This window comes from Miniopterus natalensis, chromosome X (genome assembly GCF_054644295.1).
Source record: "Miniopterus natalensis isolate mMinNat1 chromosome X, mMinNat1.hap1, whole genome shotgun sequence".
NCBI classification, from domain to species: Eukaryota; Metazoa; Chordata; class Mammalia; order Chiroptera; family Miniopteridae; genus Miniopterus; species Miniopterus natalensis.
In genome coordinates, this window is record NC_142103.1 from 48030668 (window position 1) to 48102756 (window position 72089).

At 37.8% G+C, this 72089-nt stretch overlaps 1 pseudogene; it reads left to right on the forward strand.

Annotated features, from left to right (window-relative positions):
- Positions 1-5194: 5194 nt before the first annotated feature.
- On the forward strand, positions 5195-36524 carry LOC107531125 (small ribosomal subunit protein uS11 pseudogene; annotated as a pseudogene).
- The last annotated feature ends 35565 nt before the right edge of the window (positions 36525-72089 follow it).

Sequence of the window (72089 nt, forward strand, 5' to 3'; positions counted from 1 at the left end):
AAGGAACTACCATTTGACCCAGTGATCCCACTTCTAGGAATATGTCGTAAGAAACCTAAAACACCAATCAGAAAGAATCTATGCACCCCTATGTTCACAGAAGCACAATTTACAATAGCTAAGATCTGGAAACAGCCCAAGTGCCCATCAGTAGATGAGTGGGTAAAAAAAACTGTGGGACATTTACACCATGGAATACTATGCAGCTGTAAAAAGACGGATCTCTTACTGTTTGGGTCAGCATCGATGGAACTGGAGAGTATTATGCTAAGAGAAATAAACCAGTCAGAGAAAAACAAGTATCACATGATCTCACTCATGTTTGGAATCTAATGAACAAAATAAACCAATGAACCAAATAAATGCAGAGACATAGAGGCATGGAAGAGACTGATGAATTTAGGAGAGAAGGCTGAGGTGGGGGAGTGGGAGGAAGAGAGAAATCAAAGAACTTATATGCTTATATACATAACCTGTGGACACAGACAATAGTGTGGAGAAGGCCTGGGGGAGTGGAGGCAGATGCTGGGTTGAGGGGATCAATTGGGGGACATCTATAATACTTTCAACAGTAAAGATAAGTTAAAAAAGTAAACTACTAAATGAGATTTTTCTTTTTTTACTCATTAAAAAAATATATATATTTCTATTGATTTCAGAGAGAGGGAGGGAGAAGGAAAGAGATAGAAACATCAATGATGAGAGTCATTGATCCGCTGCCTCCTACACATCCCTTACTGGAGATTGAGCCTGGAACCTGGACATGTGTCCGGACTGGGAATTGAACCAAGATCTCCTGTATCATAGGTCGATGCTCAACCACTAAGCCATGCTGGCTGGGTGAGATTTTTCTTTAAAAACTAAAAATGCTTTTGTTCAATAGGTTTAAATCACAATTCTAGCATCTTTTTAATATTTTTCTTCTCCCACTCACAACTGAAAAATTCAAAACAAAATAAAATGAATGTGACAACTTAGGAGAATGTTTTTTCCTGCTGATAGTTTACCATTATCACCCTAATCCCATATCTTCCACCAGGTCTGAGTCAACCACCAGTAATAATGTGAAAGAAATATGAGTGGTATCCAAAGATAGGTATGTGGAAAATAATAATGAGTCCTTGGATATTGCAAATAATTTGCTGAAGGATACTTATCCCTGCATGTTCAAATTCAGGCAAAAATGACTTGAGGAGTGGGATATTAGCCCAAGGATATTGTCATTTAATTGTTTGATGCAGGCCTAGCGTCTTGAGTAGGAAGTTATCCTGAGTGGTGACAAAAGCCCTTTCCATCTCTACTTTCTTGGGTCACCATCTTCAACAACACCAAGGCCTTCTTAGATAGGTCTCTCCCGTATCCCACCTTTTGGAAATGCTGGGGACGTGGTTCCCTCATTCATTATGTAATAAGGCAATGTGAGATTGCTAATGCACTTCATAAAACAGGTGAAGTGGCATTTCTTCAAGGCCTTCACATTTCCATAATCCTTCTGGTTATTAGGAATTCTGGCCCCTTTCTAAGGCCACATTTTGACCTATAAACACTCATTGTTCTGTACTTCCTCCTGCAACAGTACAGGAAGAACTCTTAGGTGGAAGGATAGAGAAGTGGCCATGGAAATGACAAGACTCTAGTGACTGTCCAGATTCTCTTTCTCTGGCTCCAAACCTCATTTGTATCAAATTATGAGGATCTGTTGGAACATTGTGAGGCCTTTAGGTATGTATTGCAATTCACAAATGCTTTACAACCTCCCCCTGGCCCAAAGTGTCTCAGGCTTGACCCCTAAAATCATAAAATATATGGTTTTAAAATTCTTAAAAAGTCAAATTCCCTGTTTTCTGCTATTGCGACATACTTCACTTGAAAAATCACAAAAGTGCAATAATACCACTGAATTCCTTTCCTTCCTTTTTATCAGTGCTGTCTGAGGTGATTATTCCAACCATAAAACTGTAGTAAAAAAGGCACTGAGCTGTGATCACTTATTGGACTTTTAATAAGATTTACTTCCAATGGCTTGTCGTCCATTACAGGAATGAGGGAATTGTTACTTAATTCTGTAAAATTCTGACTCAAGATTTAGAATCTTTCATAGTAGATTATACACAGTGAGTTAACTGTATTGATATAAATTAAGCTAAGGATAAAATATAAATTCCTTATCGTGACTTACAAACCTCTACATCATCTGGTATATGAGTACCTCTCCTCTTTTACCTCATGCTTTTATACTTTCTCTTCCTTCTGCCTGGATCATATTGTGTATGGCTGCCTCCTACTTGTCATTCAGGTGTCAGCTCAAATATCGTTTCTTCAGAAAAGCCTTTCCTAGCCACCTTATCTAAAGAATAGCCTTTTCCATCATTATTTGAAATAATTTTTTGTTTATGTGTGTTTTGTTTGTCTCGTGGCACCATGAAAATAAGGACTCTTCTCTCTCATTAATCTAGATGATTAGTTGACATATAGAAGGTTGGCAGGTAATATTTGGTTAATTAAAATCTTGAAGCTGTCAGTATGTTGGTAACATTGTCTTTTAGAAGCCAATACATCTAAGAATACTTCCTTCAAGCAAATTTATTTTGGTCATACTCATTGATATCAACAATAATTAATGAACAATCTTAGTCACCTTGATTTTATGTTATGTATCTGTTGGATCCTTTTCACATTCTGTGATGGAGGTAAAAATAAAATCTTATCTGTAGTACAGAGTCTCTTCAGGTAGAAGAGACATTGTGAAATGATAATATAAGTTGATCATTCAGTTCAATCTATTAATTAATTAAATGAAAAATTTTAGATATTGAAAATCTTGCTTCGGGAAAGCTGAGGACTTAACACAGAGAAGAGGGCAACTCCCAAAAATAGCATGATAATTTAGTCTTATTCTTCCACCTCTTGGAGGCAAATGTACTGAAATGTCAGGATTGCTATTAGATTAAGGCCTTGGCAGAATAAGTTAGGAAACATAGGTAAAAAGGATGAGATTCCAAAGAAATGTTTCTTTGGAATAGAGAAGAGAGGACTTTTAAATCTCAGCATTAACTGTCAGTAAGAACTTCAACTCATAAGTATATGCAGAGTGATACAATCTTCAGTATAAGCAGTTGTAAAACTTCATAAGGTGTTTTTGATTATAGACAGCAATGGTCTATGAAAAAAAACATTTTAACACAGAAGGAAAATCTCTTTTGGTAGTGGCAAATAAATTATTTGGAAATCCTATTGTTTGAATTTATAATTCAGTGCTTTAAAAAGATTTCAATGTGGAAAGCAGTTTGATAGTTCCTCAAAGAGTTAAATGGAAATGCCATATGATTCAGCAATTCCAATCTCAGGTATATACCCAAAAGAATTGAAAGCAGGGATTCACAGATATTTGTACACCAATATTCATAACAGCATTATTGATAATAGTCAAAAGATGGGAACAACCCAATGTCCATTGGTGGATGAATAAACAAAATGTGATATTATTCAGCCTTTTAGAAAGGAAGAACCTTAAACATTATGTTAAGTAAAATATGCCAGTCACAAAATGACAGATATTGTATGATTTCACTTATATGAGGTACCTAGAGCAGTCAAATTTATAGACACAGAGTATAAATATTGGTTTCCAGGGACTGAATAGAGGAGAGAATGGGGAGTTACTATTTAATGAATATTGAGTTTCTGTTTGAGATGAAAAATTTCTGGAAATAGGCAGTGGTGAATACAACATAGACACACATAGTAAATGTATTTAATGACACTGAATTGTACACTTTAGTTGTTACAATGGTAAATTTTATGTTATGAATTTTTTACCACAATTTTTAAAAAGCCCTCTGTTTTCTTATTTGATCTTTCATTTTTTAAAAACTACCTGGATTTAATCTTTCGTTATAAGCAACTTCATAGTCTGAGAAGCCAGGTTGGGCCTTGGAGTCAGGCAAACCTCGCTTTTACAGTTAATTACAGCTGTGTCATCTTCGAGTCATGACTGAACCTCTCTGAGATTCAATTTTCTCATCTATAAAGTGAATTTTCAACTTTTAAGGAGTAGAATCCTTGCTGCGGAAAAAATATCATACAGAAAAAAATATTATCTATAACCCAAATAGGATAAAACATATAAAGCAATTAAATAGGCTATATATAAAACAGGCAATTGCATTTTGTAAGGTTAGGGTGGGGAAAGGAAGTCCCATTACCCCTACCCTTACCTCTAATTCATTTCCCAGGAACCCTAGGACATAAAATAACATGGTTTGAGAACCACTGGCCTAGCTGTGCTCTCATAGCCTTTTCAGCTATGACATTCTATGATTATTTGCCTTAGAGAATTTGTAATCTTTGGATTATTGAAATGCTGCTATTAAGACCAATCTGGGATGACACGACTGTGAAAGAACTTTGTAACCTGCAAAGACAATCACAAATGGGAGCTACAGTTGTGATGATTATATCCTACTTGATCACAAATGTGGTGAAGTGGAAAGAACATTGGACAGGGAAGTCTTAGAATATCCACATCCCTTCCTGCAGTGGCATTTAGGGATACAGAAGGATATCAATTCTAAAAAGCAAATGCAGACAATACAGATAGAACAATAGATGGCAGCAGCAGAAAGATTGAAAAGCAAAAAAAAGAGATGGGGAGGCTGGTTACCCTTTCCCTCCCTCATAGTAAAAATTACGATCTTGCTTTCATAACAAAACTATTTATTATTAGAAAATTCATTAGGTTAGAATTTAGGTGTAAAAATTCATATTTAAGCAACTTTATTCTAATGACCCCTCTCCATTTTGTTATCAGAAGAAACAAATTAAAGTAGAAACTACAAGCTAGGACAGAAATATGTTATATTTGGCTTTATGAATCTCTTACTTGATCTTGGTGATGGCAATTTCACCAAGCTGAGAGCATAAAGCAATATTCCAGTGAACTGAAGAAAGAATGGGAAAATAATTTGAGTAGTATAGTGGACTAGATATATTGAGACTCTTTCTCACAATAAATTAATTAGATCCTTAATAAAACAGATATTTAATGTATTCCTGGACTTTGAAAATAAGAGAAAATTTTGAGGCACACTCGCTGCTACCTAAAATGAGGGTAAGCTGAAACCAGAGCAGATAGCAAAAAGCAAACAAAAAGATGGCTTAAATATGAAGGGAAAATGTCATTATCAACACTGAAATGAATCAGGAGACTAACTTCGAGTTAGCATCAAGCATGGGAGCTGAATTTGAGACTGTGGCCCCTACCCAAAAAGGAGCTAAAGAGGTCCCAGGTTAGTAATGTACTCTGGAACACACATAGAAAAGTATCTGGAGGAAAGCATTTTTTAGTTAAATTAATTAGGGTGGCATTGATTGACAAGATTATACAGGTTTCAAGTGTACAATTCCATAATATATCATCTGTATATTGCATTGTGTACCCACCACCCAAAGTCAAATCTTCCACCATGTATTTGACCCCTTTTATCAATATTATCCCCGCCCTCTTCCCTCTGGTAATTACCTTACTCTTGTTTGTGTCTATGAGTTTTTGTATGTTAGTTTGTTTTGTTTGTTTATTTGTTGCTTTCTGTTTTATACCTCACACATGAGTGAAATCATATAGTTCTTGACTTTTACTGTCTGACTGATTTCACTTACCATGATGTTCTCAATGTCCATCCATGTTGTCACAAAAGGCAGTATTTTATCTTTTCTTATGGCTCAGTAGTATTCCATTGTATATATGTACCACATCTTCTTTATCAGTCATCTATTGAAGAACATTTTGGTTGTCTCCATGTCTTGGCCACAGTGAATTATGCTACAGTGAATATTGGGGCACATATATCTTTGCAAATAAACATTTTCTAATTTTGAGGGTAGATATAAAAAACAGAGGTTGCTGGGCCATATGTTAACTTTATTCTTAACTTTTTGAAGACCCTCCATACTGTTTTCCATAGTGACTGTACACGTTTATATACCTAGCAGCAATGAATGAGAGTTCCTTTTTCTCCACAACATCTCCAACACTTGTTATTGCTTGTCTTGTTAATAATAGCCATTCTAGCAGGTGTGAGGTGGTATCTCATTGTAGTTTTGATTTGCATTTCCCTAACAGCTAGTGAAGTTGAGCATCATTTCATGTATCTGTTAGCCATTTGTATGTCCTCTTGGGAGAGTGTCTGTTCAGGTTCGCTGTCCATGTTTCAATTGGAATTTCAATTTAAACTCCTTAAAGTCCCACAGATGAAGACCAATAAAATATGAGCTAACAATAGAAGGTCACAAACACACAAGGAGAAAAACATTATGAATGAGTATCAAAAGATAAAAGGGAAACAACAGATTTAGACTCCAAAAGATTTTCTTCAGCTGGAATAGTCAGATATGGACTATAAAATACCTGAGTATCAACTATTTCATGAAATACAAGATTAATTTCAAAAATTAGGAAGCAACAACAACAACAACAAATATATGTATATATAATCTCTCTATAAGCAAATTTGAAAAAGAACCTAATTGAACTTATAACATTGAAAAAATTAATTGTTAAAAAGACAAATTTAGGAGAGAGGGAAGATGGCGGCCCTGTGAGAAGCAGCAGAGAGCCCCTGCTGCCAGCCATGGACTCGATTTACTCCTAAAATACTACATAACCAGCTTGGAAAAACCAGAGAAGCATACCTGAGTGGACATATTATGGGTAGGGAGCACTGAAGACACATCATAGAGTCTAGTAAGAGAGGGGAGATGTAGAAAGGGGGAGTCCCTCCTGAAACCTGTGCTGGGCTTTGAGCCCTGAGGCTTGGAGGCTGCAAAGCTCCCTCCCCTCGGGAGTGCGAACCGGCATCTAAAAGTGGGGATCCCACACCCAGAGAGGAGAAGGGAAGGAGTGCCCCACGTGGAGGGTAGAGGGACCCAGGGGAGCGGTGAGTCTGCAAGGAGGGGATGGTGCCTTCCTAGGAAGCAAAGCTTCTAAAGGCAGACAGGCATCTACTGCTCAGGGCACTGACCATAGGAAAGGCTGTCCCAAAGAGTGTGGCACCTGAGTAGTAAGGGACTAGAGGTCTTCACTGAGCAGCTGCACACAGAGATCCTCTGCCTCCCTGTAAGGCATTGTGTTGAGCCCCAGAAAGCATTGAATCTGCCTGGCATGAGGAAAGGGAGGAGAGTCTTCTAGCCATGAGCTCCCAGTGGGGACAGTCTGGGATTTTGGATCAGCCCAGAAGGGTGCCGTGGTTGTGCTTCCACCTGTACAGGCTTTACTGAGATCAGCTGTGTGGGGAGCTGCGTGGAGCTGACTTTGGGCCCCTCCCTCTGGGTGCCTTGGTGTGCAGGCTGCAGGATGTTGCAGGGTGAACTTTCTGCCTGTGTGTTGCTTTGTGCCTTTTCTAGTTTGATGCGGAACTGGCTCCCACCTTCCCAGCTTGCACTGCCGGGACAGACCAGCAGAGGCTGGGATTGGGGTCTGCACAGTAGAGGATCTGAGGGGCGGGCCTGGTGCAACTAGCCAACCAGAGCTGAGCAGGGAGGGGCAGAGCTCGCCTGCCTCTCCTGCAGCCGGGAGCACTGCCCTCAGCAGGAAAGGGGCTGGTCCAGCTCACTGAGACCCCAGACACACCCACAAGGCACAGTCCTGAGGAGGAAGGGAGAACAGCTCACAGGAGAACATTACAAGAATAAGACTCTCAGGGACTGTTGTTTGGGAACTAGAGGAAAAGCTGAAAACCCCTGCTGGGGGCTGGGCAGGCAAAGGGCTCACCAGAATGTTTTTTTAATTGAACCCACTGAGCCCAGGCTGTTGAAATGACCCATACAGAAAAGGCAACAGGCTGAAATCAATCTGAAACTGCAGCAGGCCAGTGCATGGGGAACTAGATCAGAGGACAGGGTAGGAACTGAGGAACTGGCTGTGGAGCAGAGACTAACATCCCCAAAGTGAGTGACAGTGAAACCTCTAAGTAAGGGAAGTGATACCTGAGCCATGCCACACCCTAAAGACTCTACAGAAGACTCTGGAGTAAGACCAGGAAACTACAAAGTTGCAAAATAGCTGACAAAAGGAGGTAGACTACAGAGAGCCTCAGATCAACCATCTACCTAAGGACACCAGAGCCAAACTTAGACAGCTCCTTACATTGGCTGATACAAAACAACCTCCCAGGAGAATGGAAATCAGCAAACAAAACAGTGAGCCTCAGACAACATAAGCTGCCCAGAAGAAACTTACCTGATTGACTGTCTTTTTTGTGTGTTTCTTTGTTTTTTCTCTTTTTTCTTTAGGAAGAAGAGAAAAAGGAAAAAAATTACTTGTTTTTTCTTTTAAAATTTTATAATAAATTTTTTTAATTAAAAAAAAAATTTAATTTTAATTTTTTTATTTTTTAAAGAATTTTGTTTTGCTTAGCTTGATTTTTGTTTTGTTTCTATGTTTTGTTTTGTTTCTTTGCTTTGTTTTGTTTTATCCTTGCTTCTACTATCAAGACTTTCTTGATATTCCTGCTTAATTGGTGGGACTTTATCATTATAACCAACAAGTTTGTTGCTTTCCTCTATAGTTTCCCCCAAATATCTTATTGGACTCCTTTCCTGCCTGGGCTTTAGATCTTTATCTCTCTTCTTGATCCATTGGCATACCTCCTTCTCCTCCTTCTTCTTCTTCTCTTCTTTTTTTTCTTTGTCTTCCTCCCTCTGTATTCCTGTCTTTTTGTTCGATTGTTAGTTTCTCTTATTCTCTTTACTGTATTTTTAGTTTTTCATTTTCAGCTATTATCCTATTCTTATTCTCTCCCTTTATTGTTTGTTGACTCTTCTTTCAGAATCTTTTCTCTGCCCCTATTATCTCCCAGTAGCTTCTCTATTTTTGACATTGTAGTTTCTCCATTTTTTACATTTTAGTTTATTATTGTTATTTTCTAAATTTTCATCACTATTAACAACAATATACTTCTCTCTCTCTTTCTCTCTCTCTCAAGCTTTTCTTTTCTTTCTCTTTCTTTTTTTTTTTTTTTAAGCTTTTTTATTTTCTCCCTAGAATTTGTGTTTTCCCTTCAAGCTCCCAGTTCCATTTTCACTTCAGTTATTTTCATTGAGACTGTCAAGATATTTTGGAACATACCCCTTGTTTCTTAGAAGTTTAGTTGTGTATTGTCCTGCCTTGCCAGCACCTGTACAACTGCTTATACAATGATGTTGGGGCTGAGACACACAGTTAGCCAACCTGAGAAGAGAGTCCTCCCAAAGACTGGTCAACAACACTCTATACCCAACCACAACAGGTATACCCAAAGAACCCACAAAAGGGACACTCACAAAAGGGACACACCTAGAGCAAAGAGCTCAGAAGTATAAGGAAAACACACCTCTGGGCTTCATTGGTCTCACAGTACAAAATCCCAACCCACAAGACTGGGAGACAGCAAATATATCTAATATATAGATACAAACACTAAGACCTACCAAAAAAGGTAGACAAATAAAACACCCAAATTAAAGAAAAGGAAAAAGAGCCAGAAAAGACCTTGATGAGATGGAGTTAAGCAAGTTATCAGAAACAGAGTTCAGAGTATTGATTATAAGGATGTTCAAGGAACTTAACAAGACCCTAGATGATAAGATGGGGGACTTCAGTGAAAACATGAAAAAAAGAGATACATAACATAAACAAAAATCAGACAGAGATAAAGAATGCTGTATCTGATATAAAGAATACACTGGATAAAATTAAAAGCAGGCTCAGTGAATCAGAGGATAGGACAAGTGACTTAGAAGATAAGGTAGAAAAAAATCAATCAGGGAAACAAAAAGAAAAAACACTTAAAAAGCATGAGAACAGTCTAAGGAAGCTTTGGGAAAATATGAAGCAAAACAAAATTCGCATTATAGGAGTGCCAGAAGGGGAGGAAAGAGAGCAAGGGATAGAGAACTTGGTGGAGGAAATAATGATAGAAAACTTCCCTATGCTGATGGAGAAAGCCACACAATTTCAGGAAGCACAGAGGGTTCCAAAAAGGAGGGACCCAAAGAGACCCAATCCAAGACACATCATAATTAAAATGGCAAATGTAAAGGCTAAAGAGAAAATATTAAGGGTTGCAAGAGAGTGACAAGCAGTGACCAGCAAGGGAACCCCCATAAGGCTGACAGCTGATTTCTCAACAGAAACTCTTCAGGCCAGAAGGAAGTGGCAGGAAGTTCTCAAAGTAATGAAAAGCAAGAACATGCAATCAAGATTGTTTATCTAGCAAGGCTATCATTTAAAATTGAAAGTGAAATAAAGAGCTTCCCAACAAAAAAAAAAGGGGGAAAAGGAGTTCATTACCACCAAATCAGCATTTCAAGAAATGCTGAAAGGGATGCTCCAAGAAAAAGAAAGAATAGTGAGAGAAAGGTACATCAGCATAAAAGGGAAAAAATGGCATTAAATAAGTTTATATCAATAGTAACCTTAAATGTAAATGGAATAAATGGTCCAATCAAGAGACGTGGAGTAGATGAATGGACAAGAAAGTGGGGCCTAAATATATTCTGTATACAAAAGGCTCACCTGAGAGAAAAATATTCACACAGGCTAAAAATGAAGGGATAGAATAAAATATTCCATGAAATGGAAAGGAAAAGAAAACTGGAGTAGCAATTCTTATTTATGACAAAATAGACTTCCAAATAAAGAGCATAACAAGAGACAAAGATGGTCACTACATAATACTAAAGGGTTGAATCCAAAAGGAGGAAATAACCCTTATAGACATTTTTGCACCCAATATAGGAGAACCTAAATATATAAAAAATTTCTTGATGGACTTTCAGGGGGAGATTGACAGCAACACAATCATAGTGGGACTTGAACACCCCACTGTCAGCACTGGACAGATCATCAAGACAAAAAAATCAACAGGGAAACACGGACCTTAAATGATTCATTAAACCTAATGGATTTAATGGACATTTACAGAACATTTCATCCCAAAGCAGCAGAATACACATTCTTCTCAAGTGCACATGGAACATTCTCAAAAATAGATCACATGTTAGGGCACAAGACAAGTCTCTACAAATTCAAGAAGACTGAAATCATATCAAGCATCTTCACAGATCACAATGGCATGAAACTAGAAATCAACCACTATAAAAAACCTCAAAGATATTCAAACACATGGAAGCAAAATACCATGCTATTAAACAATGAATGGATTACCAATGAGATCAAAGAAGAAATCAAACACTTCATGAAAAAAACAAAAATGAACAGACAACAACCCCAAATCTATGGAACACAGTGAAAGCACTCTAGAGAGGAAAATTCATAGCACTACAGGCTTATCTCAAAAAAAAAGATAAAGCTCTAATGAACCATATAATACAACAACTAAAAGAACTAGAATGAGAACAGCAAGAAAAGCTCCAAAGAAGTAGAAAAAAGGAAATAATACAGATCAGAGCAGAAATTAATGACATAGAGACTAAAAAAAACAATACAAAAAATCAATGAAACCAAGAGCTGGTTCTTTGAAAAGGTAAATAAAAGTGATGCACCTTTAGCCAGACTCACTAAGAAACAAAGAGAGAGGACCCAAATAAATAAAATCAGAAATGAAGGAGGTGATATAACAACTTACCCAACAGAAATACAAAGGATTGTAATAAAATACTATGAGCAACTATATGCCAACACATTGGACAACATGGGTGAAATGGAAAAATTCCTAGAAGCATACAACCTTCCAAGGTTGAAACAGAAAGAGGCAGAAAACCTGAATAGGTGATATAACAACCAGATAAAAACACTGCAAACAAAGAAAATTACAGGCCAATATCCCTGATGAACATAGATACTAAAATCCTCACTAAAATACTAGCAAACCAAATCCAGCAATACATTAAAAAGATCATACACCACGACCAAGGGGGATTTATTCCGGGGATGCGAAGCTAGTATAACATCTGGAAATCAATAAATGCAATACATCATATAAACAAAATGAAGGATAAAAATCATATGATCATATCAATAGATGCAGAAAAAGCATTCGACAAAATCCAACACCCATTTCTGATAAAAACTCTCAGCAAAATGGGAATAGAGGGATCATACCTCAATATAATAAAGGCCATATATGACAAACCTACAGCCAACATCATACTCAATGGTCAAAAACTAAAACCATTTCCCTTAAAAACAGGAACAAGACAGGGATGTCCACTTTCACCACTCTTATTCAACATAGTACTGGAAGTCCTCACCATAGCCATCAGACAGGAAGAAAACATAAAAGGTATCCAAATTGGAAAGGAGGAAGTAAAACTATTATTATTTGCAGATGACATGATATTGTACATAGAAAACCCTAAAGACTCCATCAAAGTACTACTAGATTTGATAAACGAATTTGGCAAGGTAGCTGGATACAAAATCAACATCCAGAAATCAATGGCTTCTTATACACAAACAATGAACTTTCAGAGAGAGAAACTAAAAAAACAAAACCATTTACCATTGCAACTAAAAAATTAAGATACCTACGTGTAAACTTAACAAAGGATGTAAAAGACCTGTACTTGGAAAACTACGGGACACTGAAAAAAGAAATAGAGGAAGATTAAACAAGTGAAATAATATACCATGCTCATGGATTGGAAGAATTAATATCATTAAAATGTCCATACTACCCAAAGGAATTTATAAATTCAATGCAATTCCTATTAAAATACCAACAGCATAATCCACCAATCTAGAACAAACATTTCAAAAATTTATATGGAACCAAAAAACACCCCAAATAGCTGCAGCCATCTTGAGAAAAAAGAACAGAGTGGGAAGGATCACTTTGCCGGAATCAAACTGTACTACAAAGCCATTGTAATGAAAACAGCCTGGTATTGGTGAAACAACAGACCTGAAGATCAATGGAACAGAACAGAGACCCCAGAAATAAACCCACACCATTATGGTCAGTTACTGTTTGACAAAGGAGGCAAGAGCATACAATGTAGTAAAGACAGTCTCTTCAATAAGTAGAGGTGGGAAAATTGGACAGCTACTTGCAAAAAAATGAAACTAGACCACCAACTTTCACCATACACAAAGATAAATTCAAAATGGATAAGAGACTTAAACATAAGTCACGAAACCATAAAAATCCTGGAAGAAAACAGGCAGTAAAGTCACATACATCCCACATAGTGGAATTTTCACTGATACATCTCCTAGGGCAAGAGAAACAAAAGAAAAAATAAACATATGGGACTGCATCAAACTCAAAAACACAGCAAAAGAAAACAGCTTCAAAATACAAAGGAACCTCACTGTCAGGGAACACATATTTTCCAAGGATGTATCTGAGAAGGGGTTAATTTCCAAAGTGTACAAAGAACTTATACTACTCAGCAAGAGGAAGACAAACAACCCAATTAAGAAATGGGCAAAGGACCCGAATAGACAGTTCTCCAAAGAGGACATACATATGGCCAAGAGACATATGAGAAAATGCTAATTGTCACTAATCATCAGAAAGATGCAAATTAAAATGACAATGAGGTATCACTTCACACCTGTCAGAATGGCTGCCATCAACAAATCAACAAATGACTTGTGCTGGCGAGGATGTTGAGAAAGGGGAACCCTAGTACACTGCTGTTAGGAATGCAGACTGGTGCGACCACTATGGAAAACAATATGGAGGTTCCTCAAAAATTTAAAAATGGAACTGCCTTTTGACCCTGTGATTCCACTTCTAGGAATATATCCTAAGAATCCTTAAACACTAATCAGAAAGAATATATGCACCCTTATGTTCATAGTAGTGCAATTTACAATAGCTAAGATCTGGATACAGCCCAGGTGACCATCAGTAGATGAATGTATAAAAAAGCTGTGGGACATTTACACCATGAAATACTACGCACGTGTAAAAAAGAAGGATCTCGTACTCTTTGGGACAGTATGGATGGACCTGGAGAATATTCTGCTAAGTGAAATAAGTCAGGCAGAGAAAGACAAACATCACATGATCTTACTTATATGTGGAATCTAAAGAACTTAATAAACTGATGAACAGAATAGATTCAATGACATGGAAGCATAGATGAGACTGACGAATGTCAGAGGGATGGAGGAGGGCATGTTGGTGGAGGAGGAGAGAGTAACCAAAGAATTTATATGCATATATGCCCAACCCAAGGACATGGACAATGGTGGGGAGAGAGGCTGGGGAGAGGGATGGGACAGGATGGAATGGGTCATTGGGGAGAAAAAAGGACATCTGTAATATTTTAAACAAAAATAAACAACAAAAATCCCCCAAAACAAAAACACACACAAATTTATGTGTTAAACAGCAGATTAGACAGTTAAAATACTAGTAAGCTAGATCAATCTAATGAAATTACACATAATGCAACAGAGAAAGGAAGATAGACACTGATGAGCTAATATGAAACTTTACTACATTATCCCAGAAGAAAAGAATAAAGAAAGTGTAAGAGAGGTAATTTTATTTTATTTTATTTTTTAAAAAAATATATCTTTATTGATTTCAGAGAGAGGAAAGGAGGGAGAGTGAGAGAGACAGAAACATCAATGATAAGAGAGTCACTGATTGGCTACCTAGCCGGCAACCCGGGCATGTGCCCTGACTGGGAATCGAACCCCTAGGTCGATGCTCAATTGCTGAGCCGGGCGAGAGGTAATATTTTAAAAGATATTGACTAAGAACTTTCTAAACCTCAAAAAATAAGCATCTATAGATATTGGAAGCAAAAAGTACACAAAGCAGGACAAATAGAAATTTGGTTTTGGTTTAAGATGGCAGAATAAGAAGATTCTGAACTAAACTCTTCCCATGAAAACAGCAAATCTACAGCTACATATGGAACAACGTCCTGTGGGGGGGGAAAAATCTTAAAAATAGACTGAGTGACTGCTACACATTGGGTGAATAAGTGAAGGCCTACATCAAAGCAGGTAGGAAAGGCTGGGATACAATCTCTCCATAAATCCCACCCTTGGTGGGGTGGTGACCCATATTTGGGAAGGAACTCAAAAAGCTGGAATTTCTCCTAAGGAGTGAAGCTTCTCCTAAGGAACCACATAGGTCATACTCAAATATTAAGAATTGCATTTGAGAATGAGTCACTGAAACATCTAGCTTTAAAAACCATGAGATTCACAAGACTATGGAGATCTGAAAAATATCACTTAAAGGGCTCACACTCTCAAACTTGCATACCCCAGGGTCCAATGTGGAAGTGGTGAGTCAAGGGGCATCCAGACTTTGTGTGGAAGAAGCTCATTTGCATGTTTTGATTCATTGCCTGAGGGGCAGGCATCTAATTTGACACAACTGATCGGAATGCTGGGATGCTCTGCAGGAAAAAGACTGGTGAGCATCATTTTTGCACTCTCTCCCTGGCTTGCTCCAGCCAGTGAACAACATCTTTTTCTTCCTCTCCCACACTCCAGAATGCAAGTAACTCCCAGACAGGAGCCTTTACACTTATCTGGTGCTCCAGGTTTTGTGGCTGCTCCCAGGAGACGCCTCTACATTGCCTGGCTTTAGTGTCCAGTGGGGCTTTTGCTCTTCGATCCCACAGTGCTGTAAACAACAGATACAGAGTACATAGATGGCTACCACCTTTGAGGCACAAAAAGACATCAGACCCAGGAGCTCAGTCTTCTCTTGCAAGAGTCTATTAACTTATCTTCATAGCTGCAGCCTGAGGGGCAAGCTTCTCTTTAAACAAACATCTAAGGGCTGACTGTAATCTTTCCCAGAGACATCAGAGAGCAGATGCTATCTATGTAGTTTCCCTCTGTTGTGCTCCAAAGTACCAGTACCTCCCATGAGAAAGTTTTACACATGTCTGGTGCCCATTTTTAGTTCTGGTGTTCTGATTTTGTGGCTGTTGCCCAAGGAATGTCCCTGAATCATCTGAATCTGGTGGCCAGGGAGAGGGGCTTGTGTTCCTAGGTCCCATGGGACTATAACAATCACATAGAGAGTCTTTTGCAGAATACCACTCCTGAGGGGACTGCACAGACAGCAGAGTAAAATACACCCCAAGACTTTTTGTGTAGGAGTCCTATGTGTTTGCCTTGTAGCTTTGGCCTGAGGGGTAGGCTTCAAGTTTGACACATGTCTAGAGATCTATGGATGTGCTCTCAAGGAATGTAAGCTGGTACATGCCATCTTTGTGCTCTCCCTCTACCTCACTACAGCTCACTGGTATCTCCAAGACAAAGGCTTATCCACTCATCTGCATTCCTGATTTTTGCAACTGCTATCACCCAGAAGACACCTCTAGATCCCCTGGCACTGGTGGCCAGTAGGGTTAACACTGGCAGTCTCACAAAACTGTACATATTTGCATATGTTATAAGTTAGTGCCTGAGGATCTGGCTTCTAATCAGCCTGAATCTAGGTGCTGATTGAGATTCTCCCCTTTGGGATACTAACAGGTCATGGCATGCTCTCAGCTACTGGAAGCCATTAAAAATAAAATAGGCTGCCTGAATAATCATATAGGTTTGAGTGATCAAGTTGGATTTAGTCCAAGGATATTAACATGGTTCAACACCTGCAAAGCAATCAATGTGATAATCCACATGAAAAAAAAATGAAAGATAAAAATTACATGATTATCTCAATTGGTACAGTGAAAGCATGTGACAACACTTAGCATCCATTTATGATAAAATCTCAATTTAGAAGGTATAGAGGGAACATACCTGGACATAATAAAGGCCATATATTACAAGCCCACAGCTAACATTATACTCAATGGCAAAAAGCTAAAAGCTTTTTCTCTAACATCAGGAACAAGATGAGAATTCCCACTCAGGTCACTTTTATTCAACATTACATTGGAAGTCCTAGCTAGAGCAATTAGTCAGGAAAAAGAAATAAAAGGTGTCCAAATAAGATAAGAAAGGGTAAAAATTTTACTAGTTACAGATGACATACTATATATAGAAAACCTTAGCCCTGGCCAGCCTGGATTTGTTGGTTGAGCATTGTCCCATGCACCAAAAGGTTGTTGATTTAATTCCTGGTCAGGGCACACACCCGGGTTGCAAGCGCCATACCCAGTAGGAGACATGCATGAGGTACCTGATTGTTGTTTCTCTCTCACATCAATGTTTCTCTTTCTTTCTCCCTTCCTTTCTCTCTAAAAATCAATAAAGATATATTTAAAAATTTTATATAGAAAATCCTAAAAATCTCACTGAAAAAACTTTTAGAACTAATAAACAAATTTACTAAAATTTCAAGATACAAAGTCAATATGCAAAAATCTTTTGGTTTTCTATATACTAATAACAAAGTATCAGAAAGAGAAAGAAGTCAACCCTATTTACAATTTCTTCAAAAAAAATAAAATACCTAGGAATAATTTAACCCAGGAGGTGAAAGACCTGTACATGAAAACCTATAAAGACACTGATGAAAAATATTGATGATACAAATAAATGAAAAGATATCTCATGCTCATGGATTAGAAGAATTAATATTCTACCCTAAGCCATCTACAAATTCAATGTAATTCATATCAACATCCCAATGACATATTTCACAAAAATGGAACAAATACTGTAACATAGTAGATCCTTACTCAAGGAACTGATAAAGAATATGGCTCAGGTAGAAAAAAAAAAAAAATCCCAGAAGGTGGGTCAGTAATGCAAAAAAAAAAAATTAGGATCAAAGAACGTGACAAATATGTAAATAAGTCCAGATAAGCAGTTTGTGTAATTAATTATAATTTCTAATTTGTGAATTTTTATAATGACAGAAAATTAATAATTTAGAAAGTGTTTTCTTTTAAATATATCTTTATTGATTTCAGAGAGAAGAAGGGAGAGGGGGAGAGAGAGATAGAAACATCAATGATGAGAGTCATTGATTAGCTGCCTCCTGCATGCCCCCAACTGGGGATCGAGCACACAACACAGGTGAGTGCTCTGACCAGAAACGGAACCTCTATCTCCCAGATCATAGGTGGATGCTCAACTGCTGAGCCATGGCAGCCAGGCTAGAAAATGTTTTAAGTGAAAGTGCTTAAGGTTTTTTGAGAAGCAGGTTAAGATATTACTTCTAGAAATTTATAAATTTATTGAGATAACATTGGTTAATATTATATGAATATCGGGAGCACAAATTATAATTTTATAATTGTATAAAATTTTGAGAGTATATAATAAAAAATAGAGTGCATGCATTTTAAAATAGGTGACCAAAAAATTAAGTTATCATACACCAGAAAGTTGGAAAGCTAGACAGTGATGGACTCTCCCAGGCCAATGTAGCTTTTTGAACAATAAGACTTTCTGGTTTATAAATGGTAAAGCATCATTGTGTCTTTTATAATTCTTTAATAGATAAAAAAATAATACCTAACTGCAGTTCTAGGAGGTGATGACTGCTTTAAAACATCTAGATAACCATCAGTGTGCTGTTGCTGGTTTTCTACAACCACTTAAGGGTGAATAAATAAAGTGTTTTGGACTATTGTGTCCTGCACAGATTAAGCTTTATATGGAACAAGTGTGCAGAGTCTTGCAGACCACCTTCACATTAGTACACTAAAACCCCCAAAAGGAGAGGAATATGCTTGCATTCTAATAACCTCTGAGGTTCACCTCTGCTTCTTCTGCAGTCCTTTCTAGTTAAAATAGTGATTCTAAAACCTGACTACATATTTTTGAATCACCTATGTATTTTTATAACACCCAGAAATCAATGGCATTTTTATACACCAGTAATGAACTCTCAGAAAGAGAAACTAAAAAAACCAATACCATTTACCATTGCAACACAAAAATTAGATACTTTGGAATAAACTTAACCAAGGAAGTAAAAGACCTATACTCAGAAAACTACAGGACATTGAAAAAAGAAATAGAGGAAGATACAAACAAGTGGAAGCACATACGGTGTTCATGGATTGGAAGAATTAACATTATTGAAATATCCATACTACCCAAAGTAATCTATAGATTCAATGTAATTCCTATTAAGATATCAATGGCCTATATCACAGATCTAGAACAAATACTACAAATATTTATCTGGAATCAAAAAAGACCCCAAGTAGCCTCAGCAATCTTGAGAAAGAAGAAAAAAATAGGAATGATCACAATACCAGATATCAAATTATACTGCAAAGCCATTGTAATCAAAATAGCCTGGTACTGGCACAAGAACAGGCATATAGATGAATGGAACAGAGCAGAGACCCCAGAAATAGACCCAAGCCGTTATGTTCAATTAATATTTGACAAAGGAAGCAAGAGCATACAATAGAATAAAGACAGTCTCTTCAATAAATGGTGCTGGGAAAATGGACAGGTACATGCAAAAAAATGAAACTAGACAACCAACTTATACCACACATAAGAATAAACTCAAAATGGATTAAAAACTTAAATGTAAGTCTCAAAACCATAAAAATTCTAGAAGAAACTGTAGGCAGCAAAATCTCAGACATATCTTGTAGCAATATGTTTGTCAATACATCATCTAGGGCAAGGGGAACAAAGGAAATAATAAACAGATGAAACTACATAAAAATAAAAAGCTTCTGCACAGCAAAAGAAACCATCAACAAAATGAAAAGGGAGCACAATGTATGGGAGAACATATTTGCTAAGGATACATTTGTTAAGGGGTTAATTTCCAAAATATATAAAGAACTCATACAACTTAACAAAAGGAAGACAAGCAATCCAATTATAAAATGGGCAAAGGACCTAAATAGACACTTTTCGAAAGTGGACATACAGATGACCAAGAAACATGAAAAAATGTTCAAATCCACTAATCATCAGAGAGATGCAAATTAAAATGACAATGAGGTATCACTTCATACCTGTCAGAATGGCTACCATCAATAAATCAGCAAACGGCAAGTGCTGACGAGGATTTAGAGTAAAGGGAACCCTAGTACACTGCTAATGGGAATGCAGACTGGTGCAACCACTATGGAAAACGGTATATAGAGGTTCCTCAAAAAATTAAAAGTGGAATTGCTATTTGACCCAGTGATTCCACTTCTAGGAATATCTCCTAAGAAACCCCAAACACCAATCAGAAAGAATATGTTCATAGTACTGTTATTTACAGTAGCTAAGATCTGGAAACAGCCCAAGTGCCCATCACTAGATGAGTGGATAAAAATGATGTACATTTACAACCATAAAATAGTATGCAGTCATGAAAAGAAGGATCTCTTACCTTTTGAGACAACATGGAGGGACCTGGAGATTATTATGCTAAGCAAAATAAGCCAGGCAGAGAAAGACAAACATCACATGATCTCACTTATATGTGGAATCTAATGAACAAAATAAAATGATGAACAAGACAGGTCCAGAGACATGGAAGCATGGAACAGACAGGAATCTCAGAAGGGGGGAGGTGGGTGGGGAAAGATTAACCAAATAATTTATATGTACATATGCATAACCCATGGACACTGACAATAGTGCAGTAAGCCTGGGGTGGGGTGATGGCAGTGTGGAAGGGGTCAATATGTGAAAATATAATATTTTCAGCAATAAAGATAAATTTTTAAAGATTTTATTTTTCAGTCTGAAGAGTGTCAAAAACTACAGTTGGCTGGGCCTTTCTCCAGACCAATTAAATCAGAATTTGGTGGTAGAGCTGAGATGGGTTGCTTTTCCTAGTTCCAGCCTTTGAAAATATTGTGAAATTGCCTATATCCTCTTCCACCTCCTTCTCAAGGACCCAAGGCTCCATTATCTACCCAGACAGGTCTTGATTTCATAGTTTCTTCTGTTTTAACCTGTCACTTTCCTAACAAAGCCTATCCATCTCTTGTCCCATTCTCTTAATTCCAACAAACATCTGACTAATCTTAAGTAGTGAATCAGAGTACAGTGTTTGTGACTGAGACAAGCTTAGCATATTTCCTAGAGAGGATAAAGGAAGTTGCAGTTTAACAGGGGAATTCCAATAACAGAGAATATAATCTCAAATAAATAAATCTGGAAAGGAGTGATTCCAGGCATTTTGTCAGGGAATGCAAGGGAGATATTTGGGTACAAAATTCATGAGAGCACCTCCCTTTCCTGGAAATAGTTACCTTTTTTGTCTGTGTATAATTTGAATTTGGTGGTAGAGATATGTACTTATCCCACAGAATGGAATGAGTTAGAGAGGGAAGATGAAAAGAAAGTAAAAGACAATAAATAGTTGATGGTCCTCACAACAGCAAAGACATTCCAGGCAGTATTCCTGTTCTATGCTGCTGAATCCATATACATTTTAGGGTGTGGGGAAGTGAGACATTTTAACTTCCATCTTACTCTCTGAGTACAAGTAAATGAACGATTAAAAGAGAAATATATTGTTCCTGGGCCGAAGGGAAAACATTTTAACAAATTGTTGGTATGAAAGCTTATCTTGTTACTGCATGCCAAAGAAAATTAATGCACACCTGCCCATAATTAATCAAAATGTACTAAGTAACAGTTCCAGCTGATACAACAAATATAAGCTAGACATTAGACAAAGTCAAGACATGATGAAAAAAACATTTAATTGTATTCCCTGCCTAAGTTATATTTATCCTGATGGCTAAAATATTTTGGGCTATAATCCAGGGTTATAATTTTAAATCCTTCTTAATCTATCTAGTTTGTTTTGTATTGTTAGCCTGAGATAAATGATTTGTGAATCTATAACTATCAAAATTATGCCATAGATTCTTCTTCTAATTACTATTTAGTTGTATTAGATTTCTTTTTACTCATAATGAAAGAAAAATTTGTGAAGTGCTATTAACTTTAAATTACCCCTTATAATAAGGAACAAAGCAAATAAGACTACTTGAAAGCCATAGTTAATCCAGAACTTCTTCCCAACTGAACCTTTGTTCAAAAGTAGCTAAACTAAGCATAAGCAAGTGCCTTGCCTGGTGTTTGACCTACTCTCTCTGACATTCTTAACTTTGTTGGAGGCTTAGCAGGAGGCTGCCCAAACTTAGGTCATGAAAGGGAGAAGGCAAGGAAGGTTGAAGTAATTCTGAGACAGTGCAGGGTAGAAATCTTGGCTAAAACAGTTATACACATGTGGACTAAAAAGGAGTAAAGTGTAAATCTATTACCAAATAACAGAAGTGATCTTTGTCATGCACTGTTTGAGAAGTATGCCACACTTAATTCACTGAAAGAGGTTTTGAGCAGATTGATTCATCCACTTGTGGCCAGTGCCAGATTGTAGATTAAGCAGGGGCTGATTGTGAGTATGGCATGCTCTTCATTTTATGCTCACTGACATAAAAGAAATACCAAAACTGTATTTGTGTCATTAACACTTTTGCATGCTTCCTGTCATGGGTTCAAGAACAAATTCAACCCAGGGTTTTGGCTACACTAGTTCATTTGCCTTATCCCCAAAAGATCTGATACTTATTCAACGTCCACCCTAAATGAAAGACTAATGGACTAATGTGGATAATATGAGGACAATTGCCCATTGAGATTAGCAGGTCAAAGTCAGTATTATTTCTAATTTATTTAATTACATTGCAAGCATAAGGGAAAGTTAGAGTTTGGAGAAAGTTTCTTCATTCATAGAAAAGAATGAATGTGGATGATTTGATCAAAAGACAAATTTAAAAAAGAATAGTAGAGGTTGGGAAGATGGTGGCACTGTGAGAAGAAGCAGAGTGCCCTTGCTGCCAGCCATGGACTTGATTTACCACTAAAATACTGCATAACCAGCTTGGAAAAACTAGAGAAATATACCTGAGTGGACATATTTTGAGTAGGGAGCACTGAATAAAAGTAATAGAATCTAGTAAGAGAGGGGGGCTTAGAAAGGGAGAGTTCCCCCTGAAGCCTGTGCTGGGCTCTGAGCCCCGAGGGTTAAAGGCTGCAAAGCTCCCTCCCCTTGGGAGTGTGGACTGGCATCTCAAACCCCAAGTGGAGGAGAATAGAAAGAGTGCCCTGCATGGAGGGCCAAGGGACCTAAGGGAACAGCTGCCTGGGGCTGAATTTGTGTCCCCTCCTGCTTGGTGCCTGTGAAGAGGGGACCCCGCCTTCTTAGAGAAACAAAGCTTCTGATGGCTGCTGCCACAAACTTTTTACACACAAGGTACTGACCATAGAAAAGGCAGTTCCACAGTGTGTGTCCCCCGAATAGGAAGGGACCAGAGGTTTGCCACTGTGGAGCCACATACGGCATGCTCTGCCTTCCTGTAAGGCACTGTGTAGAAACCCAGAAACATTTAATCTGTGTGGCACTGGGAAGGGGAAGAGAGCTCTCCCTCTGACAGAGATAGACTGAGGCTACCTGTGGGGCGGAGTTTTCCTCCAGCCACCTTCACTCCTGGTAGGGTGATTCTGGGATTTTGACCTGCCATGAGGGGTGCCGAGATAAAGCACAAGGAGCTGACCCAGCTTTACAGCGATCAGCTGCCGGAGCCCGCCGGCAAAGTCGAACGGTCCTGAGGAAGGGGTGAGGATGGAGAAAAGACAGACACAAAAAAGATGGGATCGGAAGGACTGCAGCTCGTGACTGCTGCAGCCCCGAGTTTATTTTCCAAGCTCAATTTATACCGGTGCTGTTCTTTTTGCTGAATAGCACCCCGCCCCGCATTCCTTCCCCTTGCCCGATAGAAAGTAATTCCTTCAAGGCCGTATGAATGCTCTTTCAGAGTAAACATCCTGCCTCCTGCAGGAGCTCAGACCTTGGTACCTATCTTTGTCTCGGCTTCTAATGGGAACTTTTTGGGGAGGATTGAGTCCTTGGCTTGGTATGTGGCTTGACTGTCCCTTAACCCTTCAGGCTGGGGCCAGTTTCCTAATAAGCCTTTCTAGAATTTATGGCCGCAAGTTAAATTAGTATCGCCTTAGTGCCTCAAGGTCTGGGTCAGGGAGCAGGAGAACACATCTGCAGCTCACCCAGGCAGCTCCTCTGTGCCTGGGGCCACAGCAGCTCCCCACAATCAGCTGTGCAGGGGAGCTGCATGGGGCTGACTGTGTCCTCTCCTGCTTGGTGCTTTGGCGCGGGGGCATGGCAGGGTGGATTCTTTGCTTGTGTGTTGCTTTGTGTGAGTTTGAGTTTTTTATGGCTAAACTGGCTCCCACCTTCCTGGTTTGCATTGGGCATAAAGACCAGCAAAAGCTGGGATTTATGTCTACATAAGAAAGAGTTTGAAATTTGCATGCCCTGTGTAACCAGCCAACCAGATCTGGGAAAGGAGGGGTGGAGCAAGCCAACCTCCCCTGCAAGCTAGGAGAACTACCCCCAACAGGAAAGGGACTGATTCAGCTCACTGAAGCCCCAGGTATCCCCTGGAGGGCACAGGCCTGAGGGGCAGGGAAAGCAGCTCACAGGAGGACATTACAAGAATATGACTCTCAGGGACTATTGTTTGGGAACAGGAAGAAATGCTTAAAACTCATTCTGAGGGCTGGGCAGGAAAAGTGCTCACCAGAATGTTTTTTAATCTAACCCACTGAGTCCAGGCCACTGAAACTGCACATATAGAAAAGGCAACAGACTGAAGTCAATCTGAAACTGCAGCAGGCCATTGTAGGGTGAAATAGAATTGGAGGAAAGGGTAGAGACTGAGGAGCTGGCTTTGAAGCAGAGACTAACTTCCTCACAGTGAGTGCCTGACAGCAAAACCTCTAATTAAAGGGAGAAATATCCCAAGTTACACTAGCCAGCCTGAACCCTAAAGACTCTTCAGAAGACTCTGGAGTAAAATCAGGCAACCACAAGGGAGAGACAAAATAGCTGACAAGTGGAGGTGGTCCACAGAAAACCAACTACCTAAGGACAGTAGAGCCAAACCTAGACAGCTCCTGACATTGCCTGATACATAAGTACCTCCCAGAAGAACTGAAATCAGCATACAAAACAGTGAGCTGCAGACCACGTAAACTGTCCAGATGAAACTCACCTGACTTACTTTTTTTTTCCTTAGGAAAAAGAGAAAGAAAAAAAAAATTTCTTTTTAAATTTTTAAATTAATTTTTAAAATTTGTTTTGCTTTGCTTGTGTTTTGTTTTGGGTTTTATCTTTTGTTCTACTATCAAGATTTTCTTGGTATTCTCCGCTTAATTGCTGGGACATTATCATTATAACAAGTTAGTTTACTGCTTTTTGCTATTGTTTTCCCCATATCTCTTATTGGACTCCCTCCCTGCCCTTGCTTTATCCCTTTCTCTTCTTGTGTCATAGGCATAACTTTTTCCCCCTTTTTTTTCTTTTTCTCCCTTCTGTCTTCCTGTTTTTTTGTTACATTTTCAACTATTATCCTATTCCTACCTCTACCCTTAATTTTTTGCTTGCCCTCCTATCAAAATCTTTTCTCTGCTCCTTTTATCTCCCAGTAGTTCTCTATTTTTATTTTTTTTAGTTTGTTATTATTTTTAAAATTTTTACTATTAGCAATAATATCCTTTTCTCTATATATCTCTATTTGTTTTTCTCTCTTTTTTTCTTTATTATTATTATTATTTTTCCTTTGAATTTGTGTTCTCACTTCACTCTCTCTCCCACTTCTGTTTTCACTTGGGTTGTTTTCATTGTGATTGTCAAGATATTTTGTAAGATACCGCTTGTTTCCTGGCACTTTAGTTGTGTATTTGTCTTGTCTTCCCAGCACCCGTACAACAGCTCACACAACGTGGTTGGGGTTGATACACACAGTTAGCCAACCTGAGAAGAGAGACCTCCCAAGAATGGATGAACAAAAATCTAGACCCATTCACAACAGCAGAGCCCAAAGAATACACAAAAGGGACACCCACAAAAGGGACATGCCTAGAGCAAATAGCTAAGAAGTATAAGGAAAACACATCTCTGGGCTCCACTGGGAATAACTTACAAAATCCCACCCCACAACTCTGGGAGACAGCAAATATATCTAATATATAACTACAAACACTAAGAGCCACCAAAATGGGGAGACAAAGAAACAACCGCCCCCAAACTAGAGAAAATGAAAAATCACCAGAAAAAGACCTTGATGAGATGGAGTTAAGCAAGTTATCAGAAATAGAGTTCAAAGTAATGGTTATGTAGATGCTCAAGGAAATTAATTAGAACAAAACGACACTTAATGGTAAAGTACAGGAATTTATTGAAAATATAAAAGAAGAGCTAAGTATTATAAATAAGAATCAGGCAGAAATGAAAAATATTGTATCTGATATCAAGAATATGCTGGAAGGAATTAAAAGCAGGTTCAGTGAAGCAGAGGATAAAATAAGTGACTTAGAAGATAAGGTAGAAAAAACAATCAGAGAAGTCAAAAGAAAAAACACTTAAATAGCATAAGAACAGTCTAAGGGAGCTATGGGACAACATGAGGCAAAACAACATTCGCATCATAGGGATACCAGAGGGGGAAGAGAGAGCAAGAGACAGAGAACTTAGTGAAGGACATAATGACAGAAAACGTCCCTACCCTGGAGAGGGAGAAAGCTACACAAGTTCAGAAAGCACAGAGGGCTCCAAACAAGGGGGAGCCAAAGAGACTCATTCCAAGTCACATCATAATTAAAATGGCAAATTTCAAAGACAAAGAGAGAATATTAAGGGCTTCAAGAAAAAGACAAGCAGTGACCTACAAGGGTACCCCCATAAGGATAACATCAGATCTCTAAACAGAAACTCTTCAGGCCAGAAGGGAGTGGCATGAATTTCTCAAAGTAATGAAAAGCAAGAACATGCAACCAAGATTGCTTTATCTAGCAAAGCTATCATTTAAAATTGAAGGTGAAATAAAGCTCTTTGTGGACAAAAGAAGGCTAAAGGAGTTTAGTACCACGAAACCAGCATTGAAAAAATGGTAAAGGTATTGCTCTAAGAAAAAGAAGAAATAATGAGAGAAAGGTACATCAGCATGAATGGTAAAAATAGTATTAAATAAGTATATTTCAATAGTAACCTTAAATGTCCAAGCAAAAGAAATAGGGTAGCTGAATGAATAAGAAAACAGAACCCAAATAAATGCTGTCCACAAAAGACCCACCTGAGAGCAAAAGATTCACAAAATCTGAAAGTGAAGGGATGGAATAAAATATTACATGCAAATGGAAACAAACAAACAAAAAAGCTGGAGTAACAATTCTTACTTCTGAGAAAATAAACTTCACAATAAAGACCATAACAAGAGACAAAGATGGTCACTACATAATACTAAAGGGATCAATCCAACAGGAGGAAATAACCCTTATAAATATATATGCACCCAATAAAGGAGCACCTAAATAAATAACAAAATTTTTGGTGGACTTTCAGGAAGAGATTGACAGCAACACAATCATAGTGGGGGGATTTAACACTACACTTTCAGCATTGGACAGATCAAGACAAAAAATCAACAGGGAAACACAGACTTTAAATGACACACCAGATATAATGGATTTAATGGACATTTACAGAGCATTTTATCCCAAAGCAGCAGAATACACATTCTTCTCAAGTGCACATGGAACATTCTCAAAAATAGATCACATGTTAGGGCACAAGACAAGTCTCTACAAATTCAAGAAGACTGAAATCATATCAAGTATCGTATTGAATCACAATGGCATGCAACTAGAAATCAACCACTATAAAAAAAACTCAAAAATATTCAAATACGTGGAAGCTAAATAGCATGTTATTAAACAATGAATGGGTTACCAATAAGATCAAGGAATAAATCAAACACTTCCTGGAAAAAAACAAAAATGAACAAACAACCCCAAATCTATGGGACACTGCAAAAGTATTCTTGAGAGGAAAGTTCATAGCACTTCAGGCATACCTCAAGAAAAAAGAAAAAGATCTATTAAACCCTCTAACACAACAACTAAAAGAACTAGAAAAAGAGCAGCAAGAAAAACCCCAAGGAAGTAGAAGGAGGGAAATAATAAAGATGAGAGAAGAAATTAATGACTTAGAGACTGAAAAAAATAAATACAAAAAAATCAATGAAACCAAGAGCTGGTTCTTTGAAAAGATAATTAAGGTTGATGCACCTTTAGCCAGACTCACTAAGAAACTAAGAGAGAGGATCGAAATAATTAAAATCAGAAATGAAATAGGCGATAGAACAACTGACCCAACAGAAATACAAAGGATAATAAAAAAAATGCTATGAGCAACTATATGCAATAAACTGGACAACATGGGTGAAATGGACAATTTCCTAGGAGCATACAATCTTCCAAATCGGAATCAGGAAGAGGCAGAAAACCTGAGTAGGATGATAACAACTAATGAAATTGTAGCAGTAATCAAAAAATCTCCCAGCAAACAAAAGTCCGGGACCAGATGGATTTACAGGTGAGTTCTACCAAACATTCAAAGAAGAATTAAAACCTATTCTTCTCAAACTATTCCAGAAGATTCGAGACAAGGAAAAACTCACAAGCTCTTTTTATGAGGCCAGCATCATCCTAATCCCAAAAACAGATAAAGACACTACAAAGAAAGAAAATTACAGGCCAATATGCCTGATGGGCATAGATGCTAAAATTCTCAACAAAATATTAGCAAATTGGATCCAGCAGTACATTAAAAAGATCATACACCATGAACAAGTGAGATTTATTCTGGGGATGCAAGGCTGGTATAACATCTGGAAATCAATAAATGTGATACATCACATAAACAAAATGAAGGAAAAAAATCATATGATCATATCAATAGATGCAGAAAAAGCATTTGACAAAATTCAGCACCCATTTGTGATAAAAACTCTCAGCAAAATGGGAAGAGAGGGATCATACCTCAATATAATAAAGGCCATATATGACAAACCTACAGCCAACATCATACTCAATGGTAAAAACTAAAACCATTTCCACTAAAAACAGAAATAAGACAGGGATCTCTACTTTCCCCACTCTTATTTAACACAGTACTGGAAGTCCTAGCCATAGCCATCAGACAAGAAAACATAAAAGGTATCCAAATTGGACAGGAGGAAGTAAAACTGTTATTATTTGCAGATGACATGATATTGTACATAGAAAACCCTAAACACTCCATCAAAGTACTACTAGATTTGATAAATGAATTTGGCAAAGTAGCTGGATACAAAATCAACATCCAGAAATCAATGCCATTCTTATACATCAACAATGAACTTTCAGAGAGAGAAACTGAAAAAACAATACCATTTACCATTGCAACTAAAAAATTAAGATACCTTAGGAAAAACTTAACCAAGGATGTAAAAGACCTATACACGGAAAACTACAGGACACTGAAAAAAAAAAAATAGAGGAAGATATAAACAAGTGGAAGAATATACCATGCTCATGGATTGGAAGAATTAATATTATTAAAATGTCCATACTACCCAAAGCAATTTATAAATCCAATGCAATTCCTATTAAAATACCAACAGCATAATTCACCAATCTAGAACAAACATTTCAAAAATTTATATGGAACCAAAAAAGACCCCAAATAACTGCAGCCATCTTTAGAAAAAAGAACAGAGTGGGAGGGATCACATTACCAGATATCAAACTATACTACAAAGCCACTGTAATTCAAGCAGCCTGGTATTGGTACAACAACAGGCATATAGATCAATGGAACAAAACTGAGATCCCAGAAATAGACCCAAGTCATTATGGTCTGTTAATATTTGACAAAGGAGGCAACAACATACAATGAAGTAAAGACAGTCTCTTCAATCAATGGTGCTGGGAAAATTGGACAAATACATGCAAAAAAATGAAACTAGAGCATCAACTTTCACCATACACAAAAATAAACTCAAAATGGATAAAAGACTTAAACATAAGTTACGAAACCATAAAAATCCTGAAAGAAAACAAAGGCAGTAAAGTCACAGACATCCCACGTAGTGGAATTTTCACTGATACATCTCCTAGGGCAAGAGAAACAAAAGAAAAAATAAACATGTGGGACTACATCAAACTAAAAAGCTTCTGCACAGCAAAAGAAAAAAGCCTCAAAATACAAAGGAACCCCACTATCTGGGAAAACATACTTTTCAAGGATGAATCTGATAAGGGGCTAATTTCCAAAGTGTACAAAGAACTCATACTACTCAGAGAGAGGAAGACAAACAACCCAATTAAAAATTGGGCAAAGGACCTAAATAGACACTTCTCCAAGGAGGACATACACATGGCCAAGAGACATATGAGAAAATGCTCAATGTCACGGATCATCAGAGAGATGCAAATTAAAACCACAATGAGGTATCACTTCATACCTGTAAGAATTGCTACCATGAACAAATCAACAAATGACTTGTGCTGGCAAGGATGTTGAGAAAGGGGAACCCTAGTGCACTGCTGTTGGGAATGCAGGCTAGTACAACCACTATGGAAAACAGTCTGAAGGTTCCTCAAAAAATTAAAAATAGAGCTGCCTTTTCACCCAGTGATCCCAGTTCTCAGAATATATTCTAAGAATCCCGAAACACTAATCAGAAAGAATATATGCACCCCTATGTTCATAGCAGTGCAATTTACAATAGCTAAGATCTGGAAACAGCCCAAGTGTCCATTAGTAGATGAGTGGATAAAAAAGCTGTGGGACATTTACACCATGGAATACTATGCAGCTGTGCAGAAGGATCTCATACTCTTTGGGACAGTATGGATGGACCTGGAGAATATTCTGCTAAGTGAAATAAGTCAGGCAGAGAAAGACAAACATTACATGATCTTACTTATATGTGGAATCTAAAGAACTTAATAAATTACTGAACAGAATAGATTCAATGACGTGGAAGCATAGATCATCCTGACAGATGTCAGAGGGATGGAGGAGGGCAGGTGGGTGGAGGGGGAGAGATTAATCACAGAATTTATATGCATATATGCACCACCCAAGCATACAGAGAATTGTGTGTTGAAGGACTAGGGAAGGGTTTGGGGCTGGGTTGAATGAGTCAATGGGCAGAAAAAGGGACATCTGTAATATTTTGAACACAAATAAAAAAATAAAAGAGAATAATAGCTTGCGAGCTATCCACCTGAAGAATTATTTGGAGCATCTGTGTCTGCATATTTTATTTTAAAAATATTGTGGCACGGTTGTCTTTTTGTGGCAGAGGCTGTGAGCACAAATTAGTCACAGCTTGAACACCTGTGTGTATGATTAAGATGATGAAAGAATATTTAAAAATGAAAATTGTCAAAAATTGCTCTAGAAGGTAAAAGAAATTATATTTGAGTAAAATAATGGAAATAAACAAAAGAAGACATCAAAATGTAAGACAAACTGAAGAATAAAAAGGAAAGAGATAAGCAGTGTATAAGTTATTCCATTCCAGTGGGACTGCAGAACACAGTCATAATAGCTAACATTTATTGACTGTTTTAATGTGCTGAGTATAGTTCTAAGTTATTTAAATACACTAACTCATATAAGCTTCATGGTGGTTTATACAATTATTATTCCCATTTTATTGGTGAGGAGTAAGGATAATGAGACACAGGGTTATACAACCAGGAAATTGAAAAGAATATATTTTTTTCTTGTATTTTTAAAGAAGTTTTTATTTTAATCCTTCCTAGAGGAATACAGACTTGAATGAAATACATTCATTCTAGCCCGGCCGGGCGTCGCTCAGCGGTTGAGCATTGACCTGGGATCCAGGCGATCAGGGTTCAATTCCCGGTCAGGGCACATGCCCGGGTTGCGGGCTCGATCAATGACTCTCTCATCATTGATGTTTCTATCTCTCTCTCTACCTCTCCTTTCCTCTCTCTGAGATCAATAAAGATATATTTTTAAAAAAAGAAATACATTCATTCTATAAATACATTAGCAGCAAAACCTTCCCACCAGGAGGGTGTGCCTCAGCAAAGGAGAACATGTTTTGTCAACCGTCAACTTAAGGATGTCTGCTTCTTGCTGAAAGCAGGATATGCATGTGAAACCAGGTGAAAGGCCAGATGGATGGAAGAACTAAACTGGGACCCTGAAAGTACACCCACATGGTTACCTTAAGCCTTCTGCCTTTCAAATCCTTTGGTATCCACCATGCTTAACTGGTGAGGTCCATCACCAGACAACTGGGTAGGGCTAACCTTGCAAATGCACCAATGTATTTGCAGTCATTTGTCTTTCCGAGTTGGCAACATTTTAATGGTGTCTTGATCCTTTTCAGGGGTTAAGCCAGATATAAAGGATTATTCGCTCCTTCCATCCCTGGGACGACGTACTACTTTGCCACCGCGTGTGCTTGTTGTCAGGACATAATCCAGCAGGCATTATTTGGCTCCAGACCTCCAAGTCCCAAAAAAGCCTAGATTTTTTAAAAAGCTTAAATTCTATCCTAAGAATATCTGACTCCAAAGCCGTGTTCTCAATCACTTCAATATATGAGAAACCAGCTTCCTCCTTGTCTTATCAAGAGCTTCTTTGACTACTTACTTTTTCAGCCTTTGTGAAACATGGGGGCAGGGGGGAATGAGGTATACCTTTGAGTAAATACATTTAAAAAACTGTGAGTCAACTACTATTTGGTCCAAATAATGGACAAGTAATCTTTTTCATACCCCTGTGCATAGCCAGAACCCTGAAATGTAAGTTGGGAAAGTGCAATGGTTATTTGTTAGTGTCCAAATGCAGACCTTTTGATTTTACTCATTACAATGGTCACATCTTGGTCTTTGTCATCACCTGGACAATTCAATGTAACATAGAAGAAAAGTTGAATTAAGATAGCAGAAACTATCTAACCGTGTAATTGGAATCCCAGAAGGAGGAGGCGATATGATATATAGACAATTAACTTGAATAAACAGTGACCGAAACTTTTTCAAATTTGATATAAACTAAGAGATCCAAGAAGCTATACAAACCAGTGACAGGAGAAATATTGGGAAAGCTACACAGTGTACATGATACATTTGAAAACAACCATGATAAAAAGAAAATCTTAGAAGCAGCCAGAGAAAAGGGCATATTAAGGAACAAAATTAGAATTATAGCAGCCTTCTATCTGAAACTAAAAAACCAGAAGACAATGGAGTAACATATTTAAAAGTACTGAAAGAAGATTCAAACTGGGGTTTTATAGTCAGTAAAAATGTTTTTACAATGAAAGTAAAATAATTACATTTTCAGACAAAGCTGAAAGAATGACCCCATGATTTGCAACACTACATGAAATGTTAAAACAAGGTCTTCAGAAAGAAGGAAAATGATTTCAGATTCAAATTTGTATTAAAGAAATGATGAGGGTCATAAATGATAAATGTAAAAGTAAATATAAAATATATTTTTAAATTTTTAATTTCTTTAAAAGCTGTTTATCTAAATGTTTATTTTTTGAATAAACTGCTAAAGCATAATTTTCTAAAAAGATTAACTCATTACTTTCATACAAATATAAAATGAGCACATCAAATATTTTATTCAACTCATTAATTAATGAGGGAACCAGAAAGATAGAAAAACCAGTTCATTTGAGAAGATAATTATGTACAGGCAATATAATTTAAAAATGATTAGGATAGAAACAAGTCAGTCAGAGAAAGACAAATACCATATGCTCTCACTTATATTTGAATCTAATGAACAAAATAAACTAACGAACAAAATAGAAACAGAGGCATGGATACATGGAACAGAATGACAGCTGTCAGAGGGGAGGGAATAGGAGAACTGGATGAAAGAAGGTGAAGGGATTAGCTAAAAAACATATATACATAGTACATAGACATAGACAATACTGAGAACATAGCCAGAGGGAAAGGGAGGTGGGGGCTAGTTGGAGGTGGGCAAAGGGGGATAGAAAGAGACTTTGGGGTGATACGCTCTCAATGCAGTGTGCAGATGTTTTGTTGAGTTGTACACTTGAAACTTGTATGGTTTTAATAAAAATAAAAATTCAGCCCTAGCCGTTTTGGTTCAGTGGTTAGACCATTCAGCCTGTGTACCAAAGGGTCTCTGGTTTGATTCTGTTCAAGGGCACATATCTCAGTTGCAGGCTCAATCCCCAGGCCTGGTTGGAAGCTTGCAGGAGGCAACCAATTGATGTGTTTCTCTCTCTTTCTCTCTATGTCCCTTCTACTTTCTCTGAAAAGCAATGGAAAAAATGTCCTCAGGTGAGAATTAAAAAAAAAAAAAAAAATCAATCAATAATAGATAACGAGTTCTAGTGAAGTAGTGATGAGCATAAAAGATAAAATAAAAATGGTTGGGTAAGATTGCTAAATTAGATACAAAAGAGATTATACAAGGCCATAAAACTTAACATTTGAAATTATCTGTTCTAATAGAGAGAAATTATATGCATATCTACCACACAAAAATTTATAAGTTATCATGTAACTTTACTAAGTCTGGGACTTTTAATGAATAACAGTGAATGAAACTAGGTTTATTTTTCTGAATAATCCTTGGACGTCCTTTGCCCTATATGACATTAAAAGACATACTGCCACCCGGCCAGGCTCAGCGGTTGAGCATCGACCTAGGATACAGGATATCTTGGTTCAATCCCAGTCAGGGCACATGCCCAGGTTGCAGGCTGGATCCCCCCCCCCCGGGGATTGGCTGCAAGAGGCAACCAATCAAATACTCTCTCATCATTGATGTTTCTATCTCTCTTTCTCCCTCTCCCTTCCTCTCTCTGAAATCAATAAAAATATATTAAAATTTTTTTTAAAAGACATACTGCCCACATGTTTACTTTACTTTAAATTTTTGCATACTGTCTCATAGTAGAATGATGGATAAATAAGATTTATTTCTTAGGACAAAAGGAGACTTTTTAATATCTATCATGATGAGATTTGAATTGGTGGACTAAAAAAGAGGAGAAAAATTGAAAATGACTAGATTATTGAGTAAAGGATAGTCATTTTTAGAGGCAAATGGTCATGCTTCAAATCCCAATTCTTCTCCTTCTTGACCTTGGAAAAATCATGTGCCCTATTCAATGCCGAGACACTATTTATGAAATGGAAATGGTAATCATCGTCATTATTATCTCTTTACATATCTTACAGTGTTGTGAGGATTAAATCACATGAAAAGAGGTTTGTGAAAATATTTTCTCTTATATTAAGGATTCTACAAATTAATATAATTGTTAATAATAAGAATAACATAGTCAGTGGAGCCATAGGTAAATTTAATTACGACTTTGGTTCCTGAGTGAATGGCTATTTGTTAAGAAAATCTCCAGTTTTAAAAATGTAAAGTAGAAAAGTCCCTGATATTCAGATTTCTCCACAGCCTCTCAGTGAACCTTTTTCTTAGCCTAGCTATCTCCTTCAAGTCACATTCATCTCCCTGTATTTGGATACTTATTGCCCAAAGAATACAAAGACTATCTTTAGTACACCTAGTTTTTGTGCATAGTGATATACTGATTCATCCTGTGTTATTTGATCCATGTGTGGTCCCCTGGTTTTTAATTTATTTTATTTTATTATTTCCATCACCATTTATCCCCTCTATGGCCTCTGCCTCCTCTACCCCCCACCTGCCCATCCCCCACAATCACCACACTGTTGTCCATGACCATGAGTTCTCTTCATCCCCTGGTTTTTGAAGCTATATTGTAAGTACCTACAATCTAAACAGGAATATCAAATCCTTGACTTTTTTAGTGTCTCCTACTTTGTAATGCACAGAACTTGGTACAGAGTTGATTAATATTTTGAGTGGTTGGTGAAGTAACTAAATTATAGCAAGTCAGTTTTGAAAAGTGGAAATTCTGTCCAAGCTGTATGCTATGTGAATGAATAATGTGCTAAAACAGTGTTGTGTAGTGGTTAACAATACATATGTAGTTTGAAGCAAGAGTGCCAGGTTTTAAATCCCAGACTTTTACTTGGTAGTTGTGCACTCTGTGGTAAGTTACTCTTTGTGCTTTAATTTCTTCCTCAATAGAATAGGAAATATAATAGACCCACCTCACAGGTATGATATGAGGATTAAATAAAATAATCTCTACATAGTGATTTTAGAATCATATACCTGGCTCATAGTAAGTGCTCAAAATGTAAACTATTGATTACTCATATCTACTTCTTACCCAACACTTTTAGACATAGTGTCTGGAACAAAGTATAATCTCAAAAGATGGTTTCAAAATAAAGTGAAATACTCTTTCTGGTCACAAGGGGAAGGAAAGAAAGAAGAACAAGTCATCAGCCTCGGACCTCAGGTGGTTGAAAGAAAAAATGTATTTGGTGTCTGTCACATCTTTGCACCCTTCAGTGACACTTTTGTCCATGTCACCGATCTTTCTGGCAAGGAAACCATCTGTGTGTGACTGGTGAGATGAAGATAAAAGCTGACCAAGATGAGTCCTCTTCACACGCTGCCATGTTGGTTGCCCAGGATGTGGCTCAGGGTGCAAGGGTATCACTGATCTCCACGTCAAACTCCAGACTTCAGGAGAAAATAGGACCAAGACCCCTGGACAAGGAGCCCAGTCGGATCCGGAATGAAGATTGGATGCATTGAGGATGTCACCCCATCCCCTCTGACAGCACCCACAGGAAGGGGGTTCCCTCTGGTCACTGTCTGTGAACAGGACTCCTCAAGTTATTGTTTTCTGCTAATAAATTGCTTTTGCATCAGCAAAAAAAAATTAAAAATAAAATAAAGTGAAATAAATGGATTACATTTTTTAACTTAAATTTTTCAGAGCACACTAAATATATTGTTTGGATCTAGGGAAATAGAAGATGGAGGAGTGCAAATTAGAGGGAATTTGAAAGAATTTTCAGTATTGGTGGGGGTTAAAGCTGGGGGATGGGAGTTTTTCAGGGTCAGACAGCCTTCATAAAGACTTGGTTCTAAGGTAAAATTCTAAAGATATCAAACAATTATTTATCATTGCTCTTCTCCCTTTCTCTTTCTAAACCCTTGTAATAATGTGCTGGTCTTTTCTCTCAACACAGAGCCCATTGATTCTGATTAAATATTTCAGATTAGTGCTGATCTTTAACATTTTGCCAGTATCTTCAGTTTCATTTTTGTGAGCAGTAGTTATACAGTGGGATCAAATTTGACCTTCCATCTTTTAGAATACAGTGAAAAACTGGTGCCACTTGTAGCTAGGAAATCACCCAATTAATGTCCTAGATGTTGGGAGAAAACACTCCCTGGCCTACATTAAAGAAAGGAGTTGAATGGAGGGTGTTCTAGTTCAATCAGCCTAAAACTACTAAAGAACAAATTTGTGGTTTAACAAAATCAGGCTTATTGACTCATTGAAATAAGGAAGATTGTACAACAGTGGAATCATGGAGTGTCTCACCAAACAAAGGAAAATATAGATTTTTATAAGCTTTGAGAGAAATGTATAGTTTAAATGAAATTTAAACAAGTCAGTGTTTTCATGAGCAAAGCAAGAATGTATGTAAAGGAATCAATATCTGGTCTGGACTTCAAAGTGGACTCAGGATCTGGAAAAAATAAAGTTAATATAGATGTGGAATGTTATATCCAGAAATCCCTCATCAGAATCTCTGTACCTTAGTTCGAAATCAAAGTATCTTATCTGAGTCATAGTAGTTTAGATTCTCCAGGCAAAGTAGGGGTATTTCATTCTTCCTGTTAGAGGTTCAAACAGCTATGTTTCTGATAGTCTATGGTTTTAGAGAAAGTAGTAGTCACTCAAAGAAAGGGATTTTATGGCACTTTACAGGCACAATGTATTTTGGGGAAAAATATTGTTTTCTGTTAACTTTTGAATGGTTTTATCTTTGTCTATTATTTCAATCAGATGAATAGCAAAAGCAGACTTTTACAGTACAGATTGATTTTTAATTCCTCAAGGGCCATTTGGACAGTTATATTTCAGAAGCTAGGTTGTTAATATTCAGAATGCTTGACTTTCTACAGCCCCTTTAGCCAACTGAATTTCCCAATTCTGATTTCAGTCTCTACCCCTTTCCATTCTGCCAAGAATGATGAATTCTTGTGATTTCATGTCTGGATTGGTATCTAAAGTATGGTGCTATCAGATACTTCAATTTAGAAATATGCTTTCCTCTTAAGAGAAGACTAGTATGGTGAGGAAGAGTGATTGAAAGTCTGAGACTTGAGGTATGAAATAAATAAAATTTTTCACTAGGAAACAAACTGCTTTGGGGGGGCATGGTTGCATATATGCTGAGACACAGCGCACATTTCTAGCCAGAAACAAATATTTGCAACGGTGATTGGGAGAGGAATTTTCCATCAGTATTGTTGCCATAAGAAACTTCCAAACCTGTAGAGAATTTTTATGAGTTTATTTGAGCCAAAATGACAATAATTCCTAGGAAGCAAAATCTCAACTAATTGATAAAATGCTCCAGAAAATGTCAGTTTTACCACTTATTTTATATAACAAAATCAGAGTGAAAGATGTAAAGAGGTTACATGAAATCCACTGTTGGTCAATTAGGAAGGCAGGAGAAAGCAAAGCAGGGAAATCTCTGAGGGTGGATAAAAAGTAAAACAGATACACACATACTTCTTTTATATTGGTGGGTACAAGATAGTTAACAATTAACATTTACAGTACGTAGAGATTGTATGTGGGAGAATAAGATAACAATGACAGGTTCTGTGGTCTCATGTTCTGGTGGGAGACTGGGCCCTGAGCCTGAGGAGTCTGACAAAAGGGAGCTACTCTAACATTCCAAAGGCATGTTACTGTAGATGTAAAAAGACAATAGACAGACTCAGTTAAGGTAAAGATTGACCTTTGTCAAGGCAGTTACTGGCCAAGAACATGACTACCCACCATGACTCACTTTTAGTTCGAAAGTTTTAATTTCAGGCTATCCCGCGTGGTTAATGTTGGTGGCAAAACCACACCAGGTGTTAGCCTCGATTCAGCAACCTAGGTGCTTGAGTTTCGGCTAAGAAAGAATTTCAGACTAAGACTCAAACTATAAGAGAAAGTTTGTTTAGAAAGTCACAGAGGTAGAAGGAATGAGCCATAGAAGAAATGGGCTCCTGTAATGATCTACAGAGGCAAAAGAAGGGGCCCTTAGAACATAAGAGAGGTTGAGAGAGAGAGAGAGGTTGAGAGAGAGAGAGGTTTCTTGAGGGAGGAAAGGCATGGATGTGCTCTGGAAAAAGAGTGATAGAGAGCACACACAGGTTCCCTGTCTTAACTTTTATCTGTAGGTCTCAGGGGAAGATAACAGAATATTCATTAGCTTTCCAGATGTGCCCCCTTTAGGTAGTGGTCTCCACTGATTGGTCAGCACCAGGACGGGGGTTTATTAGTGAATGAAGCTGGTCCTGATGTCAGCCATGGTGTTGCGCCATTTAGTTTCAATGCTTCTCTGGGCCTGGAGCTGAAACACTGCTGAGGCCTACATGTCATCTCCAGGGGTTAATGCTTGAGTGGTTGTGCAAGGGCTTGTAGTTTTGCCCATTGCTAGGCACCTGGGGCTTTCCACCCTGATGACCCACTGCACCTGGCCTATCATTCCTACTCTGCTCATGCCTATCTAACTAACTACTGCAGTTCCTTTAGGTCTCTGAGTTTGTAAGGTCTGCCATGCAGGCCTCCCCTGAGCTTGTCAGGTTTAGTATATGGCCCCTTTTTCGTCCACAGTATCAGCTGGAGAACTTTTTCTCACTTGTCTTCCACTGACCACTACTCATATATCTTGTCCTTAGGGCATGCCCCTGGTTGAGAAAAAGTAATTGAGAAAAAAATGATAAATATTTGAGAATTGTAAACATGGCTAAAGAATAGAATTCAAATTCTTAGTATGTTTGATTACAAACCTTAGAATGATGTAATAAACTTAAGAGCCCATTGAACTGTATTAGAGGAAAAATTTTTTCTCTACCTTCTTGTTTATATCTGAAATTTGCAAATTAAACTGCCCAAAGACAGATTAACAGGAGAAAAGACTTATTAATGTTTTTAATTTTCATGATTGGGGGGAGTGGTTGGAAACGGGGTATGGGGAGGAGGCATACTTCACAGAAGAAAAATGAGTGAAAACCCAAGAAGGATTTATACCTAGGGACGTAAACATCATTTTAAAAAAGGATGATAAATTATGGAGAAATGACTAGACAAAAGAAAAAAGGGGCTTGGGTTTGTAAAGGTGGTAAATTGTGAGAAGTTAACTATGAAATGTATATTAGATAAGGGTTGTTTAGTAAGGTTTGTTATGTAGACTCAAATCATTTGCTTTTGAAAAGAGTTGTTCTCTTCCTGGTAATGTAGTAGGCAGTTAGATAGGCATGAGCAGAGTAGGAATGATGGGCCAGGTGCAGTGGATCACCAGGGTGCAGAGCCCCAGGTGCCTAGCAATGGGCAAAACTATAAGCCCATGCACAGCTACTCCCTTAAGCATTAACCCCTGGAGATGACATGTAGGCCTCAGCGGTGTTTCAGCTCCAGACCCAGAAAAGCAGCAAAACCAGGTCAAGTGATGTCATGGCTGACATCAGGACCAGCTGCAATGGCTAATGATGCCCTTCCCTGAAACTGACCAGTCAATGGAGACCATGACCCTAAAGACACACCAGGAAATCTGATGAATATTCTATTGATAGCCTCCCTCTTAGACCTCAGATAAAAGCCCTCAGAATGGAGAACCCAGCAGCTGCTCTCTCTATGGAGTACACCCATGTCTTTTCCCACCCCACTCTTTTCCCAGGGCATGCTCTGTCTCTTTCTCCCCGCTACTCCCCACAGCCTGCCCAAACCTCTTTGGTTTCTCAAAGTGCATCTCTCTCTAGCCTAAGCTCCAAGAGCCCTTCTTTTGCCTCTGTAAGTCGTTTCCTGAACCCATTTCTCCTATGACTTACCTCTTCTACTTCTGTGACTTTCTAAATAAACTTTCTCTTATAGTCTGTCTTGGCTCTGAATTCTTCTCTCAGCCAGAACTCAAGGACTGGGGTTGCTGAAACAAGGTTAACACCTGGTGCCATTTTTGGTTGCTAACAGTAACAAAGAGAGAAATACCTTTACAAATGGAAATTTTTTCACCTTTAGAAAGGGAAATTTCTGCCTTGCCTTTACTTAGATAAGGTTAAGGAAAGAGCTCCTCCTGTGTTTGTTCTTTCTTAATTGCCTTTAGAGCAAAATAATGCTTATGCCAAAGTGGCATATTTTGAGGTGGTATATTCTGATTCCCTTCTGTAATTTCCAAAAAGTTCACATTCAAGTAACTCTTTAAATATTTTTGGAATGTATTTTCTTATAGAAATAATGTTCCAAATAATGGTGAGGTTTCTGTTAGCCCACAAAGCTGATGTACCACCTTAAGTACCTGAAATAAGTTATTTATAATAGAAAATAATATAAACCAAAGTTACCAGAGTATACAGATGAAATAAAACAGTAAAAACTTCCCCTCTACACTCGCCCCCCTCCCCCCAAAAAAGAGAAATTGAACTTTGGTACTTGAGGAAAAGTGGATTTAATTAGAAGAGTATGAGGCCTGGGATACTATTGTTGAGATTCTACAATATAAATTATAGAATTCATTTTATAAATCCTGGTAACTTGCAAGTGCCTTATAATAAAACATGTCTACTTTTATTTCAAAATATATAGTTTTTCTTTATGCATTACTTATAAAACTCATCCATTTGTATTTTTTTATTTAAGTCTTTTTTTAAATCTCAGAGTGCAACAATAGAAAGGAGAGAGAGAGGAAAAGATTTTTTTGACAGTAAGTGGGAAAAATATGAAGAAGAGAGAGAAAGAAAGGGGAGAGAAACTAGGTTATTAAACACCCACTCTATGCCTAGCATCATGCTAGGTGGATAAAAGGGATTCATATGTGTAGTAGGCAGTTAGACAGTCATGAGTAGAGTAGGAATGATGGGCCTGGTACAGTAGGTCATCAGAGTGGAAAGCCTCAGGTGCCTAGCAATGGGAAAAACTGGGAAAACAAAGGACTCACCCCCTCCCAAGGTAACCTTTCTTTTCTTTTTTTAAAAAAATATATTTTTATTGATTTCAGAGTGAGGAAGGGAGAGGGAGAGAGAGACAGAAACATCAATGATGAGAGAGAGTCATCGAGCCCACAATTTGGGCATGTACCCTGACCGGGAATTGAACTGAGATTTCCTGGATCATAGGCCAATGCTCATCTACTGAGCCACGCTGGCTGGGCTGACCTTACTTTTCTTAGCATATTGCTGGTCACCTGGTGTAGACCCCCTGACTTTTCATATTGCTGCTCATGTGGTTCAGGGCACTCCCCTGACCTTTTGTCCCCTAGTATTTTTCTTATCATATGATAGACCTCCTTAGAGGAGAAACAAGGAGACCAGAGAATAGCCCCATAAGACTACCATACAAGGCCTTGCATAACCCTCAGGAGAATAAGGTTCCAACCTGCATCAAATAATCTTAGGGACAAAGTCTTGGGTCTGTTGACCACAGAGACAGAGTTTTGATCAAACAAGTGATAACATCTAGGCCTCAGTTGTTTCAGTTCCAGGCACAGAAAAGCAGCAAGGCCTTGTGGGGCTACACCACAGCTGACATCAGGGCCAGCTTTCATGACTAATGACCCTCTACCCTGGCACCTACTAACCAGTAGAGATCATGACCCTGAAAGGACATGCCTGTAAAAGCTAATGAATATTGTATTGAGATCCTTCCCTGGTACCTCCCCTAAGATCCCTGCCTTTGGAGAGTGGAAGACCCAGTGCACCTCTCTCTCTCTGTCTCCCTCTCTCTGAGAGCCTTCTTCCTTTAGGTGTGTCTCTTAGCTTTATTTTTCCTAAACTCCAAGGGCCCTTCTTTTGCCTCTGTGCTTGTTTCTTGAACCCATGCAGCCCAGCTGGCTAATTTCTTTCCCAGCTCGCTTCTATCTCTGTGACTTTCTAAATAAAGTTTTGCTTGTATTTGAGTCTTGGCTCTGAATTCTTTCTTAGCCAGAACTCAAGTTCCAAAGTTGCTCAACTGAGGTCCAATCACCAGTAACATGCTGGTGCCATTTAGCTGCTAACATATGGGCAAGTGGGCATGGATTGCCAAAAATGGAGTTAATCAAACCATGAGCTTAAAGGGACAGGGAAAAGAAGATGCAAAGTGTTTTTATGATCACTTTGGAAAAAAAGAATATGCCTAGAAAAAAAGCATTATTCATTTGCCACAAGTGTACTACATTATCAGAGTTGCACTGCTACTTTACAAAAACAGATTCTAAATGTGTGAATGTGGAAAAAGAAATGTGTACGAAAAAAAATTATGAGCAGGGTTTTCACAACATAAAGACTGCCTGGATAATCAGAGCACATCTAGCAAGAAATTAGTCTCTTTAAAAGAGTATTATGAAAGAGCGGATAGGGGTGGGGTATTAAGCAGGGACTAAGTTACCTGCTTTTGTCCATTCTGAATACTATAATTTTCACCCTAGTATAATTAAGTCGGAGCCTATATATGGTAATAATTGACAGATTTTTTTTTTTTAATTTAGTATTTAATGAAGACAATACAAGAATTCAGAGAATGCCTTAAACTTTCTGTTGAGTGAGAATTAGATACAATTTATTCTAACTAGACTAAATAGGTATAATTATAATCACTGTAAAGATACTGGGTGCAGTTCTGAGATGGGCTTCCAGTTCCTCCTCAGTAAGGATGTGGTAAAAATCTAAGCCTGTATAATAAAGAGAATAAGATCTGTCTGGTCCAGTCTGGAATCTTTTTCACCTTAATGTTCTTGAACTTTTTATATGTTCCTGAATTTCATGTTTCTCAAAGATTTGTGTTAGAATTGCTTAGGTAACTTATAAATTATTTTCAGACTACTTAGGTAATTCCTAAGTTTCCTTTAAGCACATGTTTTTAAATCACTAGGTTTCCACAAGAGATTTGTTTCTTTCAGTATCTTCTGCAAAATCTTTGTTACTTCCTTGTTTGTTTGTTTTTGTTAATCAGGGATACAGATCATGTCTTTGTTGGTTCTGAGACTTTAACACCAGTAACTCTTCCCATATTCCTCTCAGTGTTCTTTTGTCTCTGCTGTTAAAATGGAGAGTCTGGAGTCAAGTGGTATTATTATACATTTCATTTATTCTTCTTCATTAAGAGTGAAGTATCACAACCTGACTGGAATCTTCACTAGATATGGATTTCCTCCCCCCCCCCCCCCTTATATTGAGCAGTACCATTTCTTTTGACAAAGCACTATTAAATATGCTCTGGCTACAATAAATCCAATTCTTTTTTAAAAAATTTATCTTTATTGCTGAAAGTATTACAGATGTCCCCCTATTCCCCCCATTGACACCCTTTACACTGTTCCCACCCTCTCCCCAGGCCTTCACCCCATTATTGTCTGTCTGTGTCCATGGGTTTTGCATGTATGCATATTAGATCTTTGGTTAATCTCTTCTCCCCCCGCCATGCCCCCCATGAAATATGTCACTGTGTTGCATGCTTCAATGTCTTTGGATCTATTTTGTTTGTCAGTTTCTTTTGTTCATTAACTTCTTCTTAAAGAAGATCCTTCAACATTTCATGTAATTTGGTTAGGTGATGAACTCCTTTAGCTTTTTCTTATCTGTGAAGCTCTTATCTGACCTCCAATTCAAAATAATAGCTTTGCTGAGTAGAAAAATCTTGGTCCTTGATTTTCATCACTTTGAATATTTCTTGCCACTCCCTTCTGGCCTGCAAGGTTTCTGTTGAGAAATCAGCTGACAGTGGTATGGGGGTTCCTTGTAGGTTACTAATTGCTTTTCTCTTGCTGCTTTTAAGATTCTCTCTTTGTCTTTAACCTTTGGTATGTTAATTATGATGTGTCTTCCTGTGGGACTCTTTGGGTTCCTCTCTTTTGGGATTCTCGGTGCTACTTGGATTTGTAAGTCTATTTCTTTCACCAGGTAGGGGAAATTTTCTGTCATTTTTTTCAAATAGGATTTCAATTTCTTGCTCTCTTTCTTCTCCTTCTGGTATCCTCATAATGTGAATATTGGTATGCTTGAAGTTATCCCAGAGATTCCTTACACTATCTTCATATTTCTGGATTCTTTTTTCTTTTTGCTCTTCTGATTGGGTGTATTTTGCTTCTTCATATTCTACACTGTTGATTTGATTCTCAGTGTCCTCAACTATACTGTTGATTCCCTGTAAATTATTCTTCATTTCAGTTCATGTAGCCTTCATTTCTGACTGGTTATTTTTTATGTCATTGATGATCTCATTAGTTTCCTTAAAAGTCTTACTAAGATCCTTGACATTCTCATTAAGTTCCTTGAGCACCCTTATAACCATTGTTTTGAACTCTGTATCCAGTAGTTTGCTTGCTTCCATTTCATGTGGCTCTTTTCCTGGAGAATTCTTCTGTTCATTCATTTGTGGCATATTTCTTTGTCCCTGCTGCTTCCCTGTGTTTGTTTCTATGAATTAAGTAGAGCTGATTTGTCACCTGAAATTGGTATTGGTAGAGTGGTCTTGTGTAGTAGGTGTCCTATAGGGTTCAGTGACTCAGCCTCCCCAGTCACCTGATCTGGGTACTCTAGGTGCTCCCTTCTGTGGGTTGTGTGCACTGTCCTATTGTAGTTGAGCCTTGATTGTTGTTGCAGTCACTGGGAAAAAATTGACCCCCAGGCCAATTGGCTGTGAGACCAGCTGCAACTACAGCTGGAGAGCTGCTGTGCAGGAGACACCCTTATGGAGCAAGATTTACTTCACTGAGGCTTTGGAGTTCACTGAGTCTGCCCTCTGAGTGTGTCACTCGTGGATGCGGTAGGATTGTAATCTAGTGTGGTTGAAGCTGACCACCAGGTGCGCTGTCTGGGGCCTCCTGGGAGGTGCAAAGTCAACCTCTGCCTGTGCCCTGCCCAAAGTCACCCAGAATGAGCCACATGGCAAACTCTAGGTGGCTGCTATTTATGTTGTGCTTGGAAGCGCCCAGGAGAGGCCAAGCTATAGGCCAAGATATGAACCAATGCAGGCTGCCACTAGTGCTGGGCCTGGGGCCACTTGTCCTGAGGTATGGAGCACTCTGAGGCCAACTACTGCTTGTTTGAGATTTTAAGAAAGTCTGAAGCATAATGCAAGAGAAGTTAGTTATATGGAAAAGCCACTGGAAAAGGCTTGGATGAGCTTGCAAATAGGGAGGGACAGGGTCTCAGGGATTTACCAGGGTGGGGTGAAAGTTGTGATCCTGGTGATGGAGACGCAGATATGGCACCTGCCTCTCGACTTTGTAGAAGGAGGACTCAGCAAAGGAGAAATGACCTCTGCCAGTACTTCTGTCTGGGAGAAAGCTGCCCTCCCAGCTCTCACCCTGATTCCAGGCATTCTCTGAATGTCCCAAGTTCCTTTCAAGCTGCTGTTTCAAGTCTGGAGCTCATAGACAGTGAATCCGACTAAGTCCATGCTTGGGCCTTTAAGAGGAACTGCCTGGGACTCCATCAGCCTCAGCTTCCCTCAGCCACAATCTCCTCTGGCTTTATCTCCAGAAGTTGTGGGGACTTCTTTTCCACGCACTGGAACCCCGGGCTTGGGGGCCTGATGTGGGGCTGGGACCCTTTGCTCCTCCAGGAAACCTCCACAGCTGAGATGTCCCTCCTGATTTTAAACCATGGGTGTCGGGACCACTGGTTCCTCAATTCTGCCCCATGTCTCCACCTCTCCTAGCAGTGTCATTGGGCTTCTTGTTTAAATCCCTAGTTGGAGGACTTCTGTTCAGCTAGATTTCAGGTGGTTCTGAATAATGGTTGTTCTGTATTTTAGTTGTAATTTTGATGTGGTTGTAGGAGGCCACAATTTCCGTGTTTACCTAAGCCACCAGCTGGACCAGAAGTCAGTAAATCTAATTCTTTACACTTATATATATCTTCATGCTGTATCAAGCCAATACTTTAGAGTATAATGATTTTCAAGGCTGAGCACAGACTTCTTTTCTTTCTTTAACCATTTAACTTCTATCAACAAATACACTTTCTGAAAAAAAAATACAGGAATTCACTTGCTGTGCCTAAGGGCATTGATTCTAAACTCAGCTCAGAGCATGTGGGTCAAGGAGCTGATAAAATTAGGCACATTTTAATCAAAACTAGGTTAGAATTTCTGGACCTGAGATTCTAGCCTCTTGTATTCTTCTGAAGTCTCTGTGAAACTATCTTGTCTAGGAAAGGTCACAAAGCTAGAAAGCAATGGCACCAGTGGGGAAAAGATGTCAGCTGCATAACATTGTTCTAGCCACTGTACAAGGTAGACATTTTAATAAACAGAGTTTGATATGCCTCAAAGACTACATATGGCTTTTGTTTATTGAATGGTATTCTTTAAGAAAGGACTCTCCTCCTTTTCTGTTTTTGCTGATACCAAAAGGCACAAAATATTTCAAGACATACATCCATATGAGTGAATGTTTTCCATTCATTTAGGATTTGTTTTTATGATGTTTCAAATTTTAGATGAAAATAAAACTGTTCTTTTTTTAAAAAAAGAAAAGAAAAGAAGAAAAGCAAGAGTAATGATTATATCTGTTTAATTTCTTGAATGTCCACATTCTCCTGTCATATGTTCTTGGCTTCTAGTAAGGGGAAAATGTTTAAATTCTTATATATTTTGTTTCAACAAACTTAATTACCCTACAGCTATTTGGACAATGTAAGGGATCCAGTTATCACAATATTTGATGGAGGATAGCATGAACATATGCACAGAGCTGAGAGGTGTGATTGACAATTTGCCATCAAGTGAAAACTTCTTTACTTTTCTTAGGGGCTAATTACATTCTTTATGATTGTATGATGTATTGGCTGTTTGAAAGGACATAGTTTGTTAGGCTCAACTGAGGGAAATATAATGAAATTCATGTGATTATAGGATATAGACTTACTAGTGAATTCCCTAGAAATGAGGTAAGAGTGAGAAAGTTATTGTCAAGTTTCATTCTATAATTAAATTTACATTCACTCCAGATTATGAGTTAATTCTGGAAGTTGCTGGGAAAAGAAATGTTAATAACACATTTCAAAAAACTAAAATAGTTCTGCCTGTTTCTTTGGCTTTGCTGGGTATATAAGTAGTTTGTTTTTGAATCTCCCTCTCCCTCTCCCCCTCTCTCTCTCTCTTTCTCTGATGCATTGTGAGATTGAGCTCCCCTTCCAATCTCACTTTGAAAAGGAGAAAGATGATGTGTCATGTGGCAATGTTGAACTTTAGCAAAGCTCTGCACTTCCAGAAAACAGACAGTTGAGGAAGTACATCTACCCATTTGTATTCCTAACAACTAACCATAAAGGATCACTCTGCCTTGGTATTTTCTGAGAAATAATTGCCTCAAACCTTCAGATAAGCCTTTCTGCCCACTCTCTTCATGACTCTTTTGTCTACCTTCTTCTGTAAATCTCAGCCTGCCCTTCTTTTTCTTTGAGATGTTCTCCCTATTTCAATAGCCTGAATAATGTTATGTCCTGAATTGTCCAGTGCATAGTGTCTTTGACAGTTTGGTGCCATGACTCAGATAAAATCCCTATTAATTCTACTTGGGCAACCAAGTCATCTTAGTGCCCTTTTATGCTCTGTTCTGACTAGTGACTGGGATATCCAATGGTGAATTTGGTTCTTGGTCCTGTGTTCCAGGCTCTTCTCGAGTGATAATTCAGTAAGGTTGATCATTTCTGAACACTCGCTTGATTTTATTTTTTAATTTTTAAAAATTTTAATTTTTAAACATTTAAAAAAATTATCCTTATTGTTAAAAGTATTACAGATAATCTCTTTCTCCCCCCCCCCATTGATCCCCTCCAGCCCACATTCCCCCCACCCCAGGCCTTCACCACACTATTGTCTGTGTCCATGGATTATGCATATAAGTTCTTTGGTTAGTCTTTCCCTATCTACTCCCCCACCCACACCTTCCCAATGAGACTCATCACTCCGTTCCATGCTACTATGTCTCTGAATCTATTTTGCTCCTTAGTCTATTTTGTTTATTAGATTCCACATATGAGTGAGATGGTATAAAACTGAATCAGGAAGAATCTGAAAACCTGAATAGGCTAATAACAATTGACGAAATGGAAACAGTAAAAAAACCCCAAAATCTCCCAGCAAACAAAAGCCTGGGTCTAGACAGCTTCACAGAGGACCTTTCTAATTCTTTCAGTTGTAGGGTTAGATAGTTTACTAAAAATGTTTCTTGCTTTTTGAGGTAAGCTTGTAGTGCTATGAACTTCCTTCTTAAGACGGCTTTCTCTGTGTCCCATAGATTTGGGGTTGTTGTGTGTTTATTTTCATTTATATCCAGGAAGTTTTTGATTTTCTTGATCTTATTGGTAACTCATTCATTGTTTAATAACATGTTATTTAGCCTCCATGTGTTTGAATGTTTTTGCATGTTTTTACTGTAGTTGATGTGTAATTTCATGGCTTTGTGATCTGAGGTGCTTGATATGATTTCAATCTTCTTGAACTTGTAGAGATGTGTTTTATGTCTTAACATGTGGCCAATGTTTGAAAATGACCCATGTACACTTGAGAAGAATATATATTCTGCAGCTTTGGGGTGAAATGTTCTGTAAATATCAATTAAATCTATCTGATCTAGGGTGCCATTTAGTCACTGTTTCTGTGTTGATTTTTTGTCTGGAAGATCTATCCAGTAAAGTCAGTGGGGTGTTAAAGTCCACGGCTATGACTGTATTGTTATTGATCTCTCCCTTAAAGCCTTTAAGGTTATTATTGATAGGTCCTTATTTATTATGATTTTAATTCCTTTTCTTTTTAATTTATTTATCTTTATTGTTGAAAATATTACAGATGTCCCCCTTTGGTCCCCTCCACCCCGCATCCATCCCACGCCCAAGATTTCCCCATACCAATGTCTGCATCCATGGGTTATGTTTTTATACATATAAGTTCCTTGATTAATCTCTCCCCACTCACCCCCCTCGCCACCTTTCCTCTGAGATCCCTCAGTCTGTTCCATGCTTCTATGTCTCTGGATCCATTTTGTTCATCAGTTTACTTTGTTTATTATATTCCACATATAAGTGAGATCATGTGGTACTTGTCTTTCTCTGACTGGCTGATTTCAGTTAGCATAATACTTTCTAGTTCCCTCCATGCTGTGCCAAAGGATAAAAGATCCCCCTCCCCCCCCCTTTTTTTTTAATAGCTGCATAGTATTACGTTGTGTAAATGTACCACAGCTTTTTATCCACTTTTTTACTTATGGGCATTTGGGCTGTTTCTAGATCTTAGCTATTGTAAATTGCGCTGTTACAAACATAGGGGTGCATAAGTTCTTTGTGATTGGTGTTTCACGTTTCTTAGGACACATTCCTAGAAATGGGATCACTGGGTCAAATGGCAGGTCAATTTTTAATTTTTGGAGGAAATTCCACACTGCTTTCCACAGTGGCTGCACCAGTCTGCATTCCTGCCAGCAGTGTTGCTAGAATGCCCTTTTCTCCAAACCCTCCCCAGCACTCTTAATTCATTGATTTGTTGATGGTAGCCATTCTGATAGGTGTGAAGTTATACCTCACTGTGGTTTTAATTTGCATCTCTCTGATGTTTAGTGATGTTGAGCATTTTTTCATATGTCTCTTAGCCATTTGTATGTCATATTTGGAGAAGTGTCTATTTAGGTCCTTTGTCCATTTTTTAATTCAATTGTTTGTCTTCCTTTTGTTAAGTTGTATGAGTTTCTTACATATTTTGGACATTAACCCTTTATCAGATGTGTCATTGGCAAAAATGTTCTCCCATACAGAGAGCTCCCTTTTCGTTTTGTTGATGGTTTCTTTTTCTGTGCAGAAACTTTTTATTTTGGTGCAGTCCCATTTGTTTATGTTCTCCTTAGTTTCTCTTGCCCTAGGAGATATATCAGCAAACATGTTGCTATGAGAGATGTCTGATATTTTGCTGCCTATGTTTTCCTCTAGGATTTTTATGGTTTCATGTCTTACATTTAAGACTTTTATCCATTTCGAATTTACTTTTGTGTATGGTGTAAGTTGGTGGTCTAGTTTCACTTTTTTGCATGTACCTGTCCAATTTTCCCAACACCATTTATTGCAGAGACTGTCTTTATTCCATTGTATGTTCTTGCTTCCTTTGTCAAATATTAATTAACCATAAAGGCATGGGTCAATTTTTGGGTTCTCTGTTCTGTTCCACTGATCTATATGTCTGTTCTTGTGCCAGTACCAGGCTGTTTTCGTTACAGTGGCTTTGTAGTATAAATTGATATCTGATATTGTGATCCTTATTTGGGGTCATTTTTGGTTCTATATACATTTTCAAATTGTTTGTGCTAGATCTGTGAACTATGCTGTTGGTATTTTAATAGGGATTGCATTGAATTTATAGATTGCTTTGGGTAATATGAACATTTTAATGATGTTAATTCTTCCAATCCATGAATATGATATATTTTTCCATTTGTTTATATCTTCTTCTAATTCTTTTTTCAGTGTCCTTAGTTTTCTGAGTAAAGGTCTTTTACATATCCTGTTAAGTTTATTCTTGGGTATCTTATTTTTTTAGTTGCAATGGAAAATGGGATTTTTTTTTTTTTTTTTTTTTTTTAGTTTCCCTTTCTGAGAGTTCATTATTGGTGTATAAAAATGCCATCAATTTCTGGGTGTTATTTTGTATCCTCCTACATTGTTGAATTCATTTATTAAATCTAGGAGTTTTTTGGTGGAGTCTTTAGGATTCTCTATGTACATCATGTCATCTGCAAATAATGACAGTTTTGTTTCCTCCTTTCCAATCTGGATGCATTTTATGTTTTCTTCTTGTCTAATCACTGTGGCTAAGACTTCCAGTACTATATGTTGAATAAAAGTGCTGATAGTAACACACTTGTCTTGTTCCTGCTCTTAGGGGAAACAGTTTTAGTTTTTGCCCCTTGAATATGATACTGGGTGTAGGTTTGTCATATATGACCTTTATTATGTTGAGGTATGAGCCCTCTATTCCCACTTTGCTGAGAGTTTGTGTTAGAAATGGGTGTTGGATTTTATCAAATGCTTTTTCTGCATCTATCGATATGATCATGTGATCTTTGTGTTTGAATTTGTTTATGTGATATATCACATTTATTGATTTGCAAATATTGTCCCAGCCTTGCATCCCTGGAATAAATCCCAGTTGGTCATGGTGTATGATCTTTTTAATATATTGCTGGATCTGATTTGCTAATATTTTGTTTTAGAATTTTTACATCTATATTCCTCAGGAATATTGGCCTGTAATTCTCTTTCTTTGTAGTGTCTTTACCTGGATTTGGAATTAAGCTAATGCTGGCCTCATAAAAAGAGTTTGGAAGTGTTCCTTCCTCTTGGAATTTTTGAAATAGTTTGAGGAGGATAGGTGTTAATTTTTCTTTGAATGTTTGAAAAACTCTCTTGTGAAGCCATCTGGTCCAGGGCTTTTGTGTGCTGGAAGCCCTTTGATTACTGCTTCAACTTCACCATCAGTTATCAGCCTATTTGGGCTTTCTGACTCTTTGAGTTTTGGAAGGTTCTATTTTTCTAGGACTTTGTCCATTTCATCCAGGTTGTCCAGGTTGTTGGCATTTAGTTGTTCATAGTATTTTCTTACAATCCTTTGTATTTCTGTTGGGTCAGTTGTTACTTCACCACTTTCATTTCTAATTTTGTCTATTTGAGTCCTCTCTCTTTGTTTCTTGATGAGTTTGGCTAAAGGTCCATCAATGTTTTTTATCTTTTCAAAGAACAAGCTCTTTGTTTCATTGATGTTTTGTATATTTTTTAGTCTCTATGTTATGTATTTCTGCTCTCATATTTATTATTTCTCTTTTTCTACTCACTCTGGGCTTTTCTTGTTCTTCTCTTTCTAAGTTTTTAAGTTGTAAGGTTAAATAATCTATTAGAAGATATTCTTGGTATTTCAGGTAGGCTTGTAGTGCTATGAATTTCTCTCTCAGGACTGCTTTCATTGTGTCCCATAGATTTGGAGTTGTTTTGTGTTCATTTTCATTTGTTTCCAGGAATTTTTTTATTTCTTTCTTGATCTCTTTGGTAACCTAGTCATTGTTTAAAAATATACTTTTCAGCTTCCATGTGTTTAAATGTTTTTTAATGTTTTTATTGTAGTTGATTTCTAATTCCATGCCACTGTGGTCCAAGAACATGCTTGATATCATTTCAATCTTCTTGAACTTGGAGCGACTTGTTTTGTGTCCTAGCATGTGGTCTGTTATTGAAAATGTTCCATGTGCACTTGAGAAGAATGTATATTCTGCAGCTTTGGGGCAGAATGTTCTGTAAATGTCAATTAAATCTATCTGATCTAGTGTGTCATTTAGAGTCACTGTTTCCTTGTTGATTTTTTGTCTGGAAGACCTATCCAGTAAAGTCAGTGGGGTGTTAAAGTCTTCTAGTGTGACTGTATTGCTGTTGATCTCTCCCCTAAAGTTTTCTAGAAGTTTTTTTTTTTTTTTTTTTTTTTATAAATTTAGGTGTTCCTATATTGGGTGCATATATTTTTATCAGGGTTATATCCTCTTGTTGGATTGATCCCTTTAGTATTATGTAATGACCTTTCTTGTCTCTCATTATGGTCATTTTCAAGTTTATTTTGTCCAATATGAGTATTGCTACCCCAGCTTTTTTTCATTTCCATTTGCATGGAAATTATTTTTTCCATCCCTTTACTCTCATCCTGTGTGAATCTTTCATTCTGAGGTGGGTCTTTTGTAGACAGCATATATTTGAATCATGTTTTCTTATCCATTCAGCCACCATATATCTTTGTATTGGGGCATTTAATCCATTTACGTGTAAGGTTATTATTGAAAGAAACTTATTCTACTGCCATTTATTTTCTTTATGCCTAAGTTTCTCATTCCCTTTATTTCTCCTAATTATAGTAGTCCCTTTAACATTTCTTGTAATGCTGGTTTTGTAGTGATAAAGTCTTTTAGCCTTTTTTTTTTTTGTCTGGGAAGCTGTTTATTTTATCATCTATCTTGATTGATAATCTTGCTGGATAGCGTAGTCTTTGTTTCAGATCCTTGTTTTGCATTACTTTGAATACTTCATGCCATTCCCTTCTGCCCTGTAGAGTTTCTGATGAGAAGTCAGATGACAGCCTTATGGGGGCTCCTTTGTAGTTACCAGATTGTTTTTTTCTATCTTCCCATAAGATTCTCTCTTTGTCTTGAATTCTTGGTATTTTAATTATGATGTGTCTGGGCATGGGCCTCTTTGGATTCTTCTTGCTTGGGACTCTCTGTACCTCCTGAACACTTGTGACTTTTTCCTTCACCAGGTTAGGGAAGTTTGCTGCCATCATTTGTTCAAACAGGTTCTCTAACCCTTGCTTACTTTCAACCTCCTCTGGCACTCCTATGATGTGAATATTGTTATGTTTCATGCTATTCCACAGCTCTCTTAGTCTGTCCTCCTGTTTTTTGATTTTCCTTTGGATCTCTGATTGAGTGATTTTTTTTCTACCCTGTTTTCTAATTGAATGATCCAATCCTCAGTTTCCTCTAATGTGTTTATTCCTTCCAATGTATTCTTTATTTCTGCTATGTCATTCTTCATTTCCTTCATAGTTTCCATATATTTTGTTATGCTGTTGAGCATCCTTACAATCAGTATTCTGAACTCTATACCTGATAGATTGCTTATCTCTGTTGAATTTAGCTCCTTTTCTGGAGACTTCTCTTGTTCTTTTATTTGGGGCTTGTTTTTTTGTCTCCCCATTTTGGCTGCCTGTTTGGGTTTGTTTCTATTAGGTTGACCTGCTAGGACCCTCAGTCTTTTTGGGAGGTTTCTGTTGCTGGCCAATGTTAGACACTGTTTGTGACAGGCCCTGAGTACACTGTTTGGAGCTATCAACATCCCATGGCTTGTGGTCCTTTATGTTGGGACTTGGTGTGTTTGGACAGGACCAAGATGCACACCAAGTTTGCTTTTCCAAGACCCATGTCCAGAAGCATATCAGGCAAAGACTGAAAACACTCTGAAGTCTACCTCTGCCTGCAGGCTGATTAATATGGTCTCTAAATGAGCCTCAGGCTGTAGAAACTCCATGAGGTAGGGCAAGAGGTTTTCTCGCAGCATGGGGAAATTGCTTCCTTCTCAAGCAATAGTTGTTTGGAAGATAAATGTCTGCCTCTGAAATATGTCCTCTGCCCTATGGGAGAATGATTCAGCACAGGAATCTGGAGGAGTGCCCTCTCAGCTCTATCTGTAGAGCCCACATAATCTTTGATTCTCCTCTCACAGCTCCAGTCCACTCTGCCCTCCTTTTGCTGGAGCCCACGGTGAGTGGCTGCCTTCAAACCTTTGTGCATTGGCTCTTTAAGAGGGTGCCTACATTTCCAGCCATCTCTCCCTTGCAGACAGAAACCTGGCTGCTTTTCACAGCCAGATATTATGTGGGCACTTTTCTCAGTTCTGGTGCTGTTGGTTGGGAAGCCCAACCTGGGGTTAAAGCCCCAGAGTCCTCAGTGGGAACCCCCCATAGCTTAGATATCCCTCTGGACCTTGAGCTGCTGCTTGTGGGATCCCAGAGAGCCTTCTCGTACCTCTACACTTCCTACCAGTCTCTATGTGTTCTCTATTTTTCCTCTCTGGTTATGGGGGTGCCCTCCAGCTTGTCTTCAGTTGAAGTTGATTATTCATGCTGGTTTTTCTGTATTTTAGCTGTAATTCCAGTTTCGCCCTGGGTAAGTGTCAGTGTAGCTTTCACTCAGTCTGCTGCCATCTTTAATCTCTGGTTTAATTTTTGATGCCAGCTATTTTTGGTTTTATTTGTTGGACCATTCATTGATCTCTGTAAATGTATTAATGAAACATGGAGATCTTGTTTCTGTTGAGTGAAAGATGGCAGGGGATCTGGTTTGTTAGTGTTTTCTGTTTGTTTATTTATCTAATTTTTTAAAAAATATATCTTTATTGATTTCAGAGAGAAAGGAAGAGGGAGGGAGAGAGATAGAAACATCAATGATGAGAGAGTCATTGATCGGCTACAGCCCGCAACCCAGGCATGTGCCCTGACCGGGAATCAAACCCTGATGTCCTGGATCCTAGGTCCATGCTCAACCGCTGATCCATGCCCAGCTGGGCTATTTATCTAATTTTAAAAAAAATGATTTTATTTATTTTTTTAGAAAGAAAGTAAGGGAAAGTAAGGATAGAGAAAATCTTACCAGCTGCTCCTGCACTCACTCCAACTAGGAATCAAATCTTCAACCCAGGTAATATCCAGACTGGGAATAGAACTGGCATTCCTTTGGTGCACAGGAGGACACTCAACCAACAGAGCCACACTGGTCATATCTGTTTGTCTATTTTGAGCTCAAATCAATTACAGATTCTAATCCACTAAGAAGAGAATAGCTTCTGATGAGGATTGGTAAAATTTGTAATGTGTTTACTTTTGACTCAGGGCTAAAAGGAATTGAACCTATATGGTTTTTATCTTTGTGTGTGATTTTTTTCTGTGTCTGTAATTCAGAAAGGATTTTACCTCTATTTGTGTTGTGTAATATTTTCCTACCTCAAGATGTTATTACCTAATTAGGTTTTAAATGATCTTAAAACTTTACTCTGATTGGTTTAGATATAAACAAGTGCTTATATCATAGAAATTCCTAAAATTCTCAGAAAATAAGGACATTGAATTTCCAATATTTTTAATGTGTTAAAAAATAAAAAGTAAACTTAAAGAAACAAACTCAGAAATGTTTTAAGAATTCAGGTTCACAAAATTTAGGTAAATTTTGACAAATGAGATTAGTTTAATATTTTTGGTTTAGTGAAAACAGCTGTGTCTTCTCTGATAGTCAGTGTTAAGTATAACATGTGTAGATTTTTATTCTATTTGGGTTTTATTTTCCTTAAATTTATATCGGTTTGTTGACTGAATAAACTAATATTAATTCTGCTAAAGGCTTAAGAGTATGAAAATGTAAATTTATGTTTAACCTAATTGAATTATTATTCTGACAACTTTATTTCAACAATAATTATGTTTTATAGTATGTTAGCAAAATATAATTTCTAAGATCTTTAGGTAACTTAAAACCTTTACTAATGTTAACTTGATTAATTAATATATAGTCATGGCTATTTACATCATTTGTAAGTAAAAAGAATAGTGAAACATTGGTTATTATGCACAGTTTAAGTTTATATACTTTGATTCTTATTTTGATATACTACAGAGAAGCTGTATCTTTGGGTCTGTTAATGAATGTGTTTTGTTCTTGTCTCTGAGAAATTGTATAAAGGATACATATTGCTGTATAAAATTATGTTATATGTATCCATGAGCTCTACTAGTCTGTTGAAAAAAAATGCTAGTGCACAACTGAAACTAATATAATACAGTATGTCAACTATAATTGAAAAATGAAAAATTGGTTTAAAAAAGAATCTACTTGAAAAAATTTACCTCCAACATGGATATTAATATTTTACACCCCAGTGATTAGACATTATATAACTTACTAAGTGATCATCCTGGTATATGTCAAACCTACATGAAACCATACATAGTTATTAAAATATTATTGATTATATTACCTATGCTGTACTTTATATCCTCATGAATATTCTGTAACTATCAATTTGCACTTTTTAATCCATTCACTTTTTTCACCCATCCCCTAAACCTCCTCCCATTTGGCAACAGTCAAAATGTTCTTTGTATCTATGAGACTGTTTCTGTTCTGCTTATTTGTTTATATTATTTTTTAGATTCAATTGTTGATAGATATGTATTTATTGCCATTTTATTGTTCATAGTTTTTTCTTATTCTTTTAAAGAAGACTCTTTAGCAGTTCACATAACACTGGTTTGGTGGTGATGAACTACTTTAGGTTTTTCTTCTGTGGGAAGCTCTTTATCTGTTCTTTGAGTCTAAATGATAGCCTTGCTGGGTAGAGTAATCTTGGTTATAAATCCTTGCTTTCCATCACTTTGAATATTATTGCCACTTCCTTCTGGTCTACAAAGTTTCTGTTGAGGAATCAGCTGACTCATGTGGGGGTTCCCTTGCAGGCAACTAACTGCTTTTCTCTTGCTGTTTTTAAGATTATCTCTTTGTCTTTAACCTTTGGAATTTTTTAATTAATTTATCTTTATTGTTGAAAGTATTGCAGATGTTCTCCCCCCTTTTTGCTCATTGCACTTTAATTATGATGTGCTTTGGTGTAAGCCCTTTTGGGTTCATCTTGTTTGGGACTTTCTGTGCTTCCTGAACTTGTATGTGCTTTCCATTATCAAGTTAAGAAAGTTATCTGTCATTAGTTTTTGAAATAGCTTTTCAATTTCTTACTTGCTCTTTTCTCCTTTTGGAACCCTGATGACATAAATTTTAGAATGCTTGAAGTTATCTCAGAGGCTCTTTTTTTAAAATTTTTTTTTTAATTCTTTTTTTTTTTCCTGTTCTTGATAGTGGGGAAGGGCACATAATAAGAATAGAGCAACAGTTGTTTAATAATTATTCAAGTTACTAACTATAGATAAGAAGTTATCTTACACACCCTGGGAAACTGAAGGATGTGTTGCAAGAAGAAAAAGGGCTGTAAAAAGAAATACATTTTGAGAACAGACCAAGGACAGAACACACTTTGATTTGGTTGCTGTGCCTGGATCTTGACCCACTCTGGGAGTTTGCCTCAGGAACACTTATCATTCTCTGGACCAGAAACAGGCTGATCTATTTGTAACATCATAGAAGATTAATCACTTTGCTCTCAGACTTTGAGCTCCTGAAGGTCAGACTGCAGACCCTCCTCCCCCCTTTTCCTGTTACACTTGTAGCTCACAGCTGCATGTAGTTATCTTTTCCCTTACTGGTATATAATCATCCAACTGGTGAGGGGTTCAGAGGAGGGTTTTCAGGGTGATGGACTGTTCTCTCCATGCTGCTGGCATTATTGGAATAAATACTCATATATGATTCAACCCTGTCTCTGCGTAATTTGGCTCAAATAGTCACAGACAGCCTTGGACCCACAGTGTCCAGTTTCATTCTGATTGGGTGTTTTTTGTTTCCTTATATTCCAAATTGCTGATTTGATTCTCAGCTTCATCTCTACTGTTCATTCTCTGCAAATTATTCTTCATTTCAGTTAGTGTATCCTTCATTTCTGACTGGTCCTTTTTTATGCTTTTGGAGTTCTTACTTAGTTCATTCAGCATCCTTATAACCAGTGTTTTAAACTCTACATCTAGTAGATTGCTTGTTTCTATTTAATTTAGGTTTTTTTTCCCCTGGAGTTTGGTTCTGTTCTTTCATTTGGGACATGTTTCTTTGTTTCCTCATTTTGGCAGCCTCCCTGTGTTTCTTTCTGTGTATTAGGTAGAGCTGCTATTTTTCTCGGGTTTGGTTGAATGACCTAATGCAATAGGTGTTCTATAGGGTCCAGTGGCATTACTGCTCCAATCACCGAAGCTGGGTACTTGATGGGTGTCGCCTGTTTGGGATCTGTATACCCTCCTCTTATAGTTGAGCCTTGATTGTTGTTGGCATGTCAGTAGTAAGGATTTACACCCAAGTCAATCAGCTGCAAAGACTGGATGTTATCAGTGGACACTTACTTTCGACCAGTGTGGAGGATCAGCTGTACAGGGGTTCACCCCATGGACCAAGATTTACTTCAGTGGCATTTTGGTACCTGCTGAATGTGTCACTTGTGGAAGTCGTTGGGTAGTGATGCTTCGATGTGGTCTTAAGTTGATCACTAGGCACATTGGCTCTGGGACCTCCTGGGAGGTGCAGGCTAAGGTCAGCCACAACTTGTGTTCTACCTGGGTTCACTCAGCCTGAGCTACAGAGATCTGTAGTTGGCTGATGCTACTTGTGTGGCCTTGGAAGTGCCCAGGATAGGCCAAGCTGCAAACCAAAACCAGTTCTGGGGCCACTTAGTGAAAGGTATGGGGTATGCTGAGGCCAAATGCTGCTTCTTTGAGAGATTTTAGGAAAATCTGAAGCATGAGCCAAGACTGACCATTCAAATGGGAAAACAACTGGAAATAGCTTGGGAGGGCCTAAAAGTTGGGTGGTTCTGGGCCTCAGGGAATCACCAGGGTGGGGTGAAAAGTGTGAGCTAGGTTGATGGAATCTTAGATATGGTGCCCACCAGCCAGCTCTGTGTGTGTGTGTGTGGGGTGCTTATCAAAGGGACAATCGCCTTTGCCATCACTTCTGTCTGGGAGAATGCTGCCCCCAGCTCTCACCCTGATGCCAGACATTTTAGTCCCCACTCATAGGTCTCTGGTACCTTTCAAGCTGCTGCCCCAGTGCCGTAGCTCACAGAGAGTGGGTTGAGTAAGTCCATGTATGGGCCTTTTAAGAAAAACTGCCCAGGGCTCCAGAAGCCTTATTTCTCATTCAGCTATAATCCTCACTGATTTTTACAGCCAAAAATTATGGGTACTTTTCTTTCCTGCACTGGAACCCTGGGATGGGGATCTTGTGTGGAGGTGGGACCCTTTTCTCCCAGGGAGCACTTCCACAGTGGAGATGTCATTCTCAGCTTTTATCCCTCACCTGTGGATTGGGATAGAGGCCCCTCCTACCAGTATTGATGTGACTTCTCTAATTCCTTAGTTCTAGGACTTCTATTCAGCTAGATTTCAGGTATTTCTGAATGATGGTTGTTCTATAGTTTACTTGTAGTTTTGATATGGTTGTGGGATGAGGTGAGTACCACATTTATCTACACTGCCATCTTTACCAAAAGTCTCAGTTTTTTAAATTGAAGCTATTCTAGTAGGTCTGAAGTGGTATCTTATTTCGGTTTTAATTTGCATTTTCTTGATGGCTAATGATGTGGAGCACATTTTCATTTCTTACTGGCCATTTATATGTCTTTAGAGAAATATCTATTCAGATACTTTGCATGTTTTAATTGGGTCACTTGTATTTTATTATTTAGAAGGATTCCCTGCCCTATCCTCTAGTTTGGGTTAGAAGCTGTCATGAACATTGCCTGTTTTGGGGCCTACCAGCATCCATTTCCCCCTTCTCTGGTAACACACCACGATTTCCTTTTGAGGAAGTACCTCAGTTTGCTATTTTCCATGAGACCACACTAACCTGCCTTTTCTGGCCAAAAGATGCACACATGAAACAATCTGATACTGCCCACCTTAATTATGAACTTTGAAGAGAGTAACAGTATTAAAAATTCATGGTAGTAATTATTTCCAGTTGTAATGTTGTGATAAAATTAGGTCTTATTGCCTAGATCCCCTCCTTTTCCTGTTTCTTGTCATTTCTAAGTCTAGTTACTTTAGCTTCCCTTATTTAATATCATTTCAATAAATTCATTTTTTGCTTAAATTAGACAGAATTAATTTTGGTGGCTTGCCACCAAAAGCTCTAACATAATAATTTCCCTTCTTTGTACTCCTGTGGACCACAGCACTTTACTATCACCATATACCTAACATAATTATTGCTTTTCTTTTTCCTTTGTCTTCCTTGTTAGAGTGTATGTTCCTCAAGCATACAGACAGTATCTTATTTATCCTCATTCAAAGCACTTAACATTGTATTTTATAAAAAACCTTTAACAAATGTTTTTAAAACTCTTAGATTATTTAGCAAATATTTACTATGGATTTAAATGTGGCATGCATATTCTAGGCTATTCCATCTATTTTGTTCATTTATTTTGTTTTTATTTATTTATTTACTTATTTACTTATTAAAAATTATTTTTATTGTTGAAAGTATTACAGATGCCTCATTTTTTACCCCCATTGACCTCCTCCACTTTGCTCCCACCCCCTCTACAGGCCTTCACCCCATTATTGTCTGTGTCTATGGGTTATGCATATATGCATATAACTTCTTTGATTAACCTCTTTCCACCCCCAACCCCCTTCCCTCTTCCCTCTGAGATACGGCCATCTGTTGCATGCTTCAGTGTCTCTGGGTCTATTTTGTTTGTCAGTTTCTTTTGTTCATTAGTTCTTCTTAAAGATCCTTCAACATTTCATGTAATAGTGGTTTGATGTTGATGAACTCCTTCAGCTTTTTCTTACCTGTGAAGCTCTTTATCTGACCTTCAGTTCTAAATGATAGTTTTGCTGGGTATAGTAATCTTGGTTGAAAGTTTTTGCTTTTCATCACTTTGAATATTTCTTGCCATTCCCTTCTGGCCTGCAAAGTTTGTTGAGAAATAAGCTGACAGTTGTAGGGATGCTCCCCTGTAGGTAAATAACTGCTTTTCTGTTGTGGCATTTAAGGTTCTCTATTTGTCTCTAACTTTTGACATTTTAATTATGATGTATCTTGGTGCAGGCCTTTTTGGGTTCCTCATGTTTGGGACTCTCTGTGCTTCCTGGAATTGTAAGTCTATTTCTTTCCCCAGGTAGAGGTAGTTTTCTGCCATTACTTTTTCAAATAGATTTTCAACTCTTTGCTCTCTTTCTTCTCCTTTTGACACCCCCATAATGCAAATGTTGGTATGCTTGAAGCTGTCCCAGAAACTCCTTGCACTATCTTCATATTTCTGGATTCTATTTTCTTTTTGATTTTCTGATTGGGTGTTTTTTGCTTCCTCATATTCTAAATTGCTGATTTGATCCTCCATGTCCCTATAATCTACTCTTTATTCCTTGTAAATTATTTTTCAATTCAGTTCGTGTAGCCTTCATTTCTGATTGCTTCTTTTTTATGTCATTGATGATCTCACTAGTTTCCTTAAAAGTCCTACTAAGATCCTAGACATTCTAATTAAGTTCCTTGAGCATCTTTATAACCATTGTTTTGAAATTTGTATCTAGTAGATTGCTTGGCTCCATTTCATTTAGTTCTTTTTCTGGAGATTTCTTCTGTTCTTTCATTTGTGACATGTTTCTTTGCCGCCACATTTTGGCTGCTTCCTGATGTTTGTTTCTATGTAATAGGTAGGGCAGCTATTTCTCCTGAAATTGACAGAGTGGCTCTGTGTAGTAGGTGTTCTGTAGGGCCCAGTGACTCAGTCTTCCCAGTCACCTGAGCTGGGCCTTCCAGTTGCTCCCCTGTGTGGGCTGTGTGCACTGTCCTGTTGTAGTTGAGCCTCGGTTACTATTGGCATCATGAGGAGGAATTGACCACGAGGTCAATTGGCTGTGAGGACCAGCTTCAACTATGACCAAAGACATTCCTATGGAGCAAGATTTACTGCAGTGGGGCTTTGGTGCTCACTGAATCTTTCCCTTGAGTGTGCCACTCATGGATGTAGTAGGGTTGTAATCTGGTGTGGTCTGAAGCTGAGCACAGGGTACACTGGCTCTAGGGTCTCCCAGGAGGTGCAAAGTCAGCTGCTGCTTATGCCCTGCCCAGGGTCACCCAGCATGACATACACAGCAATTGATAGATGGCTGTTGGTTGTGCTGGGCTGGTGGTGCCCAGGAGAGGCCACACTATGAACCAATACAGGGTGTTGCTAATGCCAGGCTTGGGGCCACTTATTCTGAGGTATGGGGAACGCTGAGGCCAGCTGCTGCTTGTTTGAGAGATATTAAGAAAGTCCTAAGCATGAGGCTAGAGAAGTCACTTGCATAGAAAAGCCACTGGAAATAGCTTGGGTGAGCTTGCAAGTAGGGACGAGTGGGGTCTCAGGGATCCACCAGGTGGGGAGAAATGTGTGAGCCAGGTTGGTGGAGATTCAGAAAAGGTGCCTGCTGGCTCTGTGAGGGAGGGTTCCTCAAAGGACCAATGGCCTCTGCCAGCTCTTCTGCCTGTGAGAAACCTGCCCTACCAGCTCTCACCCTGATTCCAGGCAAGTTAGTTTCATTCTGAATGTCCCAAGTTCCTTTAAAGCTGCTGCCAAGTTCTGGAGCTCAGAGGGAGTGCATCTGAATAAGTCCATGCTTGGACCCTTTAATAAAAGCTGCCTGGGACTCCAACAGCCTCCGAATCACTCAGCCACAATCCCTGCTGGTTTTCATAACTCCAAGCTGTTGGGACTACTCTTCCTGGCCCTGGAACCCTGGGCTGGTGGGCCTGATGTGGGGCTGGGATTCCTCGATACTCAGGGAAACCTCAACCACCGAGTTATCCCTCCTTGTTTTAAGTTGTTGCACCTGGGTGTGATTCATAGCCGATTCAAACCCGAATCTTTGCTCCTCCTACCAGTCTTGATGTTCTTTTTCAATTTTCTAGTTGTAGGACTTCTGTTTAACTAGATTTCAGGAGGTTCCGCATGATGGTTGTTATGTATTTTAGTTGTAATTTTGATGTGGTTGCGGGAGACCGCGGATATCACTGTTACCTCCACCACCATCTTGGTTTTTCTCCCCATTTATTTTTTGATTCCAAATATAAGTGAAACCATATAGCATTTGTCCTTTACTTTCTGACTTATTTCACACAGCACAAAATTCCCTTCTTCCATCCATGTTGTTACAGATGGCAAGATTTCATTATTTTTTTGTCTGAGTCATTTTATATTGTATATATGCACTACATCTATTTATTTATTGATGGACAATTAAGTTGCTTTCATATTTTGGTTATTGCAAATAATGCTGCAATAAACATATAAATACATGACTTTTCGATTTAGTGTTATAGGCATTTTCAGATAAATACACAGGAGTAGAGTTGCTGGGTCCTTCTTTGTCTCTTATAGCATTTGTTTTAAATTCGATTTTGTTTGGCATAATTATTGTTACCCCATGTTTTTTTTTCTTTCCACTTTTATGACAAATCTTTTAATTTTTCTAAAAAAATCTTTCTATTTTTATTAAAAACCATTACTTTTAGCCTGTGAATGTCTTTTGGTCTAAAGAGTATGCAGGGCAGCATATGTAAGGGTCTTACTTTTGTATCCATTCAGGCACCTTATGTAATATGATTGGAGCATTTATCCATTTGCATTTAAATTAATTGTTGATAGATAAATATTTATTGTCATTTTATTATTTATGTTTTTGATCATACTTTCTTTTCTTTTTTTAAAAAAAATTATATCTTTATTGATTTCAGAGAGAGGAAGGGAGAGGGAGAAAGAGATACAAACATCAATGATGAGAGAGTCATTGATCAGCTGCCTACTGCACACACACTAGGGGATCAAGCCCTCAACCCAGGCATCTGTCCTGACTGAAAACCGAACCTTGATCTCTTGGATCATAGGCTGATGCTCAACTGCTGAGCCATGCCCACCTGGGCCATTTATCTCTTTCTTAAACAAACTTGGTAACATTTTTTTAAAATTATTTTTATTCTTGAAAGTATTACAGATGTCCCTTTCTCCCCCCAATTTATCCCCTCTAACCCACATCTGTGCAACCCCCAGACCATCCGCATTCCATTCTCTGGCTCCCTGGGTTATGCATTTATACATACAAGTTCTTTGACTAATCTCTCCACCCCCCCCCCCCAAAACCACCTTCTTCTGAAATCCCTCGGTGTGTTCCATGTTTCTGTGTCTCTGGATCTATTTAGTTCCTCAGTTTATTTTATTCATTATATTCTACATGTGAGTGATATCATGTGATACTTCACTTTCTCTGGCTGGCTCATTTCTCTTAACATAATACTCTCCATTTTCATCCCTGCTGTCCCAAAGGTTAAGAGATCCTTATGTACAGCTGCATAGTATTCCATGGTGTAAATGTATCCCAGCTTTTTATCCACTCATCTGGGTTGTTTCCAGATCTTAGCTTTTGAAAAGTGCACTGCTATGAACATAGGAGGGCATAAGTTCTTTCTGATTATTGTTTTGGATTTCTTAGGATATATTCCTAGAAGTGGAATCACTGGGTCACATGGCAGTTCCACTTTTAATTTTTTGAGGAAAGTGCATACTGTTTTCCATAGTGGCTGCACCATTCTACAAACACAGCAGTAATGTACTAGGGTTCCCATTTCTCCGTATCCTTGCTGACATTTGTTGTTTGTCGATTTGTGGATGGTAGCCATTCTGACAAGGGTGAGGTAATATCTCATTGTCATTTTTATTTGTATCTCTTTGATAATTAGCATTTGAGCATTTTTTCATGTTTCTTGGCCATCTGTATGTCCTCTTTGGAGAAGTGTCTATTTAAGTCTTTTGCTTACTTTTAAAATGAATTGTTTGTCTAACTTCTGTTAAGTTGTATGAGTTCCTTATATAATTTGGATATTAACCTTTATCAGATGTGTCATTGACAAGTATGTTCTCCCATACAGTGGACTCTATTTTCCTTTTGTTGATGATTTCTTTTGCTGTGCAGAAGCTTTTCATTTTGATGTAGTCCCATTTGTTTATTTTCTCTTGCCCTAGGTAATGTATTGGCAAACATATTGATACAAGAAATGTCTAAGATGTTGCTGCCTACATTTTCTTTTAGGATTTTTATGGTTTCACATCTTACATTTAAGTCTTTTTCCATTTTGAGTTTATTTTTGTATATGGTGTATGTTGGTGGTCAAGTTTCATTTTTTGCATGTACCTGTTCAGTTTTTCCAACACCATTTCTTTTTTTCCCCCAGCACCATTTAATGAAAAGACTGTCTATACTCCAATGTATGTTCTTGCCTCTTTTTTTTTTTTTTTTAATATATCTTTATTGATTTCAGAGAGAGGAAAAAAGAGGGAGAGAGAAGGATAGAAACATCAATGATGAAAGAGTCATTGATCGGCTGCCTAACCCATAACCCGGGCATGTGCCTTGACCAGGAATCAAACCCTGATCGTCTGGATCCTAGGTTGACGCTCAACCGCTGAGCGGTGCCTGGCTGGGCTGTTCTTGCCTCTTTTGTCAAATATTAATTGAGCATAATGGCTTGGGTTGGTTTCTGGGTTTTCTGTTCTGTTCCACTGACCTATATGTCTGTGCTTGTGCCAGTACCTGGCTGATTTAATTAGAGTGGCTTTGTAGTATAACGTGATATCTGGTATTGTGATCCCTTGAACTTTGTTCTTCTCTTTCAATATTGCCGTGGCTATTCAGGGTCTTTTTTGGTTCCATATAAATTTTTGAAGTGTTTGTTCTAAATCTTTGAAACATGCCATTGGTATTTTAATAAGGATTGCATTGAATTCATAGATTGCTTTAGGTAGTATAGACATTTTAATGATCTTCATTCTTCCACTCCAAGAATATGGTATATTCTTCCACTTGTTTATATCTTCCTCTATCTCATTTTGCAACATCCTGTAGTTTTCTGAATACAGGTGTTTTACCTCCTTGGTAAAGTTTATTCCTAAGTATTTTAATTTTGTTGTTGCAATGGTAAATGGGATTGAATTTCTCGTTTCTCTTTCTGAGAGTACATTATTAGTGTATAAAAATACCATTGATTTCTTGGTGTAAATTTTATATCCTGATACCTTGTTGAATTCATTTATTAAATTGAGTAGTTTTTTGGTAGAGTCTTTCGGATTTGCTATGTACAACCTCATGCCATCTGCAAGTAAAGACAGTTTTAATTACTCCATTACAATTTGGAAGCCTTTTATGTTTTCTTCCTGCCTGATCACTGTGGCTAAGACTTCCAGTACTATGCTAAATAAGAGTGGTGAAAGTGGACACCCCTGTCTTGTTCCTGTTATTAAGGTAAATGTTTTAATTTTTTGCCCATTTAGTATGATGTTGGCTGTAGGTTTGTCATATATGGCCTTTATTATGTTGAGGTATGATCCCTCTATTCCCAATTTGCTGAGGGTTTCTATCAAAAATGGGTTTTGGATTTTATTGAATCTTTTTCCTGAGTCCCTTGATTTGATCATGTAATTTTTGTCTTCAACTTGTTTATGTGATATATCATATTTATTGATTTACAAATATTGTCCCAGCCTTGCATCCCTGGAAAAAAGTCCAACTTGGTCATTATATATGATCATTTTAATATATTGCTGGATCTGATTTGCTCATATTTTGTTGAGGATTTTAACATCTATGTTCATCAGGAATATTTGCCTGTAATTCTCTTTCTTTGTAGTGTCTTTATCTGGTTTTGGAATTAAACTAATGCTGGCCTTATAAAGAGAGCTTGGAAGTGTTCCTTCCTCATGGATTTTTTTTGGAATAATTTGAGGATGATGGGTGTTAGTTCTTCTTTGAATGTTTGAGAAAACACATCTGTGAAGCCATCTGGCCCAGAGCTTTTGTGTGCTGGGAGCTTTTAAATTACTGCCTCAACTTCATCAGCAGTTATTGGCCTAATCAGGTTTTTTGACTTTTCCTGATTGAGTTTTGGAAGATTGTATTTTTCTAAGACTTTGTCCATTTTTGTCCAGGTTGTCCAGCTTGTGGGTGTATATTTGTTCATAGTATTGTCTTAAAATCTTTTGTATTTCTGTAGTGTCAGTTGTTAGCTCACCTCTTTTGTTTCTGATTTTATTTATTTGGATTCTTTGTCTTTGTTTCTTGATGAATTTTTCTAAAGGTTCATCAATCTTTATGTTTGCAAAGAAGGAGCTCTTGGTTTCATTGATATGTTTTATTTTTTAAACTTCTTATCATTTGTTTCCACTCTCATCTGTATTATTTCTTTCCTTCTCGCTCTGGGCTCTTCTTCTTGTTCTCTTTCTAAGTATTTAAGTTGCAAGGTATATAGTTTATTAGAAGTTTTTGTTTTGTTTTGTTTTTATGAGCTTGGCCTGTAGTGTTGTGAACTTCCCTTTCAGAACTGCTTTCGTTGTGTCTCATAGATTTTGGGTTGTTTTGTGTTCATTTTCATTATTGTCCAGGAAATTTTTGATTTCTTCCTTGATCTCTTTGGTAACCCATTCATTGTTTAATAACATACTAGTTAGCCTCTATGTGTTTGAATGTTTTTTAGCTTTTTTATTGTAATTGATTTCTAATTTCATGCCATTGTGATCTGACAAGATCCTTGATATGATTTCAATCTTCTTGAACTTGTAGACACTTGTTTTGTATCCTAACATGTGGTCTATCATAGAGAATTTCCTGTGTGCAGTTGAGAAGAATGTATATTCTGCAGCCTCGGGATGAAATGTCCTCTAAATGTCAATTAAATACATCTGATTTAGTGTGTCATTTAGGGTCACTCTTTCTTGTTGTTGTTTTTTTTTGTCTGGAAGATCTATCATGTGAAATCAGTGAGGTGTGAAAGTCTTCTACTATGACTGTATTACTGTCAATCTCTCCCTTAACGTCTTCCAGAAGTTTTTCATAAACTTAGCTACTTCTATATTGGGTCCATTTATGTTTATCAGGGTTATGTTCTCTGGTTGGATTGATCCCTTTAGTATTATGCAGTGACTTTTGCTGTCTCTTTTTATGGCCTTAATTTTGAAGTCTATTTTTTCAGATATGAATATTGATTCTTCAGCTTTTTTTTAAAATTTTTTTATTTGCATGGAAAATTTTTTCCCATCCCTTCACTCTCACCTGTGTGAGTCTTTTTTCTGAAGCGAGTCTCTTGCAGACAGCATGTATTTGGGTCATGTTTTCTTATACATTCAGCTACCCTATGTCTTTTGATTGGGGCATTTAATTCATTTTCATTGAAGGTTATTATTGATAAGTACTTATCTATTGCCATTTTAATTCTTTATGCCTATATTTCTCTCTCTCTCTTCTACTTCTTTTTATAGCAGCCTTTTTAACATTTTCTGAAATGCTGGTTTGGTGGTGATAAACTCCTTTACTCCTCCTTTTTTTTTTTTTTTCCTTCTTGTCTGGGAATCTCTTTATTTCACTATCTTTTTTGAATGATAGCCTTGCTGGATAGAGTAGTCATGGTTTCACATCCTTGCTTTTAATTACCTTGAACAATTCATGCCATTCCCTTCTGGCCTGTAAAGTTTTTGATGAAAAATCAGACAACAGCCTTATGAGAGGTCATTTGTAGGTAACATATTGCCTTTCTCTTGCTGCCTTAAAGATTCTCTGTTTTTCTTGAATTTGTGGCATTTTAGTTTTGTAATGTGTCTGGGTGTGAGCATCTTTGTATTCTTCTTGCTTGAGACTCTGTGCCTCTTGAACTAGTGTTACTTTTTACTTGATTAGGTTAGGAAAGTTTTCTGCCATTATTTCTTCATACAGATTCTCTAATGTTTGGCTACTTTCTGCAACTTCTGGTCTTCCTATGATGTGAATATTGTTACATTTCATGTCATCCTCTAGTTCCCTTAAACTGTTCTTCTGTTTTTAAATTATTTTTTTCTTTTGAATTTCTTATTGATTTTTTTCTACCCTGCCCTCTAATTTCACTGATATGGTTCTCAGTTTTCTCTAATTTACTCTTTACTCCTTCCAATGAATTCTTTATTTCTGCTATGTCATTCTTAATTTCCTTCATAGTTTCCATAACTTTTCTCATCATCCTCAAAATCAGTATCCTGAACTCTATATCTGATAGGTTGTTTATCTGCATTTCACCTGACTCTTCCTTTGGAGACTTCTCTTGTTCTTTCATTTGGGGCTTGTGATTTGTCTCCTGATTTTGGGTCCCTATTTGGGTTTGTTTCTATTTATTAGGTAGATCTTCAAGAACTCTCAGTCTTTTTTTTTGCCACTCTGTTGCAGACCAATGTCAGATGTTATTTGTGACTAGCGTTGAGTACCCTGTTTGTATCTATTAACATCTCATGTCTTATGGCTTTCTCTACATGTCTGGGTGGGTTAAGACAGGACCAAGATGCACAGCAAAGTATTTTTTTCCGAACCCGGATCCAGAAGTAGATCATGCAGTGACTCAAAGCACTCAAGGGTCCTCCTCTTCCACTAGGCTGATTAATATGATTTTCTTAATAAACCTCACGATGTAGACCACAGCAAGCGTACACTTCACAGGGTGGGGTGAAATTTTTTCCAATGGTTGGGGCTTCCTTCCCAGGCAAAATCTGTATGGTTTTCAAATGTCTGCCTGGGAAATATGACCCCTGCACTATGGGGAAATGACTCAGCACAGTAATCCAGAGGCTGCCCTCTGAGATCTATCTCTAAAACCTGCAACTCAAGATTTTCCTCACACAGCTCTAGTTCACTCTGCCCTCCCTCCACTGGAGCCTGAGGTGAGTGGCTACACAGGAAACTGCATTGGCCCTTTAAGAGAAAGCCTGCATTTCCAGCTGTCTCTCTCTGGCATACAGAAACACTGCTGCTCTTCACAGTCAGATGTTATATGGGCATCTTTCTCAGTTTTTGTGCTCTTGGCTGGGGAACCCAGCTTGGTGTTTAAACCCCAGAGTTCTCTGTGAGAAACCTCCACAGCTGAATAATCCCTCTGGACTTTCAGCTGCTGCCTGTGGGAGCCCAGCCAGCCCTCTCATGTCTCCCCATTTCCTGTCAGTCTCTATGCAGTCTCTGCTTTAGGTCCTTGGTTTTGAAGGTGCTTTCTAGCTAGTCCTCAGTTGATTATTGTGGATGGTTTTTCTATATTTTAGTTGTAATTCCAGTTTGGTCGCAGGATAGTGTCAGTGTAACTTCCACTTAATCAGCCACCATATTGAAATTGCTAAGTTTCTCATTCTTGATCAGTTCAATAATTTACTTACCTTTTAACTACTGGGGTTCAAAACTATAAGTGTATGAAATGGAATTTAGATGAGGCAGGGAAAGCAGGAAATGTAGTTTCTGAACCTCTTATATTTCTTAAAATCCTGGTTTGGTAGTGATGAACTCCTCTAGCTTTTTCTTGCCTGGGTAGCTCATTATCTGTCCTTCAATTCCAAATAATAGCTTTGCTGGGTGAAGAAATCTTTGTTGTAGGTTATTGTTTTCCATCACTTTCCATATTTCTTAACAATCTCTTCTGGTCTGCAACGTTTCTGTTCAGAAATCAGCTCATAGTTTTATGGGAGCTCACTTGTAAGTAACTAACTGATTTTCTTTTGCTGCTTTAAGAGTCTCCCTTTACCTTTAACCTTTTCCATTTTAATTATGACATGTGTTGGTGTGGGCCTCTTTGGGTTACTTTTGTTTGGGATACTCTATACTTCCTGGACTTGTCTGTGTTTTCTTTCTTCACTACTTTAGGGAAATTTTTCATCATTATCTCTTAAAATAGTTTCTAAAATCCTTGTTCTCTCTCTTCTCTTTCTGAAACCCATATAATATAAATGTTGTTATGCTTAATGTTGTTCCAGAAGTCCCTTAAACTATTCTTATTTTTATTTTTGTTATTCTGAATGGATCTTTTCTGCTACTTAGTTTTCTAAATTGCTGATTGATTTTATGATTTATAGTGAAGAGTTTAGTAGTAGTATCATTTTCAGAACTCAACAAGCTCTTTAATA